Genomic DNA, 72,089 nt, shown 5'->3' with positions numbered 1-72,089 from the left:
GTATAATTGTATTCTTTGCAACATCCCCAGGAGTAAGTTGGGTAGGTATTATTAGAACCATCTTGTATCTGAAGAAACTATGGCTTAGAGAAGTTAATGCATTTTTACAGGATCACACAGCTAATAAGTTGCAAAGTCAGGAATCAGACACAGATATACCAACCCCACATTCTGTGTGCTAATTTTAGAACTGAAACAAGTCATCCTCTTAAGCGGCAATCACTCTCTTAAATAACAGCTCCTTTTGACTTAACCCAGTGCTTGTGAATATAGGAAAAACTGTCTCCTTGCAATCCGTACAAGGAACTATGCCCCTACTTATCAGAAGCACATCTTTCTGGACTACTTAAAGGTTGAGAATTACCACCAGCATGTTGAATTTCCTACCTCATAATATCCCCTCCCAACTGGAACAGTGGGTAATTTGAAAAGACTAGTGCCAAAAAAAAAAAAAAAAAAAAAAAAAGGTCCTTTCCTGTCTATCTTATCAGCTCAACAGAGCAGGGGTGATGGCAGCCCAGGAAACATGCCAGCAGACAGATTTTCCTGGGTGAATATTACACTCTTGGCCCAGAGTTTATCTTTATAGGTATGTTGTAAGGAGGCACTGAGAGACAGGATCTTCACGGGACAGGAGTCGTAACAAAGAAGCAGCTGTGGAAGTATATCTCCAAAGACTCCAGCTGGGAAATCACCCAGTGGAGAGAAAGTATGGAGCACAATCTGCAAGTGGTACATTTAGGAGGGATCTCACACGTACTTCACATCCGTTTACCTAAACACCAGTGGAATATTCTGTTGTCATTTAATCCAGTGTGGTGAAGTTTGTTCATTGACATATGGAGATGCTTAGATCTCCATGGGAAAAAAATCAGTAGTCCAATGAGGAATTCACGTCCTCTGTCTCCTCAATTCTCAATAACTTCATGAGTAGGTATTATTATTCCCATTTTGAAGATGAGAAAACCAAGTTAACAAGTGTCGCATAAGCAGCCCAATGTTTTAATCACAGCATAGGTGAGATCCCACACTGACCCCCACTGTGCTGTCCTGGCCCCAGATAGTCACAGAGGACCATGAAAGCCACACCCTAAGATGTTAAGACCCACTGTCTCTGAAAACATGGCATTGTGGGTGTTTGTTTTCTCTGTTTTATCTCTCCTTTACTAATAGGATTTTTCAATTTTTGCGATGGTGATAATGATAATAATAAGCGTATATCACTTTGGCAACTCAAATCACTATTGCAAGTCAAAGAAAATTTGGTTAGTTTGCATTAAATATTAAAATAAACTTTTCTTTTACCATATACCTACATATGTCACTGAATAATTTGTGATTATTATAAATCAAATAAAATGTACTGCCTATCCATTAAGAAATATTAGCCACATTTTTAACTAGGCACTTGGCAATATTCTATGTCCTCTGGGTTAAATAATGCATAAATTAGACTCTTTCCAAGAGCACAATATCTTGGGCCAACAAGATATGACTCATGAATAAACAGTAAGCAAATACTAACATTTTGTGCTATAGGAAAATGTCAGGGAAATAGGAAAAAGATATTGGAAAATAACTGAGGGAGTGATGGGTGAGGGGATTCACTTGTGTTTGTCACATGGATAATTGCTAATATTTACAGAAAACCTAAAGACCTAAAGCCCACAATGTCTACTATATCACTTAATTTAGAAAGCAAGTACATGAAGTATTTAGGCAAAATATTAAGAGCAGCTAATTAGTGATGGAGACAGCAAGAAAAGCTAAGTGACTTCCTAGAAAGTAGATTATCAATGCAAGACAAAAGAAGGTTTGGAACCCAGGCAGGCTAACTCCAAGTCCAAGACTCTTTCCACCATAGAATGTAGATTCCTGTGTAGCATGTCATGCTTTTGAAAATGTTTCATATTTATTTTATTTACTCTTACTCAGGTAGTTATTTTTTTCCTACTACTTGAGTTGTACCTATTTATTTCAATTTAATAGGGATAATACAGGTTTGCTCACACACTCTTAAACTCCATGAGCTATGTCAACATTACTACTTCTGTGTACTGATAGGATAGCAGATTATCTCACCTTTCCTAGTTAGTCAGGATAATCATAACAACAAATATATATTGAGAAGTCTAGTGTCTTGCCAGATACTAAATTTATATCTTTTGAAAAGTATATATATTTTTTATTATGAAAGCAATAAATGGTCATATTCATTGTTTTTAAAATCATTTCATAAGCTATAAATGCTACTCATATAAGCATTCAAGATTGTTGTTATTAAGTTATGAGACTGAGCCATATTAACTCTGTGTATCAGTCAAACAGCACAGTGCCTGGAATGTAGAAGGGACTTAATAAAAGTTTATTGATTAAAAACAAAGAACAAAAACAAAATAGAAAATACTCAGCAAAGAAAATAAGCTTATCAGAACTTCATCCTCCCAAAATACCCATTATCCATAATCACATTCCAAAAAACACACTGCATATCTATTGTGTTATAATTATTTGTGAATGATTTCTTTGCAATGCTGTTGTTCTGATGCTAAGGAAATTATTAGCTAGTTTACACAGATTATTTACTACATATCAAGAAATATATTGGGTTCTAGGATTACAAAAGAAAATAAGCCTATAAGAAAACTATATTTGAGATGTAAATTTTGAAACTATTTTAAAAAAAACTTAACTACATAAAGAAAAGCATTAGCTAGAACAAATAATTTCACAATTTGTATAGAAACACAAAAAACCTCGAATAGCCAAAGCAATCTTGAGAAAGAAGAATGGAACTGGAGGAATCAACCTGCCTGACTTCAGGCTCTACTACAAAGCCACAGTCATCAAGACAGTATGGTACTGGCACAAAGACAGAAATATAGATCAATGGAACAAAATAGAAAGCCTAGAGAAAAATCCACGCACCTATGGACACCTTATCTTCGACAAAGGAAGCAAGAATATACAATGGATTAAAGACAATCTCTTTATCAAGTCAGAGAAATACTCTTGCCTGGAAAATCCCATGGACAGAGGAGCCTGGAAGGCTGCAGTCCATAGGGTCGCTGAGAGTCGGACACGACTGAGTGACTTCACTTTCACTTTTCACTTTCATGCATTGGAGAGGGAAATGGCAACTCACTCCAATGTTCTTGCCTAGAGAATCCCAGGGATGAGGGAGCCTGGTGGGATGCCGTCTATGGGGTGACACAGAGTTGAACATGACTGAAATGACTTAGCAGCAGCTTTAACAAGTGGTGCTGGGAAAACTGGTCAACCACTTATAAAAGAATGAAACTAGAACACTTTCTAACACCATACACAAAAATAAACTCAAAATGGATTAAAGATCTAAACATAAGACCAGAAACTATAAAGCTCCTAGAGGAGAACATAGGCAAAACACTCTCAGACATAAATCACAGCAGGATCCTCTATGACCCACCTCCCAGAATACTGGAAATAAAAGCAAAAATAAACAAATGGGACCTATTAAACTTAAAGGCTTCTGCACAACAAAGGAAACTATAAGCAAGGTAAAAAGACAGTCTTCAGAATGGGAGAAAATAATAGCAAATGAAGCAACTGACAAACAACTAATCTCAAAAATATACAAGCAACTTGAAAAGCTCAATTCCAGAAAAATAAACGACCCAATCAAAAAATGGGCCAAAGAACTAAATAGACATTTCTGCAAAGAAGACGTACAGATGGCTAACAAACACATGAAAAGATGCTCAACATCAATCATTATCAGAGAAATGCAAATCAAAACCACAATGAGGTACCATTGCACACCAGTCAGAATGGCTGCAATCCAAAAGTCTACAAGCAATAAATGCTGGAGAGGGTGTGGAGAAAAGGGAACCCTCTCACACTGTTGGTGGGAATGCAAACTAGTACAGCCACTATGGAGAACAGTGTGGAGATTCCTTAAAAAACTGGAAATAGAACTGCCACACAACCCAACAAACCAGAATTGAAAGAGACACATGTACCCCAATGTTCATCGCAGCAGTGTTTATAATAGCCAGGACATGGAAGCAACCTAGATGTCCATCAGCAGATGAATGGATAAGAAAGCTGTGGTACATACACACAATGGAGTATTACTCAGCCATTAAAAAGAATGCATTTGAATCAGTTCTAATGAGGTGGATGAAACTGGAGCCGATTATACAGCGTGAAGTAAGCCAGAAAGAAAAACACCAATACAGTATACTAACACATATATATGGAATTTAGAAAGATGGTAACAATAACCCTGTATGTGAGACAGCAAAAGAGACACAGATGTAGAGAACAGTCTTTTGGCCTCTGTGGGAGAGGGAGAGGGTGGGATGATTTGGGAGAATGGCATGGAAACATGTATAATATCATATATGAAATGAATCGCCAGTCCAGGTTCGATGCAGGATAGAGGATGCTTGGGGCTGGTGCACTGGGATGACCCAGAGGCATGGTACAGGGAGGGAGGAGGGAGGGGGGTTCAGGATGGGGAACACGTGTACACCTGTGGAGGATTCATGTTGATGTATGGCAAAACCAATACAATATTGTAAAGTAATTAACCTCCAATTAAAATAAATAAATTTAATTTTAAAAAAGAAAAGCATTAGATAGTTTTTCCATCTCTCATATAGTTTACAACTCTATATTTCCATAAATATTAAATTAAGTACATTCTATTCTCTTATGAATACCATAAAATTCTCCCAATCCCCCATCTTCCTTCTATCTAAATATAGTAATAATCTACTCATTTCTTTTTAACATATGTAGAAATACAATCATAGAATATTTAATATAGAAAAGACATGATAATGAACAGAGTAGTTACTCAAATATTTTTCTTCAATTACTAAGCAACTGAGTGAAGGAAGGAAGTGGGTGCCTGTTATTTAAAGAATCCAGTGAGAGGACTTAATGTTTTCTACTAAATTATAGACACAAATTCTCTGTGTGATCACAATTGGCTACTTTCCTCCAATTCCCCCTCATTCTCGAAGATTTTTATTATCAAGATAAGAAAACATGGCTAAAACTGGTGAAAACTGAATTCTTCACTAATATTATGTTCTTAAAAATTGAAAAAGTAATATACGTTGTTTGCAGAAAAAAAAATAAAACAATCAGCAACACTTAAAATTTTTATGTGATTCTCACATCTCACCCCATCCTGTTCTCATATCCATTACTGTCATCTGACAAAAACCCATTTTCCTATGTATCAATTATTATTTTTATAATTTATATTATATTTATATTATATATCTATGGTCATTGATATCATTTTTAAGCAGACATGGCATAGTATTCTATGTATTGTACTATAAAGAGCTTGTTTCCTTAATCTAAAAGCAATTTCTTGAGTTTTTTGTCAGGGTTAAATGATGTCATGATTGAGAATATGGGTTCTGCCTTAAGGCAGATACAGGCTTGATTCCATACACCTATGCCATCTTGCACAATTGATTTATTCTGTGAGCTTCAGTTTCCTTCACAGTTGAAGCAATAAAAAATACTCTTTTCTAACAAAGTTGTAGTGAAAAATACTTGACATGATCTGAAATAATTACTACTATTATTTATACAAGGAAATAATCTGGAGCATGGATATATAGGTTAAATAGCATTCCCTCCAAATTAATGTTCACCCAAAACCCCAGAATGTGACCTTATTCAGAAATTAAGTTAATGCCATAGATGTAATTAGTTAAAATAAGGTCATGCTTGATTAGAGTGGGCTCTAATCCAATGAAGGGTGTCCTTATAAGAAGAGAGGGATTTGGACAGAGACCCATAGCAAGGAGAAGCTCACAGGGGGAACACAGTGTGCTGTGACAGGCAGAGACTGGAGGAACACATCTGCAAGCCAACCATCGCCAGGAACTGCCTAAAGCTGGAAGAGGCAAGGACTCTCCCCTAGCGCCTTCAGAGTGAGCGTGGCCACTTGCCAAAACCGCGACTTTGGACTTGGACCTGCCTGAACTGTAAGGCAATACATTTCTGTTGTTTTAAGCCAGTCAGTTTCTGGTAAATTGTTAACACTGCCGTATGAAACTAACACAATGGCTGTATTTTTAGCCATTCTAAGATTGATACATTTAGAGTCTCATTATTGTTTTGTGTGTTGTTCTGTACAGTGTTGTGGATATTTCTGTGACTGATTGCAGAAATATATTTGTTGTGCTAAGGATAAATATTATATTTAAATTTTTTTATAGCTACTGCCAAATTGCCCTATAAAAGGGTTGTATAAAACTATACTCTGGCACCAATATAAGAGAGTGCCCTTCTCTATATTCTCACTAAAAATGGATAGTATCAATTTTTGCACATGAGAGCTGTGAAGGAATATTTCACCACTTATTGTAACTCATCTGTACCTTAATTTCTCCCACCTATAAAACTGAGATAGTAAAAGCATTTAATTTTTAAGCTGTGTGAGAATAAAAGTGTCAAATACTTAGAATAGTACCTAACATATAAAGAACAGCTGAATAAATGCTGCTTTTTTCTTTACTAGTGTTATGATGATTGAAATGTTCAGGAAGAATAACCAGCTCGGAAACCAACATATCCTCCCTTTAAGAATTCTTTCAAATTCTTGGTGATTGTGAACACATCTTGTTCCAGCTGATTCCAAGTCTATTCTTAGGAAGTAGAGTTTTTCTTGATCTTGATCAAGCAGCTACAAAAGAGATGCCTTAGCTCTCTAGTTGTCTCTGACTAACTGAGCATCATGTAGAAGGAAATGGCAACTGGTCCAGTATTCTTGCCTGGGAAATCCCATGGACAGAGGAGCCCGATGGGCTACAGTCCAAGAGTCACAAAAGATTCGGACACAATTTAGTGACCAAACAACAAGAGCAACAATTGGTAGCCTACTTTTTCTTTCTTTATCTTCCTCTCCTCTTCCATTTTCTTCCTAACCCCTTCCTTTTTCTTTTTTCACTCTTTTTCCTTCCTTCCCTCCCTCCCTTTCTTTCTTTCATTCTTTCAAAAAACAAATTCAGAGAGGCAGCACTATATTTTGAGTAAATATGTCTCCTCAAAGATATACACTAGACAGAGAGAATTAGAACAACAACAAAAAAGATTAATGTCCAATCTCTGCCTTTAGTGAGGCCATTTAATTGGGACAAGCCATTTAATTACTTTGGATTGTAGTTTCATTATTTATTCATCCATCTATTTATTTCACAAATATTTCTTGAGAGCTTTCTATGGGCTGATATGTGAAGACACAACAGTGAATAAGAGAGATATAGCAATTGCCCCCATGGGACTTTAATTTTATTGTGAGAGATATTAAAATCTAAAATTCAATGATTTTTTTTTATTGTGGTGATAAATCTACACTAGGAAAGCAAAAAGCCATGAAGCAGGGATGTCTATCTCAGGCTGAAAAGTCAAAGAAAACTCCTTTAAGAATATGAGTCTGACATCTGAAATATGCCTAAGAATAATCCAGGCAAAATCGGAGCCAAGGAGAAGTTGTAAGCAGAGGGAACAAGGTATCTGAAGGGCTTGAGGCCAAGAGGTATACAGCTCATCACTGAGAATCTAAAAGATGTGTGTAATTAGAAGAAGGAGAGTATTAAGTGAAATGAGAATGGTGGGTAGGCAGGGGTTAGATAAGCAGTTAATAAAATAGGTCAACAATCTAACTCCTTAAAGTGTCTGACTCTTTGCAACCGCATGGACTATAGCCCACCAGGCTCCTCTGTTCATGGGATTCTCCAGGCAAGAATACTGGAGTGGGTTACCGTTCCCTTCTCCAGGGCGTCGTCCCAACCCAGGGATCAAACCTGAGTGTTCCTGCATTGCAGGCAGAATCTTTACTGTCTGAGAATAGGTTCATAGCAACGTTATCTAAAATCACACAAGTTGATAATGTTTTGGGAATTTCGTCATTGTAATTATGGGGTGGTGGGGGTGGCAAGACCAGAAGCAGGGAAACCATTAAGGAAACTCTTATAATGCTTGAGGAATAAAGTGATAACTTCTGAGTAACATGTGTGAGATGAGTCACGTGCGGGAGACATCAAGGAAGAATTTGTTGTCCTTGTTCAGTCGCTCAGTCATGTCCAACTCTTTGTGACTCCATGGACTGCAGCATGCCAGGCTTCCCTATCCATCAGCAACTCCCGGAGCTTGCTCAAACTCATGTCCATTGAGTCAGTGATGCCACCCATCTCCTCCTCTGTCGTCCTCAGTGGACTTTTATAATAAAAACAATGCCAAGACCACCTAGCTCCCACCTGACAAGTAAGTCTACTCACTCTCCAGTTAGAGGTGGTTGCCTGAAGCTCTTCGGTCAGAAAGATTCTGAAGTTACAACATGGGAAGGCAGGGATATCCTGACCAGTGAGCTATAGTGATCACAGGTGTAGGAAGGATGAGCGGCAGTAGGGATTCCTCATGCATGCTCTGTCTGTCAAACGCTTATTGTACAGGCTGAATTTTGAGATTTCAGTTGCCATAGCTTGTGCTGAAGCTGAGATTAGTGCTCTTATTACTTTGCTCTTTGCTATGCTCCTTTTACAGTTTTCTTTGCTGGACCACGTTGACTCTAAAGCAATCATTCCTCTCATTAATCGCTGTATAGTTCTCTTCTAAAAAGTATGACTCAGTGACGCACTGTCTTAGAACAGCTTTAAAATTTGCAAACTCATGTAACATGCTCTATCTGAAATAACTGTAAAATACTTATCAAGAACAGCTTCAAGTTATATTCTAAGCAACTGCTTGACTTAGGTATTATTTCCCACATAAGAATTGAATATTGTCACTAAGCAGTGCTTAATATTGAGTTTATTAAAGGGCCCAGTTTTTCCAAGCTTGTTTTAACGGGCGTTGGAGGGCTTCAGTGAGAAAAGTTCAGTTCGGTTCAGTTGCTCAGTCATGTCCAACTCTGTGCAACCCCATGAACCACAGCACACCAGGCCTCCCTGTCCATAACCAACTCCTGGAGTTCACCCAAACCCACGTCCATTGAGTCGGTGATGCCATCCAACCATCTCATCCTCTGTCATCTCCTTCTCCTCCTGCTCTCAATCTTCCGCAGCATCAGGGTCTTTTCAAAGGAGTCAGCTCTTTGCATCAGGCGGCCAAAGACACATGGGCAAATTGGGACTGCCCTTTCTCTGAGAAGTATAGGGCAAGTTGGGAGGGTGTACATATAGAGGTTGGGAGAGCAGAAATAATGTTGTACAGGAAAATGATGAGAGTGGTCATAGAAATGAAGAAATGTGTGTGTTGGGTTGGCCAAAAAGTTGCTCAGGTTTTTCTGTAGGATCTTATGGAAAACCCCAAACAACCTTCTGGCTAACCCAATATTACAGCAGAATAATTTAGTGGCAGAATAAAAATTCATTGCAGAATTAGACCAACATTAGCTTATTCCAAGGGTGCCATTTCAGGCAGTCATAATTTTTTTCCCCACCGTGGGTGATATTTTGATAATGATGCTAAACTGATAGTGTTGTCCTAAGAGTTAAATTGAAGAAAGTAGGGAAAACCACTACACCATTCAGGTATGACCTAAATCAAATCCCTTATGATTACACAGTGGAAGTGAGAAATAGATTTAAGGGTCTAGATCTGATAGATAGAGTGCCTGATGAACTACGGAATAAGGTTCGTGACACTGTACAGGAGACAGGGATCAAGACCATCCTCATGGAAAAGAAATGCAAAAAAAGCAAAATGGCTGTCTGGGGAGGCCTTACAAATAGCTGTGAAAAGAAGAGAGGCAAAAAGCAAAGGAGAAAAGGAAAGATATAAGCATGTGGATGCAGAGTTCCAAAGAATAGCAAGAAGAGATAAGAAAGCCTTCTTCAGTGATCAATGCAAAGAAATAGAGGGAAACAACAGAATGGGAAAGACTAGAGATCTCTTCAAGAAAATTAGAGATACCAAGGGAACATTTCATGCAAAGATGGGCTCGATAAAGGACAGAAATAATCTGGACCTAACAGAAGCAGAAGATATTAAGAAGAGGTGGCAAGAATACATGGAAGAACTGTACAAAAAAGTTTGTCATGACCCAGATATCATGATGATGTGATCACTAATCTAGAGCCAGACATCTTGGAATGTGAAGTCAAGTGGGCCTTAGAAAGCATCACTACGAGCAAAGCTAGCGGAGGTGATGGAATTCAAGTTGAGCTGTTTCAAATCCTGAAAGATGATCCTATGAAAGTGCTGCACTCAATATGCCAGCAAGTTTGGAAAACTCAGCAGTGGCCACAGGACTGGAAAAGGTCAGTTTTCATTCCAATCCCAAAGAAAGGCAATGCCAAAGAATGCTCAAACTACCACACAATTGCACTCATCTCACACGCTAGTAAAGTAATGCTCAAAATTCTCTAAACCAGGCTTCAGCAATATGTGAACCGTGAACTCCCTGATGTTCAAGCTGGTTTTAGAAAAGGTAGAGGAACCAGAGATCAAATTGCCAACATCCACTGGATCATCAAAATAGCAAGAGAGTTCCAGAAAAAAACATCTATTTCTGCTTTATTGACTATGCCAAAGCCTTTGACTATGTGGATCACAATAAATTATGGAAAATTCTGAAAGAGATGGTAATACCAGACCACCTCACCTGCCTCTTGAGAAATTTGTATGCAGGTAGGGAAGCAACAGTTAGAACTAGACATGGAACAACAGACTGGTTCCAAATAGGAAAAGGAGTACGTCAAGGCTGTATATTGTCACCCTGCTTATTTAACTTATATGCAGAGTACATCATGAGAAATGCTGGACTGGAAGAAACACAAGCTGGAATCAAGATTGCCAGGAGAAATATCAATAACCTCAGATATACAGATGACACCACCCTTATGGCAGAAAGTGAAGAAGAGCTAAAAAGCCTCTTGATGAAAGTGAAAGAGGAGAGTGAAAAAGTTGGCCTAAAGCTCAACATTCAGAAAACGATCATGGCATCTGGTCCCATCACTTCATGGGAAATAGATGGGGAAACAGTGGAAACAGTGTCAGACTTTATTTTTTTGTGCTCCAAAATCACTTCAGATGGTGACTGCAGCCATGAAACTAAAAGATGCTTACTCCTTGGAAGAAAAGTTATGACCAACCTAGATAGCATATTCAAAAGCAGAGACATTACTTTGCCGACTTAGGTCCGTCTAGTCAAGGCTATGGTTTTTCCAGTGGTCATGTATGGATGTGAGATTTGGACTGTGAAGAAGGCTGAGCACCGAAGAATTGATGCATTTGAACTGTGGTGTTGGAGAAGACTCTTGAGGGTCCCTTGAACTGCAAGGAGATCCAACCAGTCCATTCTGAAGCAGATCAACCCTGGGATTTCTTTGGAAGGAATGATGCTAAAGCTGAAACTCCAGTACTTTGGCTACCTCATGAGAAGAGTTGACTCATTGGAAAAGACTCTGATGCTGGGAGGGATTGGGGGCAGGAGGAGAAGGGGACGACCCAGGATGAGATGGCTGGATGGCATCACGGACTTGATGGACGTGAGTCTGAGTGAACTCCGGGAGATGGTGATGGACTGGGAGGCCTGGCGTGCTGCGATTCATGGGGTCACAAAGAGTCAGACACGACTGAGCGACTGAACTGAACTGAAGTGAAGACATTGTGAAAGAGCACATGGAAATTACTGGCTACAATAAAGACCACGGAATGGTTTTCTGTTAGATAACTTCCTTAGACATGGGCTTTAGTCCCTGGAAAACCACTCCTAGCCTCAGCTCACCTTTTCGCTTTTTCTCCAGTATGGGTCTACAGCGTACCCTACCTGGCAGATCCACACAGAGCTTCAACTCAGAGCAAGTGACGCCTGGGAAGCAGAGATTAAGTTGATCAAAATTTTGAAAGACACTTTGCTAGGATATGAGCACAAGTCCTAATTTTCACGGGATAGCCTGTTTTCACTGATTGCCCCAGTACCATTATTCGTCTCCTCCTCTTTTACTCTCAAAGCCTGGGTGATAAATTATATGACTCTCCTCCCTTTGAGCCTTTTCATCTCTCCCTTTATGTTCTTTTCTTATTTGGTATCTTTTTCTCTTACTCACGTTTACTGTTGTTGTTGTTTTTTTTTTCTTTTTTTAAATTTTGTATTGGGGCATAGTTGATTAACAAATAATGCTGTGATAGTTTTAGGTGAACAGCAAAGGTACTCAGCCATACATATATATGTATCCATTCTTCCCCAAACTCCCTTCCCATCCAGGCTGCCACATAACCTTGAGCAGACTTCCCTGTGCTATCCAGTAGGTCCTTCTTGGTTATCCATTTAAAATACAGCAGTGTGTTCATGCATATCCCAAACTTCCTAGCTATGCATCCCCCCCATTCTTCCACCCCGCAATCATATGTTCATTCTCTAAGTCTGTGTGTCTTTCTGTTTTGTAAGTAAGTCCACTTGTATCATTTCCTTTTAGATTTCGCAAAGAAGGGATATCATCTGCTATTTCTCCTTCTCTGTCTGACTTACTTCAGTATGACATGCTGTGGGTCCATCCATGTTGCTATGGATTAATGCATGTTGCTATGAAACAATGCAATGGCATTATTTCATTCTTTTTAATGGCTGACATTTACTCTTTTTTCTATCATGCACTTCAATATCACTGTATTTAGGTCCCTTTACTTATGATTTTTTTTCCTTTCTCTTCATCATTTCTTCCACACATTTCCCCTATAAAATAACTGTCCCCACTTTTAATTGTTCATTCCCTCTCATTCTATTTTCTTCCTTCCTTAATTCTCATCTTTTTCTGTCTCTATATCTTCATCTCTATCTTCCTCCTACATTCTCCTTCTTTTTGTCTCTTATTTCCATTTCTGCACTAGTTTTAGTATTTCCATCTACATCACATACAGTGGAGTCTGGGAAAAGCATCCTTATGAGTGGATGTGTTTTCTCAGTCTACTTTTGGTTTGCAGATATGGTCCAGAAGACAGGTGGCCTCATAGGAGGATGAGTAATGACATGGAAATGATATATTTGTTGCAGCTTGTTAGCAACAGAGGAAAGTTTAAAAAAGGATTTGAAAAGCAGGGGTGGCCCAAACCCAGAATAAATGGCCTCAAATCACTGATGGTTTTAAAATTTTATTTTGTTTGCCAAAGGGTTGGAGTGAGGTTACTCACACTTCACCACAGGCTCACCCTCCTTCCGAAATGTAATCACAGAGCAGCACCATCATAAAAACAGAAATAGCTCATGCATCCATTTGTCACCCCTTAGGATACAGCTAATCAGAGCATCCCGGAGCCATAGCTAGGGAGCGGGGACATTAAAGCAAATTTGTTGTTGCCACACAACGATTGAGTTCAGGGTTAGAAGAGAGGGCAGGATGGGTTCTATGACTTGAGATGAGGCATATGACTCAGAAGGGTTTGCATCTTCCTAAAATGTTAACATGTATGACTCTAAACTTACATTCTGACCTAGGAGTCAGGCAGGCGGGCTGTATCTTCCTATCAGTAGATCACAGGACTGGGCTGCTGACTCCAGCCACTTTCAGGTTTCCTGGAGAAAATAAGGGACCACCCAAGGGGACTTAGGTGATATTGGTAGCTCATATATGAACCTGGGTTTGTTATTCTCTGTCATAACACACTGCCTTATTTGTAATGAAGAACTACAGGCAAATATAGCCTGAGGCTCAAAGAATATTAGGTTTAGGTCCTTGAAAAAGACTCAAGGACCTACACTAAGATTTCTCAAAATTTAATGTGCAAACAAATTACCTATGGATACTGTTAAAACTGCTAATTCTGATTCAGTGCTGAAGCTCTGCAACTCTAACAAATCCCCAGGAGCTTCTGATTCTACTTTTCTCTATAGAACACATTTTAAAGAGCAAGGACTTAAGAGGCTTCCACTTTTTATGCATGGGAGAAAGGATGACTTGCCCAGGATCCACATGTGCACTGCCAGCAGAGGTGGACTAGACTGTTTTAACATGTGTGTTGTTTTATTCTAACTAGCATGACCCCTAGAATCAGACAAGTTTAAGTATAGTTCCAGTCACCCCCATGATGCTGGTTTTATCTTCTCAGTTTCTTCATCATGGATAATTTCACTACTTCTTGAAATTTTTGTAAGAATAAATGAGAAAATACATAGTACATTGATTAGAATAGTGTCTGGTACATAGTATATGTTTTCATAATACAATCTTCCTGTATCTTACTACATTCTGGTAAAACTATGATGAACAGAATTATCAAAAAAATCGCACCTAAAATTACTAGATACTAAAGGGGAGAGGACGACATTACTCACAGACAACTCCCTCTTCTTTCTAAGCATTTAGCAACCAAATAAGTACCCAAATTTCCAAAGGAAAAGTTCTTGGTTCTAAGGACTACAAGACAAGATCGTGTACACTGAACTACATACGCATCCAGTAGCCATCATTCACATCCTGGTTGTAACAAACTTGCATATTCATCATAACTTGATGACAGGGAGCAGTGTGCAAAGTAAGAGGTAATTGTTTTTCTGATTTGTACAAAGGTCCCTTTGGATTAGCCTTGGTGCTGCCTTTACTAACCCTATAGGTACACTCCCCAAAGGGAGTTATTCTTTTGTAAGCATCCTGCCTAGTCTCCCTCTCTCTTGGCTCCTTTATTTATCCTCAGAGACACAGGGAAGATCATTTTTAAGATTTTTTATGAGACAAATGCCCATTGCTTTTCTTCACAAACCAAGGCAAAATTTAACTATTTGATCTGTTACCACTTTCCCCACTTTCTGCCACTCAGCTTTCAAAAGAACTTTCCTGAACCCTACTTAACTATGAGACCAGTCTCACTCATCAAGTTAAAACCCACTCACAAGTTAAATATTAAGCATGCCCTCCAGCTTACCTGTAGTATGAAGACAAAAGATCCATATCCACATTAATTATAGCATATATTGTACACAAATTATACATAAATAATATTAAACTCTCAGTGAGGTTAATTTTCTCACTGAGATTATAGATAAATATTGGATAATGTCAGAAGATTTGGGGACCAAATAATATCAAAATTCTGCCCCGGGGCACAGAAAGGTCTCCCTGTCAGTACTATTAAAAACAAAACAACAGGCCCCCAAATGAGTCACTGATGATAAGCCCCACGTCACCAAACTGAAACATAATTACAGCTTCAGCTCTCACAGAAATGGTATTTTAAACCAGTCAATTGGGAATCACCTGATCATCACTAGAGGGGTCATCTGCCTTAAAGACTCCTGCCAACCCCTAAAGGAAAGTAACTTTGCACTAACGTTTTTACCCACAATAACGTCCTTCCTTTCTCCTGTTAAAAGTTATTCATTTTGTACAGCTTCTCTGAGCTCCTTTCACTCTACTAGATTGGAGGCTGCCCAATTTGAATTTATCTCTGCTCTAAAAAACTTTCAGAACTTTTAAAATGCCTCAGTTCATCTTTTAACACTACAATGCAACATAATGTTTCTATTAAATGAATATACATTTGCTACAAACTCCAGTGAAGAACTCTAGTAAACTGGACATTATAAGTGACTTTTTGCATCAGTCAACCAACATTTCATGGTCTCCACTATAGCGAGTTCTTTCCACATAGTCTTTCATTACGTTGCATGACAACATTGTGAATTAGGTGTTATTAACACTTCACCAGGCTTCCCAGGTGACTCCGTGGTAAAAAAATCCACCTGTCAATGTAGGAGATGCAGGTCTGATCCCTGGGTTGGGAAGATCCCCTGGGAAAAGAAATGGCAACCCACTGTAGTGTACTTGCTTGGAAAATCCCATGGATAGGGGAGCCTGGTGGGCTACAGTCTATGGGGTCACAAAAGAGTCAGAGGACCCTTAATGACTAAACAATGACAACATTTTACCACTAATGCAACAGTATCTCAGAGAGGTAAATCAGCCTGCTTAAGATCACCAGCATGTAAGTTATAGAGTTGGGATCCCAAACTCGATCCCTAGGATCCTTCTCTATGGTATTTTTTGCTAGATTAGGGCACCCTAGAGATTTGAAGAGACTCATCAGAGCCTGAATGGTTGGGTCACAGCTGTTCCAACTTCTTCCCCACAGTCTTGCCACCTGGTGCCACCTGGCCCTATGGTTCATTGCCAGGTGGAAAGGCCACCTCATTCCATAACAATCAGAGCTTGGAATGAAAGCAATGAAGTAGACAGCTGTCCTTTCCTGTGATCTGTTTTCATTGCATTTGCAGCTGAGATATTCAGATGTTCCTTCCAAGTGATAATTTTCTGTTTGTTTACCCTGGAAATTTGATGCCTAAGCTAGGTTGTGCCTGGCAAGAAGAGAATTCAGCAGGGTAGTTGGTGACATCTGAGACTGGGAGGAAAAATTGGCACCAAGAGGTGCATTCACAGCCAGCAATGAGCAGCAGGTAAGGTGCAGATTTTTCTGATATTCAAGAGTAGAAAAGTCCCAGATCTCAGACATTTACTCTGAAAATTTCAAGTTCTATTACCAAGAGCAGAGGAACCACCAGGCATAGGCTCAGAAGATCTGAGAGTACCTCCCTAATCTTCTCTTGGTCTTCTCTCCTTCACCTGTAAAAGAGAAGGCTAACATAAATAATGATTCTGTAATTATTAAATTGAAAATGTATTTGTTTAAAACATAGATATTTATTAAGTGTTTCTGTGTATCAGGCACTGGGCTAGTTGCATCAGAGACAGTGGAGAATAATGGTAGCTCTTCACCTAGAGGTTATAGTCTTCTGAACATCACAGTAATGGATAATTAATATTTGTATTATAATGTGATAGTAGAGATACTATTAGAATTCTTCTTGAAACTCATTGCATTCTGCTTTTAGGAGGCTAGAATCTCCTCATTTTCTCATAATTCACTGATCTCATATTTCCAAACACAAAATATCTTTAAAATGGCCTAAAAGTTTGTAAAAGTTCTGGCCCTATTTTCTGTTATTATTCTCTTCTCCACTGAGTCCACTATGATCACATGATCAAATAATGCTAAGCATGCTCTCCTGCCTAAGGTTGAGTGGGCTTTCTTGTCTTCTACTAGAAACACTCTTACTCTCAGAATCTGCATGGGATATCTTTGCACCTCAGCCTTGTGCTCTAATTTCACTTTACCAGCGTGTCCTTCCCCAACAACACTACTTTAAAAATGCAGCTCTCTTCCCACGATTATCACCCACCCCTTGCATTACTTTTCCCTAATTCAATCAGCACCACCTAAGATACTTCCCTGGTGGCACAGCTGGTAAAGAATCTGCCCGCAGTGCAGGAGACTGGGGTTCGATCCCTGGGTCAAGAAGATCCTCTAGAGAAGGAAATGGCAATCCACTCCAGTATTCTTGCCAGGAAAATCCCATGGACTGAGGAGCCTGGTAGGTTACAGCCCAAAGGGTTGAAAATAGTAGAACAATTTGGAAACTTAATCACAACGAGACACTTTACGTAACATAATAACAATCCTATAGTCAACTAATAACTACAAATTCTTGCTAAATAAGGAGAGGGGTCTTCACCTGATTCCATTTAGGAATGTATCTCCAAATACTGGTATGCTGCTGCTGCTGCTGAGTCGCTTCAGTCATGTCCGACTCTGTGCAACCCCATAGACGGCAGCCCACCAGGCTCCCCCATCCCTGGGATTCTCCAGGCAAGAACACTGGAGTGGGTTGCCATTTCCTTCTCCAATGCATGAAAGTGAAACGTGAAAGTGAAGTCGCTCAGTTGTGTCCGACTCTTAGCGACCCCATGGACGGCAGCCCACCAGGCTCCTCCGTCTGTGGGATTTGCCAGGCAAGAGTATTGGAGTGGGGTGCCATTGCCTTCTCCACCAAATACTGGTATAGGTACTGGCATATAGTAGGTGCTTGATAAATATCAAATGCAGATAGGGATGGACGGATGAATGAAAGAATGAGTATAGTGTTTTAACAGGAGGGCCACATTTTGTCCTAGGTTGTTAGGAACTGTAAGGTTTTTGTTTAGTTGTCAGAAAAATTATATAGCTTTTATAGTGTTTTAATAATCTCAATTATAATTGCAATTATTATTACCATTATTAGAGTTAGTAGGTTGATGTGAAATCTGCTTTAAGTAAGTAGATTGAATTGATTTCATACTGACTGTATTTCCCACCTCCCCCAACAATCATAGTATAAATCATTCAGTGTGATAAAGTGAATTTCCTTCAGTGGAGAAAAATACCTTTTCCTCTCCTATGTATATTATGCACCACCAAATGGCGCTCTTAAATACATTTGATAGAACAACAGAAATATGCAGCATCCTAATACAAGCTAGCAAAAGTTTATTAACATTTGCATATATTATAGATTCTCTCTTGCACATTTTGAAAAAGATGTGTTATGCGTTTGATCAGACTCAGAAAAGCCACACAATAGAGGTTAATCTTGTTTTGCATCCTTCTCATTCATTCTAAGGACAGCTACAAAACATATTACATGTATTTAATAAGCTGGACAATGTTCTTATGATCTGGGCACAAACCTTAACATTATTGCACAAGGAAAGACAGTGGTTTTCTGTGGAAATGAGATGGACATGTTGGGAATGAAACTGAGGCCCATAGTCGTCATGGAACCATTGCTGTATACCTCCTGGAAATTCTGCTTTCATTTTCAAAAATGCACAGATAGGTTGGAGGGGTGATGGGTTCCTCTTTGTGAGGAAGATGGTTGTGTACACAGTTGTGTCTCACTGTTATGCCTTTTAAATTAGCCTGAGACACTGACTTGGTATGACTGCCAAATAAAGAAATAGTGGGACTTGTTATTTGGGCATCAGTAATGGAGAAAAGATTCATAGATTTTACTTTGTTTCTGTATTACACCCAAAATCTTCAGAATAATCCATTATAACCTCCTCACTTTACATCTATAGGCATTCAAAAGGGAAATCAAACAAACAAACAACAACAAAAAGCTCAGTTAAATATTACTATTGAAGAGAAACATCACTTAGAATACACAGTCCTTCAGTCTTCAAAATTTTCTGTTGAAATCTATTAGTCTGACTCACCAGGTGATCATGGACAATTCTGGTTTTCTTTTGTTTTCTCTTTTTATTGAAGTATTGACCTATAACATCATGTTAGTTCCAGGTACACTATACAGTGATTCCATATTACTATATCTTGCCAAATGATCACCATGCTAAGTCTAGGTACCATCTGTCACCATACAAAGTTATTAAATATTGCTGACTTTATTCTCCATGGTTTGCATTCCATCCACTGCCAGGGTCCAGCCCCAGTGGATCCAGGGAATTTGAAGCGGGGACAGAGTCGGAGTCTGGAAAAGAACTAGTTAATTAGAAATATAAAGAGATTAGGAAAGAATAGTGTAGTAGGAAAATTAGTGGAGAAAAGAGGCTGAATAACTTGGTTTACGTGGAAAACTAATAAAACCTCGAGACAAGAGGTTTGCACCATCTATGTCAGGCCACCGGCGCCCACTTGAATAGCGGAGGGTGCCCCGCCTTGGGCTCGCTCTTGCATGGATCTTAGAAGCCAGGGCAAGTAAGTAGACTTGGCGAGCCTCCACACTCCAGATGGGAATTCAGCCAGAAAAGGGGAGAAAAGAACAACATGGGGGAGCCCAGCATCGGTGTAAGACTCAAGACTTTATTTTCAAAATCAGCTTATATACCCCAAGTTGTACATAAAGAAATAATGGAATATGCAGAGTTATGCAGGGGCAGCAGTCCTGACCCTCATTGAGACCAGGCTTTCTTTTTGCATACCTTCCCGTATACAAAAGGTCTCAGGTGGTTTACATTATCTTCTGGCCAACAGGCCTGTTAACATTTTTATGGCTCTCTTCCTAGATAAATGTCTACCAACCAGAAAACCCTTTTTCCCTAGAAGTGTTTTTTCTTTACTCTGCATCACCCTCAAAGTACTAAATAAAGTTACATTCCTGTAGAACAAAGGTGCAGTGGGTTATAACAAAGAAAGTACTTAACTCAAAGATCTAATGTTGCTAATACCAGGTCTACCACCTGTTTTTTCTATATACCAACTACATCTACAAATAAAAGATATGAAAATTTGGCAGCAAATATTGGCTCAACAAATGAAACCTTTAATCAGTCCTATTCTAATGATTTTGACTCCTCAGAAGCCCCTACATTCCTAGGATGTTTTAAGCTTCCTGTACCTCTTGTGGTCTGGAGGCCCCAAACCATCACATGCGCAGCTGTAACAGTCTGGCAGCCAGGCTAGAAAGCCATCAGAGGGGTTTTTGGATTGAAACACTCTTATTATGCTCAGGAGATTTACTATCTAAAGGTTCTAAATTAACTTTTTCCAGAAAAAGGTGGTGGGGGGACAGCCCCCTGTTAATGTCAGAAGAGTAGGTGGAAAGCATAACACAGTAAAGCAGGCAGATTCTGGTTTTGGAGGGTAGATGTTCAGGAAAATCCAGGGGGAATCCCTGAGGCCTGACTTGCCTTGCCCATCAGGCCTCTCCGCATGACCTTGTCATGGGTGGGATCTCCCGCGCTGGCTCCCGACAATCCACATGACTCATTTATAACTGGAATTTTGTACCTCTTAATCATCCTTACCTATTTTATGTTTTAGTTCTAACAGTTTTGGGGGGACGTCTTTAGAATTTTCTATATATAGTATCATGACCCAAGCAAACAGTGGCAGATTTACCCCTTCCTTTGCAATTTAGATTATTTTTGTTTCTTTCCCTTGCTCAATTGATTTGTCCAGAATATCGAATGCTGCTGCTGCTAACTCACTTCAGTCGTGTCCGACTCTGTGTGACCCCATAGATAGCAGCCCACCAGGCTCCCCCGTCCCTGGGATTCTCCAGGCAAGAACATTGGAGTGGGTTGCCATTTCCTTCTCCAATGCATGAAAGTGAAAAGCGAAAGTGAAGTCGCTCAGTGGTGTCCAACTGTTCACCACCCTATGGACTGCAGCCTACCAGGCTCCTCCGTCCATGGGATTTTCCAGGCAAGAGTACCGGAGTGGGGTGCCATCGCCTTCTCCGGGAATATCTAACACTGTGGTGAAATAAAGTGGCAAGAGCAGGCATCTTTGTCTCATTTCTGATCTTAAAGGAAATGCTGTTAGCTTTTCACCACTCTCAGGTGGCCCAGTGGTAAAGAATCTGCCTGCCAATGCAGGAGATGGAAGGGACGGAGTTCAGTCCCTGGTCCAGGAAGAAGATCCCCTGGAGGAGGGTGTGGAAACCCACTCCGGTATTCTTGCTTGGGAAATCTCATGGACAGAGGAGCTTAGGGCTACAGTCCATGGGGTCACAAAGAGTCAGACATGACTGAGTGACTTTCACTTTTACACTACTGTATCTATGGCACTTTATAGCTCACCAAAATACATCACATATACCATCTTGCCTAACATAAGAACTAAGTGTTTTTTGTTGTTTTTGTTGTTGTTGTTGTTGTTGTTGTTCTTATTAGCAACAGAAAATTCCCATGAATACATGTAGGAAAGAGAAAAGAAGGTTGCCACAAAAGTGTAAGCATATATACAATAAAATTTGCCCACGTTTTGGTCTCTAATATAGTCCACCAACTAACAAAAGACAAAGCAAACAAGGCTCTTGGAAAAGAGGATGCTTCTTTGGCTAAGGCAGGATATATACAAGATGAGCCTGGAGGATCTAGTGATGGTAGAAAGTGAAAAAGTGCTAAATAGTGGAAAACTTAGTGAAAAAAACACCCCAAAAACAAAAAACTCGGATGAGGGTACAGCCATACCTCAGTGTCCACAGATTTGTTCCAGGAACCCCTGCGAGGACCAAAATACACAGATGCTTGAATTCTTTATATAAAACAGCATAACATTTACATCTACCTATATACATCCTTTGGTATACTTTAAATCAAGTTTTAGTTTGGGGAAATTTCTGGAGTTTTTTTTTTTTTTTCCATATAGTTTTCATCAGCAGTTGTTTAGATACAAGATACAGAGGGGTGACTATTTCAAAGGGACACAAGGGCCAACTGCAAGGACTCTCACTGTTTAAAGCTGGAAGATATTTAGCACCAAAGTAAACAAAGTCATATTGGATCATAACTCAAAGTGAAAAATAAACATTTGTTGGTCAATAGTGATACAAACAAAGATTGAATAAATGGATTAATGGGAGAAAAAATAAATAAAGCAAGCCTTCCATGCAGAAGAATGTTAAATAATTTATGTAGATGCTCCATCATCACAGCTTCTCCAGCTTCAAGTGTGGGCTGCACATAACAACTTCCTTGGAAAGGGGACAACTGGGACATGCCAGGGGAGAGAAATGGCAAACTTAACCTCAGATGGTTGACCAAAATCAACATCAACAATAATAATTAATGTTGATAGCATGTCCCTTTGATAAGTTATAATTTAAATGGCACTTGACCTCTGTGGTCTTGTTCTCCAAACATACAACCCCACCTAATCATGAGAAGAACTTCAAAGAAATCCAAACTTAGAAGCACCCTACAAAATCCCTGATGGGACCTTCTCAAAACTGCTGAGGTCACTGTCCTAGCTTTGATTGCCATAACAAAAACACAAGTGGCTTAACCAACAGATACTTGTTTTTTCACTGTTCTGTCGGCTATAATTCTGAGATCAAGGTACCAACATGGCAGAGTTCTGGGGAGATTCTGTTTTGGCTTGCAGGCAGCTGCCTTCTCACTGTACCCTCATGAGGGCAGGGTAGGGGGTGGTGAGAAAGACAGAGTGCAAACTCTCTGGCATTGCTTCTTTTGAGAATACTGATTCTACCATGAGAGCCCACGTTCTTGACCCCATCTAAATCTAATACCTCCCAAAGGCCTCATCTCCAAATACCTATACACTGGGTACTAGGGCTTCAACATACAAATTTTGAGAGGGACAGAATCAATTCAATTTATAGCAGTTATGGTAAAGAAGAAAAACTGTCATAGCCAAGAGGAACCTAAAGAGGTAACATACTTAAATGTATTGTAGTACCCTGGATAGGATTCTGGAACAGAAAAATGGAAGTTAAGTAAAAACTAAGAAAATCTGAATAAAGTGTGGATGGTAATTGACAATACAGAGTGAAAGTAACAGGCTGGAAAAAAGATATTCCTTGCAAATGGAAATCAAAAGAAAGCTGAAGTAGCAATACTCACAACAGACAAAATATACTTTAAAATAAAGACTGTTGCAAGAGACAACGATGGACACCACATAATGATCAAGGGGTCAATTCAAGAAGAATTGACCTTAATAATAAATATAAATATTTATGTACCCAACATATCAGCAACTCAATACATAAGGCAAACACTAATAGACACAAAAGAACTTGACAGTAATACAGTAATAGTGAAGGACTTTTAACATCCCACTTACAACAGTGGACAGGTCATCCAGTCAGAAAATTAATAAGAAAGCACACACTTTAAATGACACATTAGACCAGATAGACTAAATTGATATTTATAGGTTATTTCATCTGAAAGGAGGAGAATACACTTCTCTAGTGCACATGGAACATTCTCCAGGATGAATCTCATCTCGGGTTACAAATCAAGCCTCAGTAAATTTCAGAAAATTGAAATTGCATGAAGCGTCTTTTCTGACCACAACACTATAAGATTAGAAATCAATTACAGGAGGAAAAAGCTATAATAAAACATAAATACACAGAGGTTAAACATATGCTACTAAATACCCAAAGATCACTTAAGAAATCAAAGAGCAAATTTAAAAATACATAGAAGCAAATGACAATGATAATAATATATAAATATATTTATCAATTATTACAAACATACCATACTAATGGAAAAGGTTAATAGGAGAAACTGGCTATGGGGCATGTGAAAATTCTGGGGACTCTCTTTGTAACTTTTCTGTAATTCTAAAACTCTTCTAAAAAATAAAGCTTATCTTTTAAAGTACAAAATTAGAAGGTCATTTAAAAAGCCCAAACCAGGATATGCTAGTTAACTGCAGCTCCTTTTTTCATTACAAGCCATAATCCCTTTTAAATATCCTGTCTAATCTATCTCCTTTGAGACCATTGGGTGGCAGAGGTCTCTACAGTTTAATTAAGTTGTTGTCATGTGTGCTTTTTAGCATGTTCATTTGCATACAGGGCCCTCTTTCTAGTTTTTAGAAATTCTTTTTGGCCATTTCAACCTTTGCCCCCCATTTTACCATTACAAAGTGTTGGTTAAGTGGGAAAACCCCAACTGGCCCTTTCTACAGCCTTTATTATTACATAGACCGGGTGATGTACAATCTTTATCACTATGCAGCCATCAGCTAATTAATCAGTATAGTGCTCTTCTGATGGGACTATTCTATTCCCTTTTTTCACTGCATAGAAAACTAACAGCTAAGTGACTTTTCCAACCCTGGTCTATAAGTTCATTAGAATGTTAACTAAAATCTTAATCCAAAATTTCTAGCATAGGCGAAAATGTATCCTGGGCTTAATGCGTAGTATCTCACTTGTGTCTGACTCTTTGCAACCACATAAATTGTAGCCCGCCAGCCTCCTCTGTCTATGAAATTTCCCAGGCAAGAATACTGGAGCGAGTTGTCATTTCCTTCTCCAGGGGAATCTGCCCAACCTAGGGATTGAACTGGCATCTCCTGCATTAGCAGGTGGCTTCTTTATCTTCTGAGATACCAGGAAAGCCCCTCTTAAGGATATTCTAGGTCATGCCATTCAAACATTTACAATTTTTCCCTCAGAGTATCTGATGGGTCATTCCAGGCATCTTGGAATATTTCCAATGCTGAAGAACTCACTATCTTATAATGAAGCTCAAGACAGAGATCACAAAAAAATGGTAAATAGTTATGGAAATAGAGTTTGCTGCCACTGTCATTATTGCTGTTTTAGGAAGTACTTGGCAATGACATGAAGTATGCCTCCCTGTTTCTTCAGTTCTGTGGCTCTAGGTGTGCCACTTAGAGCAATACAAACTAAGTCATTTCATGTTTTAATTAAACTTTTTATTTGTATTGGAGTATAGCAGATGAATGGGTTTCCCTGGTAGTTCAGACGATAAAGAATCCACCTGTAATGCAGCATACCTGGGTTCAATCCCTTGGTTGGGAAGATTCCCTGGAGAAGGAAACGGCAAGCATCTCCAGTATTTTTGCCTGGAGAATTCCATGGACAGAGGAGCCTGGCAGGATAGAGTCCATGGTGCTGCAAAGAGTCGGACATGAATGAGCAGATTCCACTTATAGCTGATTAACAATGCTGTGATAGTTTCAGGTGAACAGTGAAAGGACTCAGCCATACATTTACCTGCATCCATTCTCCCCCAAACTCCTCTATCTTCCAGGCTGGCACATGAGCAGAACACCCTGTGCTATACAGTAAGTCCTTGTTGGCTATCTACTTTAAATATAGCAGCCTGTACATTCAGTTCAGTTCAGTTCAGTCACTCAGTCGTATCCGACTCTTTGCGATCCCATGAATCACAGCACGCCAGGCCTCCCTGTCCAACATCAATTCCTGGAGTTCACTCAAACTCACGTCCATCGAGTCCATGATGCCATCCAGCCATCTCATCCTGGGTCGTCCCCTTCTCCTCCTGCCCCCAATCCCTCCCAGCATCAGAGACTTTTCCAATGAGTCAACTCTTCGCCTGAGGTGGCCAAAGTACTGGAGTTTCAGCTTTAGTATCATTCCTTCTAAAGGAATCCCAGGACTGATCTACTTTAGAATGGATTGGTTGGATCTCCTTGCAGTCCAAGGGACTCTCAAGAGTCTTCTCCAACACCACAGTTCAAATGCATCAATTCTTTGGCACTCAGCCTTCTTCACAGTCCAACTCTCACATCCATATATGAGCACTGCAAAAACCATAGCCTTGACTAGACGGACCTAAGTCGGCAAAGTAATGTCTCTGCTTTTGAATATACTATTTAGGTTGGTCATAACTTTTCTTCCAAGGAGCAAGTGTCTTTTAGTTTCATGGCTGCAGTCACCATCTGCAGTGATTTTGAAGCCCCAAAAAATAAAGTCTGACACTGTTTCTACTGTTTCCCCATCTATTCCCCATGAAGTGATGGGACCGGATGCCATGATCTTCATTTTCTGAATGTTGAGCTTTAAGCCAACTTTTTCACTCTCCTCTTTCACTTTCATCAACAGGCTTTTTAGCTCCTCTTCACTTTCTGCCATAAGGGTGGTGTCATCTGCATATCTGAGGTGATGGATATTTCTCCCGGCAATCTTGATTCCTGTTTGTGCTTCTTCCAGTCCAGCGTTTCTCATGATGTGCTCTGCATATAACTTAAAGAAGCAGGGTGACAATATACAGCCTTGACGTACTCCTTTTCCTACTTGGAACCAGTCTATTGTTCCACGTCCAGTTCTAACTGTTGTCCCAAACTCCCTAACTACCCCTTCCTCAACGAAAAGTTTGGGCTCTAAATCTATGAGTCTGTTTCTGTCTTGTAAATAAGTTCATTTGTATCGTGTCTTTTTAGATTCTGAATATAAGGGATGTCATAATGATGTTTCTGCTTCTCTGACTCAAAGTCAGTGAAAGGTTGTTGCTGAACCATGAAAGATGCCAGGATTCTTGGCCTCCAGAGGAGAAATCAATCCAGGGCCAGAGATGAGGCTTGATCGCTCAGAGCTTTTGTGTAATAGAGTTTTATTAAAGTATAAAAGAGATAGAGAAAGTTTCTGACATAGACATCAGAAGGGGGCAGAAAGAGTGCCCCCTAGCTAGTGTTAGTAATGGAGTTATATACTTTTTAATTACTTATTACAGTGAATCAAAAGAATATCTGAAGGTTGTAAAGACCTTACTAGACCCACTCCCATAATTTACATTGTAAGATAACAGGATTAGCCAGAAGGTTTTTTCCAGAGACTGTCCTCAAGCAGGATACACGATTGTTGTATAATCCTAAGGAATGTAGAGAGGGAAAGAGTTGGTCCTTTCTTCCTCCTTGAGAATTCCAGACCCCTCTCTCCTTGGGGACCCCTGGACTTCTTATCAACCTGCCTAGGAATTGACTCTCTCATGAGTCACTTTTGAGGTGGCTGGAGGTTGCTGAAGGACCTCTGTTCGTGGGGTTTGCCAAGCAAGGATACTGGAGCGGGTTGCCATTTCCTTCTCCAGGGGATCTTCTTGACCCAGAGATCAAACCTGGGTCACTTGCATTGGCAGGCAGATTCCTTTACCACTGAGCCACCAGGGAAGCTTGCAAAAGGATATAAAGAAGACAGACAGTGTGAGAGTCTAACTTCACTTGTAAAACAATCAGAAGACAGGGCTTACCTGGTAGCTCAGTGGCTAAAAAAAAAAACAAAACCCTGCCTGCCAATGCAGGAGACATAGGTTCAGTCCCTCATCCGGGAAGATCCCGTATCCCATGGAGCAACTGAGCCCATGCACAAGTACTGAGTCTGTGCCCTAGAGACCATGCTCCACAACAAGAAGGGCAATGAGAAGCCTGGGCATCACAACCAGAGAAAATCCTGAGCAGCAGTGAAGGCTCAGCACGACCAAAATCAAAATTAATAGATACGGTTTTTAAAAAGAAGATAAAGATGATTTACATAAAAAAAAGAGAGAGAGACAGAGAGACAGAGAGACAGAGAGAATTTAAACCACTGATTAAAGAACAAAACCAGGAACTAATAATACAGAATTATCATTAGACATATGCTTTTAAAATACTGAATTTGAAGATATTCATTGAAGTTGTGTTTGTAACACCAGTGGACAACAGGTAATCTGGGTTTCTTTCAATAGAAGAGTAGTTGAATAAATTATGCATTTCCCTAGAATGTATCAGGACGGACACACTCAAGACAGGTAACCATGACTTGATTGCCTCCTAGAGAATGGAAGGAAATCATCAAGAACACATGAAAAGAGATTGAGTTTTGTGGTAGACCCTTTGTTCTCATTACATTTTACACTTTTAATGCCTTAAATATTTAAAAATTGCTTAACCAAATCAAATTTTAACTGAGAATTTATACAATGTAAAGACCATAGGCAAATATCTAAAAACATACACAATTATGAAGAGAAAAATACCCTTTACTATTGCATGGCTTAAAATCTTGGCTGCTGGTCCTACGTTGATAATTCCATCTGAGTCTTCTGGAAGTGTTTTAAGTAACTTATGTCTTGAGAAATATATATATTTATAAATTTACCTAATTTATTGGCTTTGCATACATTTTACGTACACATTTTCCATTTCATTGTAAAACCATTATAAATATTTTAATAGGTACCTATGACCTAAGTCAAATCCCTTATGATTATATAGTGGAAGTGAGAAATAGATTTAAGGGACTAGATCTGATAGACAGAGTGCCTGATGAACTATGGATGGAGGTTTCTGACATTGTACAGAAGACGGGGATTAAGAGCATTCCCAGGGGAAAGAAATGCAAAAAAGTAAAATGGCTGTCTGAGGAGGCCTTACAAATAGCTGTGAAAAGAAGAGAAGTGAAAAGCAAAGGAGAAAAGGAAAGATATAAGCATCTGAATGCAGAGTTCCAGAGAATAGCAAGAAGAGATTAAAAAGAGCCTTCTTCTGTGATAAATGCAAAGAAATAGAGGAAAACAACAGAATGAGAAAGACTAGAGATCTCTTCAAGAAAATTAGAGATACCAAGGGAACATTTCATGCAAAGGTGGGCTCAATAAAGGACAGAAATGGTATGGACCTAACAGAAGCAGAAGATATTAAGAAGAGGTGGCAAGAATACACAGAAGAACTGTACAAAAATGATCTTCACGACCAAGATAATCATGATTGTGTGATCACTCACCTAGACCCAGACATCCTGGAATGTGAAGTCAAGTGGGTCTTAGAAAGCATAACCATGAACAAAGCTAGTGGAGGTGATGGAATTCCAGTTGAGCTATTTCAAATCCTGAAAGATGATGCTGTGAAAGTGTTGCACTCAATATGCCAGCATATTTGGAAAACTCAGCAGTGGCCACAGGACTGGAAAAAGTCAGTTTTCATTCCAATCCCAAAGAAAGGCAATGCCAAAGAATGCTCGAACTACCGCACAATTTTACTCATCTCACACGCTAGTAAAGAGATGTTCAAAATTCTCCAAGCCAGGGTTCAGCAATATGTGAGCCGTGAACTCCCTGATGTTCAAGCTGGTTTTAGAAAAGGCAGAGGAACCAGAAATCAAATTGCCAACATCCGCTGGATCATGGAAAAAGCAAGAGAGTTCCAGAAAAAAACATCTATTTCTGCTTTATTGACTATGCCAAAGCCTTTGACTGTGTGGATCACAATAAACTGTGGAAAATTCAGAAAGAGATGGGAATACCAGACCATCTAACCTGCCTCTTGAGAAACCTGTATGCAGGTCAGGAAGCAACAGTTAGAACTGGACATGGAACAACAGACTGGTTCCAAATAGGAAAAGGAGTACATCAAGGCTGTATATTGTCACCCTGCTTATTTAACTTATATGCAGAGTATATCATGAGAAATGCTGGACTGGAAGAAACACAAGCTGGAATCAAGATTGCCGGGAGAAATATCAATCACCTCAGATATGCAGATGACACCACCCTTATGGCAGAAAGTGAAGAAGAGCTAAAGAGCCTCTTGATGAAATTGGAAGTGGAGAGTGAAAAAGTTGGCTTTAAGCTCAACATTCAAAAAACAAAGATCATGGCATCTGGTTCCATCACTTCATGACAAATAGATGGGGAAACAGTGGAAACAGTGTCAGACTTTATTTTTTTGGGCTCCAAAATCACTGCAGATGGTGACTACAGCCATGAAATTAAAAGATGCTTACTTCTTAGAAGGAACGTTTTGACTAACCTAGCTAGCATATTTAAAAACAGAGACATCACTTTGCCAACAAAGTTCCATCTAGTCAAGGCCATGGTTTTTCCAGTGGTCATATATGGATGTGACAGTTGGGCAGTGAAGAAAGCTGAACACTGAAGAACTGATGCTTTTGAACTGTGGTGTTAGAGAAGAGTCTTGAGGGTCCCTTGGACTTCAAGAAGGTCCAACCAGTCCATTCTCAAGGAGATCAGTCCTGGGTGTTCATTGGAAGGATTAATTGTTGAAGCTGAAACTCCAATACTTTGGCCACCTCATGTGAAGAGTTGACTTATTGGAAAAGACCCTGATGCTGGGAGGGATTGGGGGCAGGAGGAGAAGGGGATGGCAGAGGATGAGATGGCTGGATTTCATCACCGACTTCATGGACATAGATCTGGGTAGACTCTGGGAGTTGGTGATGGACAGGGAGTCCTGGGGTCCTGTGGCTAATGGGGTCGCAAAGAGTCAGACATGACTGAACCACTGAACTGAACTGAATATTTCAAAAGGATGTGTCACAAATAAATTAATATTTTATTGTTTATAGACTGTTTCCTTAATGCTTTGTTTGTGTTTGTTATCATTTCTCTAGGATAGATTTTCAGGGATGGAGTTCTGGAGTCAAAATATTTGAGCTTGTGTAAGATAATTCATACATTTTCAAAACTGATAGCATTCATTATAATAAGGGTCATAGGTGTATTTCTTTAGGAGATGCTCAAGGCTGTATGCACTTTAATAAAGCAGTAATATTTGATTTGAATTTAATGACCATTTTCCAAGTGCCTATTTCCATACAAGAAGCTAAGGAGAGAGAACTGGGCAGGAGAGGCAAAGAGAGAGAGAGAATGCAAGCTTTAGTGTGCTTATGTTTCCAGTATTTTCTGAGAATGTACAAATATCCTTGATGTCATTCAAGATATGCATATTTGACAGAAGCCAAAAACTCTGCGGTAAAAAAGTTTATATGTACATATGATGATGTGTGAAAATTGTTAAGGCTATGAAATTTTAAGAAATAGTCAACTGTTTAATTCATTTAAAAGCAAGGTTGATATAGTTTTTAAGTAGAAATATCTTTAGGAAACTTTCAAACATTATATATTGTATTTATTGCAACTAGAAAAGATATCTTTCTCCAAATACAGCACACTGATTTTATCGTGACTTAATAGTTATAGTTTAGAAGCTATATTTTTTTAAAGAAAGATGAAAATTTATTTATGCTTGTAAAGGATCTTATAGACCTTTTAGCATATTTAAAAAAAAAAAAGCTGACCCATGGTTTCACACCCTATTTACTTACATCTCTGAATCTTTCATTTTCATCTGCAAACAAGGAAAAATAACATTTATCCTAACAGATATTCTGAGGATGGAAAGGGATAATTCAATTAAAGCCTATGGCATGTTGCTCAACATATAATACAAGCTTAAGCATCTTCCAGACAAATCTCTCTTTTTCTCAAATGAAGTCATGCAATATTTGAATGTGACCACAGGTCTTCCTCAGAGATACTGGGGATTTTGTTCCAGTTCAGATCAGTTCAGTTCAGTCCAGTTTAGTTCAGTCACTCAGTTATGTCTGACTCTTTGCGACCCCATGAATCCATGCCAGGCCTCCCTGTCCATCACCAGCTCCCGGAGTTCACTCAGACTCACGTCCATCGAGTCTGTAATGCCATCCAGCCATCTCATCCTGGGTCGTCCCCTTCTCCTCCTGCTCTCAATCCCTCCCAGCATCAGGGTCTTTTCCAATGAGTCAACTCTTCGCATGAGGTGGCCAAAGTACTGGAGTTTCAGCTTTAGCATCATTCTTTTCAAAGAAATCCCAGAGCTAATCTTCAGAATGGACTGGTTGGATTTCCTTGCAGTCCAAGGGACTCTCAAGAGTCTTCTCCAACACCACAGTTCAAAAGCATCAATTCTTCGGCGCTCAGCCTTCTTCACAGTCCAACTCTCACATCCATACATGACCACAGGAAAAACCATGGCCTTGACTAGATGGACCTTTGTTGGCAAAGTAATGTCTGCTTTTGAATATGCTATCTAGGTTGGTCATAACTTTTCTTCCAAGGAGTAAGCATCTTTTAATTTCATGGCTGCAATCACTATCTGTAGTGATTTTGGAGCCCAGAAAAATAAAGTCTGACACTGTTTCTACTGTTTCCCCATCTATTTCCCATGAAGTGATGGGACCAGATGCCATGATCTTTGTTTTCTGAATGTTGAGCTTTAAGACAACTTTTTCACTCTCCACTTTCACTTTCATCAAGAGGCTTTTTAGTTCCTCCTCACTTTCTGCCATAAGGGTGGTGTCATCTGCATATCTGAGGTTATTGATATTTCTCCCGGCAATCTTGATTCCAGCTTGTGTTTCTTCCAGTCCAGTGTTTTTCATGATGTACTCTGCATAGAAGTTAAAGAAGCAGCGTGACAATATACAGCCTTGACGTACTCCTTTTCCTATTTGGAACAAGTCTGTTGTTCCATGTCCAGTTCTAATTGTTGCTTCCTGACGTACATACAGATTTCTCAAGAGGCAGGTCAGGTTCCAGACCACCTATTAAAGCAAATCTTTCAATAAAATGAGCCACATAAATTTTTTGGTTTCCCAGTGCATATAAAAGGGATTTTTACACTATACTGTAGTCTACTAAGGGTGCAATAGTATTAATATATATTTTTTTAAGTACAAAATTTAAAAATACTTTATTACTAAAAAATGCTAGCCATCATCTCAGCCTTCAGCAAAGCATAATTGTTTCATTGGTGAAAGTTCTTGTTGATGGCTGCTGAATTATTAGGGTGCTGGTTGTTGAAGTTTGAGGTGGTTGTGGTAATTTCTTAAAAGAAGACCACAAATAAGTTTTCTGCATTGATTAACTTTTCCTTTCACAAACAATTTCTCTTGGGCATGCTTTGCTGTTGGAGAGCTTTTTACACACAGTAGACCTTCTTTCAAAGTTGAAGTCAATTGTCTGGAACCCTATCACTGCTTTATCAACCAGGTTTACGTAATATTCCAAATACTTTGTCATCATTTCAACAATCTTCACAGCATCTTGACTGGGAGCAGACTCCATCTCAAAGAACCTGTTTCTTTGCTCATCCTTAAGAAGCACCTCCTCATTTCCAAAAGTTTTATTATGAGGTTATGACCAACCTAGATAGTATATTCAAAAGCAGAGACACTACTTTGCCAACAAAGGTCCATCTAGTCGAGGCTATGGTTTTTCCTGTGGTCATGTATGGATGCGAGAGTTGGACTGTGAAGAAGGCTGAGCCCCGAAGAATTGATACTTTTGAACTGTGGTGTTGGAGAAGACTCTTGAGAGTCCCTTGGACTGCAAGGAGATCCAACCAGTCCATCCTAAAGGAGATCAGTCCTGGGTGTTCATTGGAAGAACTGATGCTAAACCTGAAACTCTAGTACTTTGGCCACCTCATGCAAAGAGTTGACTCATTGGAAAAGACCGCGATGCTGGGAGGGATTGGGGGCAGTAGGAGAAGGGGACAACAGAGGATGAGATGGCTGGATGGCATCACTGACTCGATGGACATGAGTTTGAGTGAACTCCAGGGGTTGCAAAGAGTCGGACACGACTGAGTGACTGAACTGAACTTCAGCAATTCAGTCACATTTTCAGACTGCTTCTTTTTTTATTTTTTAAGAAAAACAAAACAAAACAAAACTTCTTATTTTGTATTGGGGAATAGCTAATTAACAATGTTGTGATAGTTTCAGGTGAACAGTGAAGGGACTCAGCCATACACCTACATGTATCCATTCTCCTGCAATTCCCCTCCCATCCAGGCTACCATGTAACACACAGTATGCTTTTAATTCTTATTCTCTTGGTATTTCTTGACTTCCATCCTGGAGTCTTGAACCCCTCAAAGTCATCCATGAAGGTTGGAATCAACTTCTTCCAAACTTCTGTTAATGCTGGTATTTTGACCTCCTCCTATGAATCATGAATGTTCTTAATAGCATCTAGAATGTTGAATCCTTTCCAGAAGTTTTTCAGTTAACTTTACCCAGATTCACTGGAAGAATCACTATCTATGGCAACTATAGCCTTACAGAATGTATGTCTTAAATAATAAACTTGAATGTCAAGATTACTCCTTGATCACTCTGTTACAGAATGGATGTTGCTCTAGCAGGTATGAAAATAACAGTAATCTCACTGTACATCTTCATTAGACCTCTTGGGTAACCAGGTACATTTCCAATGAACACCAATATTTTGAAAAGAATGCTTTTCTTTTAAGCATAACTCTTGACAGTAAGCTTAAAATACTCAATAAACCATGTTGTAAACAGATATGCTCTCACCCAGACTTTGATGCTCCATTTATAAAGCACAAGCAGAGTAGGCTTAGCAGAGTTCATAAGGATCTTAGAATTTTCAAAATGGTAAATGAGCACTGCTTTCAATTCAAGTTACCAACTCTGTTAACCCCTAACAAGAGAGTCAGCCTGTCCTTTGAAGCTTTGAAGCCAGGCATTGACATCTCCTCTCTAGCTATGAAGAGTCCTAACTGGCACCTTCTTCCAGTATAAGGCTCTTTTATCTACGCTTAAAATCTGTTCTTTAGTGCAGCTGTCTTTCCTCATTATCTTAGCTAGGTCTTCTGGATAACTTGCAGCTTCTGCATCAGCACTTGCTGCTCCTCTTTGCGTTTTTATGTTATGGAGATGGCTTCATTACTGAAGCTTCATAAGCCAACCTCTGTGAGCGTGAGACTTTTCTTCTGCAGCTTCCTCACTTCTCTTAGACTGAAGAGATACAGGGCCTTCTCTAGGCTTCCCTGGTAGGTTAGCTGGTAAAGAATCCACCTGCAATGCAGGACACCCTGGTTTGATTCCTGGATCGGGAAGGTCCCCTAGAGAAGGGATAGGCTACCCACTCCAGTATTCTTGGGCTTCATAGTGGCTCAGATGTTAAGGAATTCACCTGCAATGCAGAAGACCTGGGTTCGAACCTTGAGACGAGAAGATCCCCTGGAAGAAGGCATGGCAACCCACTTCAGTATTCTTGCCTAGACTGGAAAGTCCCCATGGACAGAGGAGCCTGGATGGCTACCGCTCATGGGGTCACAAAGAGTCAGACACGACTGAGCAGCTAAGCACAGCACAGGGCCTTCTCTACACTAGGCTTTGTCTTAAGGGAATGTAGCAGCCTCTGCGATCCTCTATCGAGACCACTAAAACTTTTTCCATGTCAGCAAGAACGCTGTCTTATTTTCTCATCATTTGTGTTCACTGCATTAGCACTTTCAATTTCCCTGGAGAGCTTTTCCTTTGCGTTCTCCCATTGGCTAGCTCATTCAAGCGGCATTGCTTTCCACCTGGCTCAGGTTTCGACACGCCTTCCTCGCTGAGCTCAATCCTTCACAAGCTTTTGGCTTAAAGTGAGAGATGTGTGGCTCTCCCCTTCACTTGAACACTTTGAAGCCACTGTAGGGTTATAACTTGGCCTAATTTCAACCTTGATGTATCTCAGGGTATCGAGAGGCCTGGAGGGAAGGAGAGAGATGGCTGAATGGCCAATCAATTGAGCAGTCAGAGCACAGGCAACATTTATTAAGCTTTCAGTCTTATGTAGGCCTGTGTCATGCATATCGAAACAATTACAAGGGTGACATCAAAACTCACTGACGCAGGTCACCATTATTGCTTTTCAGTTGCCCAGTCTTGTTCTACTCTTTGTGATCCTATCGACTGCAGCACGCCAGGCTTCCCTGTCCTTCACTGTCTCCCAAAGTTTGCTCAACGTCAGGTCCATCGAGTTGATGCTGTCATCTAACCATCTCATCCTCTGTCATCCCCTTCTCCTCCTGCCCTCAATCTTTCCCAGCATCAGGGTCTTCTCAAATGAGTTTGGGGTTAGCTGCTGCTGCTGCAGCTGCTGCTACTAAGTCGCTTCAGTCATGTCTGATTCTGTGCTACCCCTAGATGGCAGCCCACCAGGCTCTCCCATCTCTGACATTCTCCAGGCAAGAACACTGGAGTGGGTTGCCATTTCCTTCTCCAATGCATGAAAGTGAAAAGTGAAAGTGAAGTTGCTCAGTCGTGTCTGACTCTTAGTGACCCCATGGACTGCAGTCCACCAGGCAACCCCATCCATGGGATTTTCCAGGCAAGAGTACTGGAGTGGGGTGCCATTGCCTTTTCCGTTGGGATTAGCAGATGCAAACTATTTTATATAAGATGGATAAACAACAAAGCTCTACTGTACAGCACAGGGTACTAAGTTCAATATCCTGTGATAAGACATAATGGAAAAGATAATGAAAAATATAGTGTATATATGTGTGTGTGTGTGTACAACTGAACACTCTGTTGTACAGCAGAAATTAACATGAAATTTAAAACAACGACACTATAAATCAACTATGCTTGTAGCACAGGGAACTATATTCAATCTCCTGGGATAAACCATAATGGAAGAGAACATTATAAAAGAAAGTATATATATATGTGTGCGTGTGTGTGGGGGGGGTGTATCTGTGGGTGTGTAACTGAGTCACTCTGTTGCATAATAGAAACTGGCATAACATCGTAAATGAACAATTATATATATATATATATATACACACATATATATACACACAAAAAATAAATATTTAAATGAAATTAATCCTAGGCTTCCTATTGGAGCTAAGAAAGCCATGGTTTGGTTATCTTTTGTTTTGCTGGGAGGGAGTAACACACGGTATCAAAACACGTCTTACCCTTTTGAAAAGTCTGTAGGGGAAGGCAGCTCCCCTCTGTTTGCGGTTCGGTCACTCAGTTGTGTCTGACTGTTTGCGACCCATGTACTGTAGTGTGCCAGGCTTCCCTGTCCTTCATCAACTCCCAGGGCTTGCTCAAACTCATATCCATTGAGTCAGTGATACAATCCAACCATCTTATCCTCTGTCATCTCCTTCCTCTCCTGCCTTTAGTCTTTCCAGCTTCAGAGTCTTTTCTAACGAGTCAGTTCTTTGCATCAGGTGGCCAAAGTACTGGAACTTCAGCTTCAGCATCAGTTCTTCTAATGAATATTCAGGTCTGATTTCCTTTAGGATTGACTGGTTTGATCTCCTTGCAGTCCAGGGACTCTCTAGAGTCTTCAACACCACCGCAGATCAAAAGAATCAATTCTTTGGCTTTCAACCTTCTTTATGGTCCAACTCTCATATCCATACATGAGTACTGGAAAAACCTTAGCTTTGACTAGATGGACCTTTGTTGGCAAAATAATGTCTCTGCTTTTTAATACATTGTCTAGGTTTGTCAGAGCTTTTCTTCCAAGGATCAAGCATCCTTTTAATTCATGGCTGCAGTAATCATCTGCAGTGATTTTGGAGTCCAAGAAAATAAAGTTTCCCACCATTTCCATTGTTTCTCCATCTATCTGCCACAAAGTGATGGGACTGGATGCCATGATGTTAGTTTTTTGAATGTTCGGTTTTAAGACAGCATTTTCACTCTCCTCTTTCACTTTCATCAAGAGGCTCTTTAAGTCCTCTTCACTTTCTGCCATAAAGGTGGTGCCATCTGCATATCTGGACTTGTTGATATTTCTCCCAGCAATCTTGATTCCGGCTTGCACTTCATCCAGCCCAGGCTTTCACATGATGTGCTCTGCATATAATTAAAATAAGCAGGGTGACAATGTACAGCCTTGACGTACTCCTTTCCCAGTTTTGAACCAGTCTGTTGTTCCATGCTCCCTCTGTTGTCCATTCCCAAATATCAAAGAAAAGGGGGTCTACTGAAAGATCACATAAATTCACAGAAAAAAAGACTCCTGTTTGCTTTTTTTGTTGTTGTTGTTAAAGCATAGTTAATGTGTTAGCTTCAGGTATACAGCAAAGTGATTCAGTTATATTCAGTGTATGCACATGTATACATACATACACATACATGTACTCTTTTCCAGATTCTTTTCCATTATAGGTTATTATAAGATATTGAGTATAATTTCCTGTGCTATATAGCTGGTCCTTGCTAGTTACCTATTTTAAATATAATAGTGCCTGATTTTAAGTAGGTCCTGATTCTTCCCATAGCTACAGCCCCTTAGCCTCACACAAAGAAGTTTTTAAGGAGCTCTATCCCTATTTTTAACCCTCCTGCTAACTTTTCTGGGTCTTTGCTTCTTTATTTGTCTGTTAACGAGGTGGAATCTTTATATTATTTAAGGAAATACCCACCACTGTCACACACAAACCCAAAATACATGGTGGGTTGAGCATTATAGAGATTTACTTCTGACTCAAATAACCTCAGAAGTTCACTTTCCAAATTGATTGGGCAGCTCAGAAATGAAGTATCTTTTCATGTCTTGCCTTCATGATCGCCAATCATGCTTCTCAAAGATGTTCTACTTATTTGAATGAAAGAGAATGGGAAACAGCATGAATGCTCATCCTTAAGAAAGTCTTATGGGCTCAGGTTGAAGTAACACTAATCAATCCTTTTCCTGTTCCACTGGCTAGTATTCAAAGACATGGACACAAATAATTGTAGGAATGCTGGAAAACACGTGCTCAGGAAGAAGAAATGTTTTAGTGAAGTGCCAGCATTCTGTTACAGAGTCTACAAAATTTCACCTCACGTCCCATATCCTGAGATATCTGTAGGATAAGTTCAGTTCACTCACTCAGTTGTGTCCGATTATTTGCGACCCCATGAACTGCAGCAGGCCAGGCCTCCCTGTCTATCACCAGCTCCCAGAGTCCACCCAAACCCATGTCCATTGAGTCGGTGATGCCATCATCTCATCCTCTGTCGTTCCCTTCTCTTCCTGCCTTCATAAAATATTGGATACAGTATGGGACTTGCCTCGCTTCCCAGGTGGTGCTAGTAGTAAAGAACCTGCCCGCCAATGCAGGAGACATGAGACATGGGTTCCATCCCTGGGTCAGGAATATCCCCTGGAGAAGAAAACAGCAGCCCACTCCAGCGTTCTTGCCTGGAAAATCCCATGGACAGAGGAAACTTCCAGGCTATAGTCCCTGGGGTCACAGAGTCAGATATGGCAGCACACACACATGCACCTATCAGGGCTTAATTTTTGATATCTACAAGAATTTGATATATTTGATATCTACACAAATATATTTATTATTTTATTAATTATTTTATTATTTTTTTGGTAATGCTAGGTCTCCTTTGCAGCACACAGGCTTCTCTAGCAGTGGTGGGAGGGCTTAACTGGCCCATGGCATGTGGGATCTTATACCCTGACCAGGGATGGAACCCACATCCCCTGCATTGGAAGGCAGATTCTTTACCACTGAACCACCTTTGAAGTCACTACAAGACAATATATATATATTTTAATTATATTTAAGATTTCTCTTTTCTTATTTTTCTCTCTGCTTAGATCTCTCATAGTCGAAATTATATAGACTAGTCTTACACTGTTCAAAACAGAATTCTTTGGACTGAAACAATTTCTCTGTCTGCATCCAGCTAGTCTGACTCAATTATCACCCTCTTAGCTCCTATTTTTTAGTTGTGCTGTGGCAGACAAAACTTTAGGGACTCTCATAATTTATTCTTAAACTGATTTCCTTTGGATTCTATGGATTTTAATTTTATAACTTTCCCTTCAGGCAGTTTCTAGCGCACTCTAATTTTTTTTCCCTTAAAGTTCATCAAGCCAGCAATACCTGATATGATCTCCAGTGAAGATGTCAAACTTAATTATAGAACTTTCATCCTGTCTTAGCACTGCAACCTCCTTTAATGCCACTGATGGCACCAATGTTTTACTCAAGACAGAGTCAAAAATAGCTCCTTGTCTTGTAAGCTTTAGTGTGAACTCTTTCCAAAGTCAATTGTTTATGGCACTGTGGAATTAGTTCCACAAACTGCGCCCCAGTGTGACATTCGTCATATTCATTTTATTGCAGCCCGCTGTTTCCTCAACATTTTGAGTGTGCCATCACTTCTCGTTTGTTCCTTTCCTTTGCCTTGTGCACTTCAAGTTAGCGGAATAATATGCAACTGGGTCAGAACTCTAGCTCTGTCACTTACAGGATGTGTGACCTTCAAGATGTCACTTAACATTTATGAGACTCTATTTTCTCATTTGCAGAACAAAAAAGGACAATTATACTTGCTCAATGGTGCTATTTTGTCTATTACATGGGATTATACATGTTAAAAGCCCAGAACATTTCCTGGAAATAAGAGGCATTGAATGATTTCTCTCTCTTTTTTTTTTTTTCTTTTTTAACTTGGTTGAAGGGGCCCATAAAACCAAATTCATAGGTTCAATTCTATATGCCCTATGGCAGTACACCAAAACTACATGTATCAGTGAAGCCAGATTGAGTGTTTCCAATCTAATATTAGGTTTGGAAGGATTCTAAAAAATAATTTAGTGTGACCTCCTACCTACAACTGTATACAGGGACTTTCTCGGTGAACTGTAAGGAACATAGAGGTAGGTCTGAAGGTCTGTACTCAAAATGAGTTCATAATTTAGAAAGGAGAATTGGATGCCAGCCAATATATCTTAAAGGGAGGGCTTATTTCTGATTAGCGAGAAGCAAGTAGAGTTTCTTGGAGGAGATTGCATTTAATCTGAGCCTTGATGAATTAGCAGAATTTTGGCAGGTGGGCATGGGAAAATACTATAAGCACAGGGTATTTAATTAAGGTTTAACTTAAGTGAGATTGTTTGAACCTCAAGATGTAAACTCTCAATTGATAAGAAAAGCCGGCAACGTGGCCTCTGTTCTTCATCAGAAACTCCATTTTAACAGATACAAAGGACAGGGATTTACATTCTTATTAAAATCTAACAATCAAAGTTTCAAAATTAATACTTCTGTAACTCACTCAGATAAGCCCTTTTCTGAAGGACATATTTTACCCACGAATGGAGGAGATCTGCTTCTTCTTTGTCACAGCAGGGCTTGGTCATAATTATATTTGCTCTATTTACATAACTGTCTCCCCACTGTTATCAATTCACTTATTATGTATTGAGTATCGACTTTGTGCCAGATATTTCTATAGTAACATCTCCATTAAAAAAAAAAAAAAAGCAAAAAAGCAAAATGGCTGTCTGGGGAGGCCTTACAAATAGCTGTGAAAAGAAGAGAAGTGAAAAGCAAAGGAGAAAAGGAAAGATATTCCCATTTGAATGCAGAGTTCCAAAGAATAGCAAGGAGAGATTTTAAAATGGCCTTCCTCAGCTATCAATGCAAAGAAATAGAGGAAAACAACAGAATGGGAAAGACTAGAGAGCTCTTCAAGAAAATTAGAGATACCAAGGGAACATTTCATGCAAAGATGGGCTCGATAAAGGACAGAAATGGTCTGGACCTAACAGAAGCAGAAGATATTAAGAAGAGGTGGCAAGAATACACAGAAGAACTGTACAAAAACGATCTTCATGACCAAGATAATCATGATGGTGTGATCACTCACCTAGACCCAGACATCCTGGAATGTGAAGTCAAGTGGGCCTTAGAAAGCATCACTACAAACAAAGCTAGTAGAGGTGATAGAATCCAAGTTGAGCTATTTCAAATCCTGAAAGATGATGCTGTGAAAGTACTGCACTCAATATGCCAGCATATTTGGAAAACTCAGCAGTGGCCACAGGACTGGAAAAGGTCAGTTTTCATTCCAATCCCAAAGAAAGGCAATGCCAAAGAATGCTCAAACTACCGCACAATTGTACTCATCTCACATGCTAGTAAAGTAATGCTCAAAATTCTCCAAGCCAGGCTTTAGCAATACGTGAACCATGAAGTTCCTGATGTTCAAGCTGGTTTTAGAAAAGGCAGAGGAACCAGAGATCAAATTGCCAACATCCGCTGGATCATGGAAAAAGCAAGAGAGTTCCAGAAAAACATCTATTTCTGCTTTATTGAATATGCCAAAGCCTTTGACTGTGTGGATCACAATAAACTGTGGAAAATTCAGAAAGTGATGGGAATACCAGACCACCTGGCTTGCCTCTTGAGAAACCTATATGCAGGTCAGGAAGCAACAGTTAGAACTGGACATGGAACAACAGACTGGTTCCAAGTAGGAAAAGGAGTACATCAAGGCTATATATTGTCACCCTGCTTATTTAACTTTTATGCAGAGTACATCATGAGAAACGCTGGGCTAGAAGAAGCACAAGCTGGAATCAAGATTGCCGGGAGAAATATCAATCACCTCAGATATGCAGATGACACCACCTTTATGGCAGAAAGTGAAGAGGAACTAAAAAGCTTCTTGATGAAAGTGAAAGAGGAGAGTGAAAAAGTTGGCTTAAAGCTCAACATTCAGAAAACAAAGATCACGGTATCTGGTCCCATCACTTCATGGGAAATAGACGGGGAAACAGTGGAAACAGTGTCAGACTTTATTTTTGGGGGCTCCAAAATCACTGCAGATGGTGACTGCAGCCATGAAATTAAAAGATGCTTACTCCTTGGAAGAAAAGTTATGACCAACCTAGAGAGCATATTAAAAAAGCAGAGACATTACTTGGCCAACAAAGTTCTGTCTAGTCAAGGCTATGGTTTTTCCAGTGGTCATGTATGGATGTGAGAGTTGGATTGTGAAGAAAGCTGAGTGCTGAGGAACTGATGGTTTTGAACTGTTGTGTTGGAGAAGACTCTTGAGAGTCCCTTGGACTGCAAGGAGATCCAACCAGTCCATTCTAAAGGAGATCAGTCCTGGGTGTTCTTTAGAAGGAATGCTGCTAAAGCTGAAACTCCAGTACTTTGGCCACCTCATGTGAAGAGTTGACTCATTGAAAAAGACTCTGATGCTGGTTGGGTTTGGGGGCAGGAGGAGAAGGGGACGACAGAGGATGAGATGGCTGGATGGCATCACCGACTCGATGGATGTGAGTTTGAGTGAACTCTGGGAGTTGTTGATGGACAGGGACGCCTGGCATGCTGCAATTCATGGGGTCGCAGAGTCAGACACGACTGAGTGACTGAACTAAACTGAACATATCTGTCTCCCACCCTGTTATCAATTCACTTATTATGTACTGAGTATCTCCTTTAAGCCAGATATTTCTATAGGAACAACAGAAGACAGAGGTCATTGCCCTCATGAAGGATGCATTCTACTGTGAAGAGACATTAGAATGTATTTATTCATGTGACTAAAATACATATCTATTATGTCACGTGGTCATATAACCTATGAAATAAAAACAAAAGGATAGAGAGATAAAGATAACCAGAGAGAGCTTCAGTGGAGGAAATAGCTTGAAGTTGCAAACAAGGGCCACAGGGCAGGTATCCTTGAGTAGCACATTTCATTAGACTTGAGAAAGGAAGAGAATCACCCTTGTTGATGCTGGTGACAAGAAAATTCAAATCAAAGAAAACAAGTACAAAACTCCTAAGATATGACTGTTCTTGGTGGGTTGCCAAACGGCTAAACAGCCAGACAATCTAGAGGAAAAATGAGCAAGGACAAAAGTAGTAGGAAGGGATAAAACATTATCTTAGGGAGTAATATGATTTTGACAGTGAGAAGACTAGAAGGACCTTGTAGATGATTAAATGGACTTTAATTTTTCAGTGAGTGAATTGTGGAACCAATACAGTATTTTAAACAATGAAGCTATCTATTATGACTTATATTTTCAAATAATTGTTCCTATCATATTGAATTTAGATTGCTTGGGTGTGGCAAGAGAGGGCAAATACAGCAGGCAAGGCAGTGATACAAGTGAGAAAAGGTGGTGATGTGGGGATGCAAACCAGCATGGTAGAAAGGATTTTGGACTTATTGTGATAGCAGGGCCAATTAAATCTGATATATTTATTGAATGCGGTGGTGTAAAGAGGAGGAAGCCAAGGATTAATACAAGGAAGAAAACACCTCCAACTTGGATGGGAAAGCCTATGTCAAAAATAGATTTGGAGAAAAGATTAGTTCAGTTTTGGACTTCTGATTTGAAATATCAATTCTAGATGTATGGGTATAATGAGTAAGCAGATGGAGAGATATGAGTTAGAGGACAAGAGAAAAGTCTAAAATAAAAATACAAAATTGGACATCTTTAACACCAAGACAGTATTTTAATCCAGGTGACTACATGGGGTCGCCAAGAGAGTGGTGCTGATACAGAAGAGAAGGGGAGAGAATGAGCCCTCAGACACTTGAACCTTTAAAAAATAGGAAGAAGAGGAACCACTAAAATAAATCTTGTAACCGAAACCAGTAGAAAATTATGTAGTAATAGCAGAAGGAAAATCAGCAGAGGAGTCAAGGAAGTCAGATGACAAGTGACAAGAAGGAGCAAAAGAGGAACTGGGCAAAGACCTGTGAAGGAAGAGCTGGACAGAACTGCCCATTGGCTTTGCCCCCGTGGAGGGGGTCCTTGGTGAACGTGGCACAAACAACTTCAGTAAAACCCTGGGGACAAAGACCACACTGCAGTGAATTCAAGAGCAAACAGGAGGACAGGAATCAAAGGCAACAAGCCTCAACACCTTTTCTGAACACATTTTTCCCTAAGGGAAACAAAGAAATAGGGCGTAAGTTGAGTCTTCGTCTTCACTTCAGAGAATTTTCATAGCAACCAGAACAATGCAGTCACTCACAAATGGTCTTGAGTGAATAAAGAAAGAAAACAGAGACCATGTTAACTAAATCCAACCCATTTGGCTCTAGCAGAAAGAATGTTTGGTTAATGCTTCCTCCTCAGCACCCACACCCAATCAGATGCCCAAAGCTACAAATCTAATCTTAAAAATATAAGGCTGTCTACTAAAAATATTAAAAAGTGAGCTATTTTTATTCTTTGACACTTATTTTTTTAGATTCACATTGAAACTTAAGTACCTTGTACAACTGCCTCCTAACTGATCTCTTAACATCCATTTTCTTGCTCCTCTCGTTCAATTTGTAAAAACTGCCTGACGACTGTTTCTCAGGCCATTCTCCCCTTGCGGTGTTTCTGCTATTGCCTAAAGAATAAACTTCGCAGTTATCGCCTCCCTCCATGTGTCGGCCAAATGAAACTGCTTTTCCCTTTGTCCCAGAGGTACTCTGATTCCTCACCATCACATTTATACTTGTTCTGTTCCCTCTTTCCTATTGTTTTTTTCTTTTTAAAATCTAATTATCTCTAAATAATTCATGGAAATGACCTCTCTCCCTTAAGTCTCTCTCCATTCTACACAATTTCCAAAAAGCCCAAACTCTCACAGAATGTTTTGAGAATGTTTCCGGTGACCCTTCTTGTTACTCTATAGCCTGTATTACAGTTATTTGCATATGCTGTTCCTCCTCGCTATTCATCAGTCAGTTCAGTCGCTCAGTCGTATCTGACTCTGTGACCCCCTGGACCGCAGCATGCCAGGCCCCACTGTCCATCACCAACTCCTGGAGTTCACTCAAACTCATGTCCATCGAGTCGGTGATGCCATCCAACCATCTCATCCTCTGTCGTCCCCTTCTCCTCCTGCCTTCAATCTTTCCCAGCATCAGGGTCTTTTCTAATGAGTCAGTCTTTCACATCAGGTGGCCAAAGTATTGGAGTTTCAGCTTCAGCATCAGTCCTTCCAATGAATATTCAGGACTGATTGCCTTTAGGGTTGACTGGTTTTTATCTCCTTGCAGTCCAAGGGACTCTCAAGAGTCTTCTCCAATACCACAGTTCAAAAGCATCAATTCTTCAGCCCTTAGTTTTCTTTATGGTCCAACTCTCACATCCATACATGACTACTGGAAAAACCATAGCCTTGGCTAGACAGACCTTTGTTGGCAAAGTAATGTCTCTGCTTTTTAATATGCTGTCTGTATTCATATTTGAATATGAATAAGATACTGATATTTAATTTTTTTTTCTAATTTTTTAAGGGTAGATTTAAAACTTACATTGGTTATAAAGACCACAGTCAAGGAATCCAGATTCCCACTCTATTACCAATTGTTTTTATCTCCTTTCTTTAACCTACAAAAATTAAACTACAGTAACAAACAAAAAATAAACTATGAACCTTAAAAATTATGATGCAATACTATATTAATCTAGTGATGCATGCTAAGTCACTTTAGTCGTGTCTGATTCTTTGCGACCCTTTGAACTGTAGCCCACCAGCTCCTCTGTTCATGGGATTCTCCAGGTAAGGATACTGGAGTGGTTTGCCATGCCCTCCTCCAGGGGATCTTCCAAACCCAGGGATCAAACCCACATCTCTTAAGTCTCCTGCATTGGCAGCCTGGTTCTTTACCACTAGAGCCACCTGGGAAACCCAATATAGAGATATTAATTAGTATTAATAGTAATAGCCTAAAACAAAACTTAGTAAAAGTATGATACACTAGGTATTCTTCTAAATCCTTCATCCTCCAATGATCCTGACCTCCTGATATCCATGCTTTTGTGAGGTTAGTTCCCTTCTAGATCAAATAGGGCTGACTTTGTAAGCAATTGGATGTTACAGAAATCACACTGGGTGACATCTAACACGTAATCTTTAAAGATGTTAGGATTTGGGCTTTGATCTCGTTTGGATTGCTCACTCTGGGAGAAACCAGCTGCCATAACAAGGGGACGTTCAAACAGCCTATGGAGGGGACCATGTAGGATGAAGTTGAGGCCTCCTCCAGCTATTACCAATCTGCTGGACATAGGAGGTAGCTACCTGGGAAGCAAATCCTTCAGACCCAGTTGAGACTTCAGATGACTGTAATTCCAGTGACTATCTTGACTGCAATCTTATAAGAGATTCTGTGATGGAAACTCACTGATAACGCTAAGATTTCTCATGGATGCAAACTCTAATAAATACTAAAGGTCGGCTATTGCTTTGAACCTTTATGTTTTGGGGTAATTTGTTACATGACAATAGATAACTAATTCATCTGCTATTCCTTTGGCTCATTCTGTGATGTTGGGTAGATGGCATAACCTTAAACTTCTAAATTAACAAAAGAGTTGAAACAAAGCATAACAACACATTCTTATATATTGAACATTCTGTAAGCATACTTGTCCTGTGTTAACATATATCAGGGAAAATGATTCAACACCCCCTGAGAACAGCCTCTGTGGATGACCATTCATTTACTCTGCAGTGGCCTTTTGCCATATCTAACTCATTGGTCCTTAATGCTATTTTTGATATATTGCCCGATCCATCCATAAACCCACCCCTCGAATGTTCTATGAGGCTGGCATAATACTAACTCTTTAAATCACAGTGAAAGAAAATGCTTCTAATTTATGCCACCTTTTATTTGCTAAATAATTTTGATTGTAATGCTCCATCTTGACCATATCAATATCCTTTTGCTACTAGCAATTGAAAACAAAAGTAAATGTTTCATTTCTCCTCCTGGCCAGCTAAAGAGGAATGCTCACCGCTCTAGGCCTCGATATGAATGGAGAGATTTATGGTTAACTTCATAGGAGAAGGGATTTATTGTATTTGAAAGAACTGGGTTTGAAAGTCTATAGGTCTCGATGCTGGTTTCTACTCTGTCACTACTAACCTGAAAATCTTTGGCTAGTTGTATGTGTTTATGTGTCAGACTACAACAAACTATTCCAACACCTTTTTCTTTTTTTTTTTAAATTACACTAAGAGTGTTGATGGCTCAGATGGTAAAAGAATCTGCCTGCAATGCAGGAGACCTGGGTTCAGTCCCTGGGTCTGGTTCAATCAGGAAGATCCCCTGGAGAAGGGAATGGCTACCCATTCCAGTATTTTTGCCTGGGAAATCGCATGGACAGAGGGACTTGGCAGGCTATAGTCCACGGAGTCACAAAGGGTCAGACAAAACCCAGTGATCAACGCCTTCACTTTCAAGAGTGTTGGAATAGTTTGTTCTAGTCTGTCACACATAAAGAATGATTGGGACTGTACTGAGCTCTAAGGTAATTTACAGTATGGTAGAGCACAACGGTGATGGTGTCTTTGTGAGCACAGAGCTTGCAGTCTGTAGCTCGCGTGTGCTCAGCCACTCAGTCTTGCCCGACTCTTCGCAACCCCATGGACTGTTGCCTACCAGGCTTTTCTGTCCATGGGATTGTCCAGGCATGAATCCTGGAGTGAGTTGCCATTTCATACTCCAGGAGATCTTCCTGACCCAGGGGTCAAACCCACGTCTCTTGTGTCTCCTGCATTGGCAGACAGGTTATTTACTGCTGTGCCACCTGGGAAGCCACCATAGTCCATAGTTACAGGAAAAACGTAAGGTCTATTTACAAATCTTTATGTATATGAACACAGAATAAAGGGTGATTGAGTTGAGTTAGAACATTGGATATGAGTGGGATGAAAACACACTAAATTGCACGGTAGCAAGGCAATTTCAGAATAGCACAAACATAATTATCTAAGAACAGATATTCCTAATTCAAGTATCTATTCAGCAGCTATCTGATTTGGCAGCTTCTTGGGTTATTGCAAGAAGATTTCTTTGATCATTTTAACTGAGAAAGAAGAACTGGCCCATTGCATTAGCTGCATCTACCACGGCCATAGGCTCAGGCAAGGATAGGATGTATAATATACGCTAGACCTAGACAGGAGCCAAAGAGATTTGGGGATAAACAGCCTCTTTGAGCTCCAATGTTTTCATTTTGCAGATGAAGTGACAGAGAGCCAGGAAAGTTATTTGAATTGCTTAAAATTCATACAACAATTAATCTCTGAGCTATTTCTAAAATTCATGTCAGTTGACCCTCCCACCCACCCCCCATCGGTATGCTTTCTGCTTTGCGCTTCTGTTTCCAATTAAAAAGGTAAAGAAGAAAATAACAGACACAGAAAGGTATAGCTCATATGCTGATTCACTTCTGCAAGGTCAAATTTTTATCCTCACCCCATACTCTAACTGCAAAATAAACATATATGGGTTAAAGCGTTAAACAACATTGTAAAAGAAAGAATAGGACAAATGAGTCTGATTCTAGGAAATGAAAGCACTTTCTAAGCAGAAAGTGGTGAAATAAATTACAAAGAAAAGTGATAAATTTGACTACATGTGAATTTTAATGCACCATTTATCAAAAGTAATATAAATAAATTTAAGGTAAAATCAGAGAAAAAAAAGCACACTAACCTTGATGGGTAAGGTCTTGATGTTCTTAATAGTAATAATAAAAAAATGAACACTTCATTTCAAAAGACAAACTATGATAGAAACAGGGCAAGGATCCTGAACGAAGCAAACTTATGGTACAAACCGTGAATATATTCTGAGTCTCATATGTATATAAATGTTTGAAGTTACATTAGGTGTTATCACCTTCCCCTATCAAACGTGCAAATATTTAAAATTTAGCAGCTGTCATTCTTGGTATTAGTGAGGCTGCAGGAAAGTGAGAATTATTGCAATGTTGGCAGACTGCATTGTTGGTTCTAAATGCTTGCTGCCATTCTCTACCTATTCCATCTATATAGGGCTCCTGGCTATACCCTTTTCTAGGGGAGAAGTATCTTTCTCATCTTATTATGGTGAGCTTGACCATGCGACTTACTGCAGCCAATGGTATGTGGAAAGCGGCCTGCTCTTTATGTGGGCACACTAAGAGGTACCATGTACTTGTACCTTGCTCTTTTCCCAGATGTCCCAGCATCCCCAGGTAGAGATGCTGCTTTATCCCGGATTCCAGAAAAAAAAAGGATACACAAAGACAAGAGCCAAGACCGATCCACAATACGAGAATACTGTGAGCAGGAAATCAGCCTTGGTTGTTGAATCCACTGGCATCTGAAATGTTAATGTTGTTTTTACTGCAACATAACCTAGCAAAAGCTAATAACTATAGTAGGAATATAAATAGCACAACACTTACTATAAAAACATTTTACCAGTATATATCAGGAGCCTTAAAATTAGCTGACACTATTGACTTAAAGATTCCCTTACGTGAGTCTTTGGGTCAAGAGGCTCACAGCAATATAACCCTTGATGTTGAAAACTGGAAGCAAGCCAAATGACCAAAATTAGCAGAATGATTGAATAAATCATAATAAATACATAGTCCGGAATGTTACAGAGCCATTTAAATGGTATCTACAAGAAATATTTAATGGCATAAGAAAATATTCTCTGTGTAACATGAGGTGGCAAAACTGTGTACAATTTGAAAATGTAGAAGGATGCCAGATTTGTAATATATACAAATATGTGTGAAAAAAGCTTGAAAGGAAATATATCAAAAATCTTTTCAGTGCTTATTACTTGATGGGTGAGAAAAAGTTATTTTATTCTCTTCTTCATATAGTCTTGTATTTAAAAAAAATCATGAATAGCAAGGGTGCTTATTTTTTCTTTAATTCAGAATATATATAAAACCACCAGATTGACCTTATTTTTGCATATGAGAGAATAAATCTCAAAGAGATTGAGTAGATCCTGGGGGAGTCAGATTAGAACCTGGTTCTATCTATGCTTTTAACTACTATGCGTGTACTGTTTTACAATAAAACTATCTTGACTATAATGTTTCTGCTCAAATATCTTTATCATGCAGAAGAAAATCTTATACCCAATAACCTACTTAACACTTTATAATAAGATTATACCAAAACCAGAATAGAAGCATAGGCCTTGTTATTTTATAATTCAGATTTCTAATAATCATTCATAAATTAACTCAAAAACTATTTATTTAGAATCTCTCAGGTTCCAAAGACTATGCCAGGTATAGGAGACTAAATAGCAAATAGGAGAAAAATGGACCACCCCCTCACTAAGCTTCAGCCAAGTACATACAGACAATAGAGTCTGTCTTTATCAGACCACCTTCCATTGCCATTATTTTCTTTATTTCATCTTTAAACCATCACACCAGTCACCAGAATGATTTTTACGTGATAAATGGCTAGTAAATGCTATTTGCCTATATTTATTTTTTTGTTTGATTTTTAATTCCTGAACTCACCTGGCAGAATGCTAGCACTTTTCTCTGTAGGCTATAGGACACCGTTGACTTAACAACAGATAGCAAATGCATCTTAAACTTTATAATGTAATTTTCTATAAATCTATTAATTCACCTTCATCTTATCCCATTGATAGACTTATGCTGGGAAAGACTGAAGGCAGGAGAAGGGGACGACAGAGGATGAGATGGTTGGATGGCATCATCGACTCGATGGACATGAGTTTGAGCAAGCTTTGGGAACTGGTGATGGACAGGGAGGCCTGGCATGCTGCAGTCCATGGGGTTGCAAAGAGTCAGCCATGACTGACTGAACTGAACTGATCCTTCCAACATTCACTTTATAAAAAATGCTTCAGTTGTGCACTGGTGTAGACTAAGAGCAGACAGACAAACCACTGGTTTTGCATGTTTCTGAGAATGCCCTTCCTTCATGTGCTCCTAATAAACTCACCTTCCCCTTTGAGAGTATCCCTGGCTCTTTCTCTGTGAAGAGATTTTACACCGGTTTTCCTTGCTGAGCACCCAGACCTCTATATATTAGTATTGTAGGGCTGTCCTAACAAAACACCACAAACTGGGTGACTTGAGCAGTGGAAATTTGTTTTCTCCAAATTCTGGAGATTGAAAGTTCATGATCAAGGTGTCAGCAAATTCGGTTTCTTCTAAGACCTCTGTCCTTGGATTCCAGACAGCCACTTCCTTTCTGCATCCTCAAATCGTTGCCCCTTGATCTCTGTTATCTGCATCTTAAATCTTCCCTTTTTTATCAGTGCACCAGTTGTATTGGATTAGTGACCACCCATATAACCTCACTGCAACGCTTAGAAGGCCTCATCTCAAATACATTAAGATTCTGAGGCACTGGAGATTAAGACTTCAACATACAAATTTAGAGGACCCACAGTTCAGCTCACAACAGTACCATTGGATTCCTTATCTGCCCGTCTGTCTGATATGTGAACTCACCCAATGGCAAGGCCAACCATTAATGGCCAGTATCTGGTCCATTGTAGGTATTTGGTAAATGTTGACTGGATCAATAAGACTATGAAGTTGCAGAGCATAGAACCCAAAAGAATACAGAACAGAAGGAGGAGGAGGTGAAATGAGAACTTCAGGGAAGGTTGCATGTCACGTGGACTAAATTTTTAGGAAAGGGTAGATCTGTGCCCACAGAAGATAGAACCCCATCCCAAGATAGAATAATATATCCAAAATTATGGATGTTGACATAACTTGACAGATTAATGGACTAGTAAGGAAAATCAAATTTCAGGACTGGTGGTCACCTCTCAGTTCAGTTCAGTAGCTCAGTCATGTCAGACTCTTTTCAACCCCATGGACCACAGCACACCAGGCCTCCCTGTCCATCACCAACTCCCAGAGTTTACCCAAACTCATGTCCATCAAGTCCGTGATGCCATCCAACCATCTCATCCTCTGTTGTCCCCTTCTCCTCTTGCCCCCAATGCCTCTCAGCATCAGTCTTTTCCAATGAGTCAGCTCTTCACATGAGGTGGCCAAAGTATTGGAGTTTCAGCTTCAATATCAGTCCTTCCAATGAACACCCAGGACTGATCTCCTTTAGAATGGACTGGTTGGATCTCCTTGCAGTCCAAGGGACTCTCAAGAGTCTTCTCCAACACCACAGTTCAAAATCATCAATTTTTCCCCACTCAGCTTTCTTTATAATCCAACTCTCACATCCATACATGAGCACTGGAAAAACCATAGCCTTGACTAGATGGACCTTTGTTTGCAAAGTAATGTCTCTGCTTTTCAATACGCTATCTAGGTTGGTCATATCTTTCTTTCCAAGGAGTAAGTGTCTTTTAATTTCATGGCTGCAGTCATCACTTGCATTGATTTTGAAGCCCCCCAAAATAAAGTCAGCCACTGTTTCCAATGTTTCTCCATCTATTTTCCATAAAGTGATGGGACCAAATGCCATGATCTTAGTTTTCTGAATGTTGAGCTTTAAGCCAACTTTTTTACTCTCCTCTTTCACTTTCATCAAGAGGCTCTTTAGTTCTTCTTCATTCTCTTCTATAAGGTGTCATCTGTATACCTGAGGTTAATGATATTTCTCCTTGCAATCTTGATTCCAGCTTGTGCTTCATCCAGTCCAGCATTTTGCATGATGTACTCTGCATATAATTTAAATAAGCAGGGTGACAATATACAGCCTTGACATACTCCTTTTCCTGTTTGGAACCAGTCTGTTGTTCCATGTTCAGTTCTAACTGTTGCTTCCTGACCTGCATATAGGTTTCTCAAGAGGCAGGTAAGGTGGTCTGGTATTCCCATCTCTTTCAGAATTTTCCACTGTTCGTGGTGATCTGCATAGTCAAAGACTTTGGAATAGCCAATAAAGCAGAAATAGGCGTTTTTCTGGAACTCTCTTGCTTTTTCAATGACCCAGTGGATGTTGGCAATTTGATCTCTGGTTCTTCTGCCTTTTCTAAAACCACCTTGAATATCTGGAAGTTCACAGTTCACATATTGTTTAAGCCTGTCTTGGAGAATTTTAAGCATCACTTTACTAGCGTGTGAGATGAGTGCAGTTGTGCGGTACTTTGAGCATTCTTTGTCATTGCCTTTCTTAGGGATTGGAATGAAAACTGACCTTTTCCAGTCCTGTGGCCACTGCTGAGTTTTCCAAATTTCCTGACATATTGAGTGCAGCACTTTCACAGCACCATCTTTCAGGATTTGAAATAGCTCAACTGGAATTCCATCACCTCCACTAGCTTTGTTTGTTGTGATTCTTCCTAAGGCCCACTTGACTTCACATTCCAGGATATCTGGCTCTACGTGAGTGATCACACCATCATGGTTATCTGGGTCATGAAGATATTTTTTGTACAGTTCTTCTGTGTATTCTCACCATCTCTTCTCAATATCTTCTGCTTCTGTTAGGTCCATAGAATTTCTGTCCTTTATCAAGCCCATCTTTGCATGAAATGTTCCCTTGGTATCTCTAATTTTCTTGAAGAGATCTCTAATCTTTCCCACTCTGTTGTTTTCCTCTATTTGCACTGATCACTGAGGAAGGCTTTCTTGTCTCTCCTTGCTATTCTTTGGAGCTCTGCATTCAAATGGGTATATCCTTCCTCTTCCCCTTTGCTTTTTGCAGTGAGAAGCATCGAGTGGTCACCTCTAAGTCCTCTAAAATAGAGATTCCTCCATCATTTCCACCCAAGTTACTCAACCTCTCCTTCAACACCCCTAAACATGAAGAGTATGAGTTTCAGCTGTGGGCCGGAGACTGTCATGGTGTGTCTCAAACTTTACTCATTCAAATATGATCTGAATGAGTTTGGCCGCATTTGCATACTCTCTCCTTTCCTCAATTGATACTGCTCAGTTTAAATTAACTCTCATTTTTCAGACAGTGCATTTAAAATGGAACTTAATATTATTACCACTACTTGAAAATCAGTGTCTCTTGGCCTCAATAGAAGATAGAGGGATATAGAAATCTACAAGTATGTTATTTGTTGTTCAGTTGCTCAGTCATGTCTGACATTTTGAGACCCCATGGACTGCAGCATACCAGGCTTCCCTGTCCTTCACTATTTCCTGGAGTTTGCTCAAACTCATGTCCATTGAGTAAACTCTGGGAGATAGTGAAGGATATATGGAAATCCATAACTATACATGTTATTATTAAGATAACTGCACACACACACTTAAAAACATGCCATTTTCTACAAAAAGTTAGGCAAACCACACTTTGGGGAAATTTATTAGAATAAACCTCTTTAAGTGAAGATTGAATTAGTCCGTTCACATTTGGCTGTCTTAATAAAGGCAACGTGTTAAAATTATTACAGGGAAGAAATTCTGATTTGGTGAAGGTAGAGTATGTGCAGACAAATAGTTGGAAGAGTCAGTCAATGGAGGAACTCTCCCTGGAATTATGCCTAAGAGCAGTGGCCGATAGAATATCACCATCGCGGCAACACTAACAGGTCAGTCCCTTTACTTGGAAACAGGTTCCATCTAGTTCATGCTTTAATTCAAACTCAAAAATAATAGAACTCTATTTTAAGTGATTAAATACAGATTAAACATTTCCCCCACAATCTGATTTCCTCTGTAAATTTGCTCAACAAATCCTTTCTCCATAAAGAGTACGGAGGGAAATTTCTAACCAGCTCCTATTTGAATGAGGACTTAAACTCTTTTTGCTTAAGAGACTCCTGAATTTCTCTATGTGTGTGTGCTCAGTCACGTCTTAATTCTTTGTGACCCCATGAACTGTGGCCCACCAGGCTTTTCTGTCCATGGAATTTTCCAGGAAAGAACACTGGCATGGATTGCAATTTCCTCCTCCAGAGGATCTTCCCAACCCAGAAATCAAACCTGTGTCTCTTGCTTCTCCTGCACGGCAGCCAGATTCTTTACCGCTGCACCACCTGGGAAGCCTTCCTGAATTCCTAGCTAATTTCAATTTGCTCTGTGGCTTTGAGCAATCATTTTGTTCCATTGAGCCTCAGTTTCCAAGCCTGTGAAATAATAGGATTGCAAGTAGACCAATGGTTCTTGGAGTGTGGTCCCCAGAACAACAGCATGGGCACCAGTGTGGAACCTGCGAGAAAGGCACATTTGGGGGCTCCACTCCAAAAACATCGCATCAGAAACTCTGGGGCAGGTGGAGACACCTGTGTTTTAGGTAGCCTTCCTGGTGGTTCTGATGCTGAAGTTTGAGAGTCTTTGCACGGGAGGGTATGCAAAGCTCTCTCTGCCCTGCCATCTGTGAGGTGCTGCGATCCTCTGGTCTTTGAATGAGAGGGAGCGAAAGAGGCCCCGTGTTAGCAGCAGGAGGGAAAGCTGGCTGGGTTGAGCTGCTTGAAGAATGAGTGTGTTCTTCGGAGGAGAATCACCTGGCCTAACTAATGACTACAAATCCCAAAGGGAGAAAATCCGGGGACGGGTTCCTCTGGCCACCTGGAAAGGAAGCAGTGACAATATGGGAGAATTCTCTCCTGGCGCTTCGGGAGGGGAAGAGAAGGCAGATAATGTCTTTATTAGGAACAGCTTGGCAGGCATCATGCACCGGGTATATAAACAGAAGTGGTGTGTTATTTGGCCCCAGGAATAGGGTTCCCAGAGATATGAGAACTCCCAAAAGCCACTGCCCACATTTTTTTCCTTCTCCTAAATTTCGGTTAAGGATCGAGTTTGGAGTGTATTGGGAGGCTATGTGGAGGTAAAGACCAAGGGAAGAGAAAGTTCCACAACAGCTGAGGCCACGAGGCACTTTCTGTCCCACAGATTCCTGAGGGAGAAACGATTTTCCCAGCAAACAAATTCATCTCAACCCCAGTGGAGCCGGGGTAGATGCAAATTGTAGCATGGGTGGGAGCTGGAGAGGCGGTGATAGGAGGAGGAAAAGGCAGAGAGGAATTCTGGCGCCATCTAGTGGCCGATGAAGAAGGCTCTTGTCCTAACAGACATCCAAGGATGGCTGGCAGGAAAGCATCTTGTTTAAAAGAAAGCCTTTAATACAGCATAATTGCCAATCCCCAGGGAATTAAACTCCCCGCCATACATGAGCACAGAGGGACAGCCCTGATGGTAATGGCAGAAATTAGTGGGCAGAAGGCCGCAAGTGGATCCTGAATAGATTAACAATTCCTTTCTGTTGAAAGGCATTCCACCCTTTACACATAAAATAGCTCAACCCATCCTGAAGTTAATGTTGAGACGCAGGCACTAAGGGAAGAGCCATCCCCCTTTTGGAGATGAGAAAACGGATGCCCAGAAAGATGTGACTCGAGGTTCCACAGAGCAAATGGCAAGGGTAAAATGACAAGCCCGACGAGTTTTGCCCTTTAACACCAAGCCCATCATTCTCTCAGCCACAGTAAGAAGTACCCTGGCAAGCTCAGGGTATATGAAACCCAGATGTTCGTCCCCTCTCAGAGGCATCACTAGAATGTCCCATAAAGTTCATGGTTTTCAAATGCCAGAATCGAGATCATTATCTCTACCATTTCCTCCCCCAGCTTAGGATCTCTTCTGCTTTCTATCCTGAAGAACATAGAGATGAAAGGTGTCCTTTCCTTTACAGGGTCTGTAAGTGAGTTGGGGAGGCAGGATTCAAGCACAGTGAACAAATAGATAAGATGACAGGATCATATGGATGACCTACCAGATTGGTTGGAAGGGACTGCTAATGCTCAGATTCCTTACAGCCAAGAAAAAGGCGGGGCTCTTCACCAGATGGAAAACAAAGCTCTCAACTGAGAAACTGAGAAAGAGATACTTGGTCCCCCTCAGACCCCGCTCTGTCCCTACCGTCTTCCACTGCAGAATCCCTACCCCTCCTTTGGCTTTGCTTCACCTCCTCAAACAAAATGCTTGTTGTTGTTGCTGTTTTCTACACAACCATGTAAATTATAGAATGTGTTGTTTTGTCCACTAAAGCTCACCAATGGCTCTCCGTGGCACCCTGATAAGAAAACAGAAACCTTTACTATAAGGCACAGCCACTAGCTGACCCCAGGCTTGCCTGTTTCTCCTCGGCAGGCGCTTCCTGCATCATTCACACCTCTCCACCAAACTCACCTGCAGAGAGATCCCAGCAGGAGCCACATCAGGTGCTCCTTCTGCTACCATACAGCTGATGTTTCTCACATCAGAAAAAAAAAGTCTGTCCTTAGAGTGCTGGCATGCTCCTGCAGGTCTCTGTTTAACTCTTACCTTCTCAGAGACCCCTTCTTCCACCCCACCCACTATGCAGCTCTTCCTGCATTCTCTGAGACCACAGCCACCTTTGCTTTTCCCTTTCTTCTCGTTTCCTACGCATCCCATGAAACACGATTCACTCGGTGGCTCCCTATTTACTATGCATCACCCCAACTCGAACGCAGGCTAGGGTCGAAAAGACGGTTTCTGTGGTATTTGCAGTAGAGGACTGAGATCAGAGTACATGCTCAATGAACATCTTCTGTCTGGTACCAGGACTTAGTACAGAACCGTATCAGTGGATATGCATTGAGTAAATGTTTTCACTTCACTTAAGGAAGAGGTGAAATAGAAATTCAGGAGGGAAAAGAAGGTCATTTCGGTAAATAATACTGTACGGGTTAATGGAGATCGACCTTTAATAAAAGGGAATGTAGAGCAGCTACAACTCTCAATTACTGCTAGGCTGCGGATTAAAACAGGTGCCTGGTAAGCTGCCTGGCAATATCCCCTGTAAGTGAACATACTCACCATATGACCTCAGGGTTCTTTTCATGGCCATATACCCAAAAGCTACCTACAGGAATGTTTGCCCAGGAAAGGCCTAAGACTGCCCATAGCATAGCCATTCGTAATAGCTATTAGCACTGTCACATAGGGTTCTTAATCCCCAAGTTGGAAATAGGCTGAATGCCCATAACTAGTAGAATTAATACATTTTGATACATGCCCAGAATGAAGCATTTACAAATGAAAAAGAACAACTTACTGTTATGTGAAACCATTTTGACAAATCCCACAAGCTTAATACTGGGCAACATCAGCCATATGCTAAGCAGTACGCAGAGTATTGTTCCCAAAGTTCAAAAACAGAAAAACACTAATATCTGGTGATATGAATCAAGACAGTGCTGAGCTTCACGGGGGAGGACAGTGATGGACCTGGGGGTTGGGTCAGAGTTCAGCATCCTGATAAGGTTCCCTTCCTTAATCTGGGGGCTGGCTCCTTGGTTGTGCTGCCTTTGTGAAAATTCATCAGGATGTACACTTGGGATCTGTGCACTTTTCTGTGTAGGTATTAGACCTCAATAATAAACTGCGTTAACAAAGATTTATTTGATAAAGGAAGAAAGATGGAAAGGAGGAGGGGTCAGAAGCAAGAAAGGAAGTGTGGAAGGAAAGAGGGACAGGGAAGGAGAGAAGGGAAGGGGAGAAAGAAAGGAAACAAAGGAATGTTGATTCCCTTTTCTTTCTCATCAGAGTGTTGGTCCCCCCACCACCTCCTGCTACATGGGACCTCATCGTCAGCCACACCCAGTTCTGCCGACACCCATCCTCACCTCCTCCTGGAAGTCTGGGTCAGCACCGCCACATCGGTCTCCACTCCTGGCCCCTTCCTCTACGTGCCGTCTCCCTATCTAGCAAAAGAAATGGACGCTTCAGGCCAAACCCAGATGTTTCAGACTAGTTCCCTTCTAATCTTCTGTGGAAAAGCCATGCCTGCAAAGAACATAGGCTTAGTGGTGAACTGTCAGGGCATGTGGGCCAAGCCTCTCAGGCGTGTCCGACTCTGAGTGACCCCATGGACTGTGGCCCACCAGGCTCCCCTGTCCATGGGATTCTCCAGGCAAGAACACGAGTGGGTTGCCATGCCCTCCTCCAGGGGATCTTCTGGACCCAGGGATCAAACCTGCCTCTCTTCCAAATTGTCACTCACCAGGCAAAAGCAGAGAGGTGAGTGATCCAGAGGAAGGGATGCAGGAATCAGGTCACTTTAGGAATGGTTTCGTGCACTGGGAGAAATTCAGTCTGGGAAAAAAGATGGGCGAATGTGTGCTGGGGACTTGCTCTCCTCAGCCCCTCATTCCTGCCTCTCCTTCCCTCCTAAGAGGAAACTCCCACAGCCCAGGTCTTAGGAACTGACAGTTTAAAAGTACTCCAGATTGTTTTGGCTAGGTTAGGTTATAATGATAGTGCAAATCAGGGAGACACAGATTTTTTTTTTCCCCCATTGGAGGCTAATTACTTTACAATATTGTAGTGGTTTTTGCCATACATTGACATGAATCAGGCATGGCTGCACATGTGTTCCCCATCCTGAAACCCCTCCCACCTCCCTTCCCATCCCATCCCTCTGGGTCATCCCAGTGCACCAGCCCTGAGCGCCCTGTCTCATGCATTGAACCTGGACTAGCGATCTGTTTCCCATATAATATACATGTTTCAGTGCTATTCTCTCAAATTATCCCACGCTCACCTTCTCCCACAGAGTCCAAAAGACCGTTCTTTACATCTGTGTCTCTTTTGCTGTCTCTCAACAGAGTCATCGTTACCATCTTTCTAAATTCCATATATATGCGTTAGTATACTGTATTGGTGTTTTTCTTTCTGACTTACTTCACTCTGTATAATAGGCTCCAGTTTCATCTACCTTATTAGAACTGATTCAAATGCATTCTTTTTAATGGCTAAGTAATATTCCATTGTGTATATGTACCACAGCTTTCTTATCCATTCATCTGCCGATGGACATCTAGGTTGCTTCCAGGTCCTGGCTATTATAAACAGTGCTGCAGTGATCACTGGGGGTACACGTGTCTCTTTCAATTCTGGTTTTCTTGGTGTGTATGCCAACAGTGAGACTGCTGGGTCGTATGGGAGTTCTAGTTCCAGTTTTTTAAGGAACCTCCACACCGTTCTCCATAGTGGCTGTACTAGTTTGCATTCCCACCGACAGTGTAAGAGGGTTCCCTTTTCTCTGCACCCTCTCCAGCATTTATTGTTTGTAGACTTTTTGATAGCAGCCATTCTGACCAGTGTGAGATGGTACCTCATTGTGGTTTTGATTCGCATTTCTGTGAGAATGAGGAGACACAGATCTTGCTGCTATCAGACTCACCGAGGGAGCTTGTTCAAAATATATTCTTCAATCTTACTCCAAACTTATGGATTCAGAAACTCAGGGATCTATACGATTTAGCAGGTTTCCTAAGTTGTTCTTCAATAGCAGAGCACAGAGGTTAAGAGCATCTGTTCTGAACAGTCAGATTGCTGTTGAAATTTCAGTCTTAGCACATCCTGTTTATACACATTTGGGCAATTTATTTAACTTTGTCATCCCCACCTTCCTTATTAGTGACATGGAGATGATAACTGGGTTTACCTCTTAGTGCTGCTTTGAGTTTTAAATGAAACGCTGGGCACAATGTTTGACAAGCAAAGTGCTGAAAAATGTCATGCACTGTGTCTGGTACTGATGCAAAATCAGTACAGGTGTTTGGAAACCACTGCTTTAAAAGACTTCCTACCCACCACTTACACACTACATGCGGCTGCTGCTAAGCTGCTTCAGTCGTGTCTGACTCTGTGCGACCCCATAGACGGCAGCCCATCGGGCTCCCCCGTCCCTGGGATTCTCCAGGCAACTGGAGTGGGTTGCCATTTCCTTCTCCAAGGACGCTAGCACAATGATTATTGACTTACACTGTGTATTGACACATTTCCATATTGGTGATATAGGTATCTCTCCCCATGTGGAGTATTTTCCTAATAGATAACAATAATTTAATTATTAGATTGTAAGTTAAATGAGGGCAAGGTTCAGATCTATTTAGTTTACCATTACACCAGATACATTTACCTTTTTATGTAGCATTGTGCCAAGAAAAAATAATGTTGCATGAATGAAAACACAAATTAATGCTTGAAGCATGGGCAATCATATACTATTATCTCTCAGGGTTACTTGACCATGCAGTTCAGAGCTCAAAGAAAGGGAAAAAAAAAAACTCTCTGCCAAAATTTTCTCTGGAGAACCTAAGACTCAGGATTGCCAATTTCTGTAAATATAAATACAGGATACCTAGCTACATTTGAATTTTTGGTAAGCAAAAAAAGTGATTTCTGTTATAAATGTGCTCTACACAACACTGAGGTCATACTTACACTGGAAAAAATCTGTGGTGGTGTGCATACATGCGTGCGTGCGTGTGTGTGTGTGTGTGTGTGTGTAAGAGAGAGAAAGACAAACAGACTAGGGCTACTAAAGCCTCTTATGGCAACAAGTCAAAGGTTAGAATTTTAGCCATTACATTTAGTTTCTTGCCAGTTTTCCTACAACAGAAGGGTTTCAGGATCTCAGCTAATCCTTTCTTATGCTGGCTTCACTAACTAAAATGGAGTCTGTGTTTTAGCTAACAAATAATTAGCCTTCATGAGAGATGTGTAAACAAATCATTGACTCATGAACTTTCTAATTGTTCTCACCTATTATTTGATCTAAGCTCATAATACTGCCATAAAAGAGATTCAAATGCTGCTGGAGGATTAAATAGATTATCTTTAAGGTCCTTTCTCTAGTTATGAGTTACACATTCATATATATTTGCATGCTTTCTTGTATAATCTTTATTTTCAAACATGTTTTTGAGAAACAAGCTGTCCAGAAATGGGTGTTAAATAACATGTTTAAAGGGGAGTTTTGTGAGACTAGGAACTACACCTAGAGCTCCTGTGCATCCTCCCAACACCCATGATGACCATGTGATTTAATGCTGTCTTACATCTCCACCCCTTGCCCTTTTAATCCCTTACCGCTCTACTTTTCCTGTCTTATAATAGCATTTATGAACTTCTAACCTACTGTGCACTTGACTAATTTATGGCATGCATGGGGCTTTGCTGTTGGCTCATATGGTAGAGAATCTGTCTTTGTCTGCTTAGAAGAAAAATTTGTTCTCAATAGATGGCCGACTGAGGCACAGACTCTGTATTAAGTGGAAAAAAAAAAACAGTTCATGACAAGAATATCTAAGACCCAGTTGCCCATCTAATATTATCTTTACCTCCCGCATGTCAGAAATACCTAAAAATGACCTGGTCCTGCAGTGTTCTTACACAAAGCACTATCTCCCCATTTCTACTCTCTGCTCCCATGAATAATTTTGTAGGAGGCAACATAAGGTATGGAGTAAATATGATTGCAATGACCTGTGTTTCAACTCTAGCTCTACTAAACAGCTCTGCAATTTCAAACCAATCACATCAAGGTTCATTTTCTCTTCCATACAATGACAGGATTGTGCCAATTGAACCCAAAGACACCTTCTATATCTAAAGGTATTCTGACTTAAAACTCCTGAAATCTCACCTCAAGGTTACAACTACCAGAAATGAGAGGCTGAAATAAAAAATAGTGCATGTCTCCAGAAAGAGGCAAGTTAAATGAAATAATGAATTCACAAGAAACCAGAGAAAGCAGGACCCATTAAGAAGTTCTGTTGATTTTACACTTTGTAGTGGGCCAGCTCTTTGTATAGCTGAATCCACAAGTAGGAGAAATAGTACACCACTGCCACCCATTAGAAGCAGAAAATATCGATTTAAAGTAATTTGTTACAATTACTTTAATGCATAATTTTGTATAGTCAATTACTCCATATTTATGATATAATAGCACCTTGTTTATAATAATGACAATAATAAATTCTAGGACTCATTGAGAACAGGGAGCGTGCCAAACACAGAACTAATCATTTTGCACACAGTATCTAATTTGAAGCTCAAAAAAGTCCCTGTAGAGGTAGTGTGTAAAATCCCCATTTCATAGACGATGACGCTGAGGCTTGGGTGATGAACCAATGTGCCCAGTAACACACGATTTGTAAACTAGAGTTTGGAGGTTGAGCTCGGGTGTCACCAGGGCATGTACCCTGAACCTCAAGTGCTTGCTCCCTGCTCTGGTGGTAATCATCCTGTGTCCTGGGTAAACACATTGTCTTTCTCCATCACTAGTATTGAACACACGTCCTTGAAAACAGGTAGTGATATTCCTCACTCCTGCCTTTGCTTAGTCCAAGGGAAAGTTTGGTCCATTTATAGTGAGGACAGGATATCTGTGGTGATAACTTGAAAACACATGATATTTAGTATTATCTCTTTACCTACATCCTGAGAATTGTGCCTGTGCCTTACCTGATTCCTCTAGTTGTGCTGAACAGTGATCAGATGACACCTAAGAATTTAGTTACATGCATTAAATTACTTAACTGTGAGTTTTAAGGACTTAATCCTTAAAAAAGAGGAGAGGAAGTTTGGGGATGATAAAAGTTTAAATATTGGCTTAGGAGATATATATATATATATATATATATATATATATATATATATATGAAAAAAAAAAGGATTGAAATAATCCTGGAAATATTGACTTAATACAAAATTGAAGTTAAAGACAATTAAGAGAAAGCCCCTCCAGTAAAAAAAGAATCATTCATGGATGTATTCATTCTCTTCATAGATAAGTGTTAGATGCTGGAATTCAAAAGTGAACAAGAAAAATGAAAAATGTAGTGTCTGTCCTGAGGTCTCAATCTCATCTTATGCTGGTTCCTCTAGCCAGGAGCTTATAATGTGTTTGTGAGTGACAGTGTGTGTGTGTGTGAGCGCGCGTGCACAGATGGGGGAGGCATACAAGGAATGCTGACTTATAGAGTGGAATGAAAATGTTACTGTAAGAAAACTTCAGAGACATGTGAAACCTAAGAAGTATATAGCATTTATCTCAGACTTGTGATAGGAGAATGTTGATCAAAAATGACTTTCAGCATGAAATGATATCTGAGTTCAGACCTGAGAAGGAAAAGGAGTCAGAGAGGGGGAAATGGTAAGGCTGACACTATCTGTCAACCAAAAAGTTATTTTCCTCCCTTCCACCCCGTTTTGTTTTATTTTTGATTCGGAGAGGTTGGGTGTAGGATCCAAGTCTACCGTGGGGACAATGGCATTCTCTTGCTGTCTGTTTAGGCAGAGACATGAGTTCTCAGTCATATCTGACTCGTGACTCTAGAGACTGTAACTCACCAGGCTCCTCTGTCTATGGGATTTTCCAGACAAGAATATGGAAGTGGGTTGCCATTTCTTCCTCCAGAGGATCTTCCCAACCCAAAGATTGAGCCTGCTTCTCCTGTGATTTCTGCATTGCAGGTGGATTCTTTACCCACTGAGCCGCCAGAGAAGCTATCTGTTTAGAGGGAGGCACAGAGATCCTGTCTGCTTCATGTGGACGACTGCTTTACGTCTCTGAACGTTGCTGTGTAAGCGGCAGCTGCTGCAGCTATCTTGTGACCATGCGGTACAGGCCAACAGAATCAGAAGCCAGTCTTCTCAGAGACCTTATATCATTGGCTTCCTGAATCAGTACTTAGCAAGCATTCATTTTTAAACTTATCCTCAGTGAGTCCTGTTACTTGTGGAAGAAAACATTTCCAATCAGATGAGGGACTGAGGGGTATAAAGTGGTTTGCATAAAGGGCTTGAGGGTTAAAAATACATGAACATATTTCAGGATGTAAAAGAACTTTCAGAGGAGTGAGAATGATTACAGACAGTTGAGGTGGTGTGATAAGAAAAGAGAGGGACCATAGCTTGTCCAGCTTTTATTCTCCTTAATTGAAAAAAAAATAAAAATGCTTAAGGAGGAACAATTTTCTGTTGGGTTCTATTCTGAGCACTGGGGATAAAGCCCAAATAAAACAGATAGTAATCCTTCCACCCATGGAGTTAGCATTCTAGGGGGGTGAAGAAGTGCTGGGCATGGTGCAGTTTTAAGTAAAGTGGTCAAGGAAGCTCTCGTTGAAAGGGGACCACTGCACAAAAGACCTAAAGGAGATGGAAGAGCAGGTGAGGTGAATATCCAGCAGAAAAACAATCCAGGGAGAGGGATCAGGAACGGCAAAGCAGAAGAGAGGCTGTCCCTGGAACTTTCAAGGAAGGAGGAAAAGCATGAGCTGGAGAGGAAGAAGTCCTAGGAAATAAATGCAGAGAAGTGCTGGGGAGGGGCGTGGTGTGTAGGACCCTGTAAATCATTGAAAGGTTTCAGATTTTCTTTCAAATGAGCCACAAATGCATGGGGTGGTGAGGGGGGTTTGATCAAGAAGCATCATAGGTGTTACATCTCACAGAATGACACCTGTTAAGTTCAAAGCAGATAGAGGGGAACGAGGACAGTAGAACAGAAACCAGTTGGGGAGGTTTCTTTAATAATGCACATAGATGGTGTAAGTGGTTTGGACAAGGCTGAGCTTGGTATTATAAATGTGGTGTGAGAGTTTGGGATTTCCATCTTTTCTGATGACTGAATGCCACAGTTTGATGATGGACTGAATATGAGCTATAAGAGAAAAAGAAGAGTCAAGACTAATCCCAAGGGATGTATACCCAACAACTGCAAAGATCGATTTGTGATTTATAAAGTTGGGAATTATTGTGGAGAAATCAGAATTTGGTTTGGGATTTGTCCATCAACATGTCGTTTAGGTGTGTAAGTGGAGATGCCAAACGTGAATGGACGTATGAATCTGAAATTTAGGAAAGAGTCTTGTGTTGGATATAGAAGTGAGAGCAATCTTCCAAGTAAAGATATATTTAAAGCCACAGGACTGGAATCACCAGGAGGGTGAGAGGGGAATATCAGGACTTCAAAGACTGACAGTTGACATATTTCAGTGATAAGAGACACCAGAGATGAACAGAAACAAGCAAAAGAGACTGAGAAAGGGCACTCTGAAAGAAAAGGCAGGAGTTATGGTAACCTGGAAGCCAAGTGAAGAAAGTGCTGAGCATGAGCAGTGAGTCGACATCATACCTTGAGTTAGTTAGGGCTGAGTCTAGATCTCCAATCACCAATTCTAACTCTAAGCACAGGGGAGATGTTGGAGTGGAGTCACCAACCTCAACTTGCTTCAGTCACAGATTTAACAAATCACTACAGTATTTTCTGTCAGGGACAGAATGTAGAAAGGGTTAGAACTGAAGTCCACATTCTGAATGTAAGAGAAAAAAGAACACTGTCAGGATTAGTGGATGTTTACATCATAGTACTTTTTCCTTTATTTTAAGATTAAATATTTATTCTACCAAAAAGACAGAGATAGCTTTTCCACCCAGTTGATGAGCCAAGACTGCTCAGGAAGCATACCAGCAGGATAAGAAGGCCCTGGAGAGTCTTTATCATATAGACATGCGTGTCAAGTAATGTGAGAAATTCCTAAGATAGAAAAGGAAAGAAAAAAAAAAAAAAACTAGTCTCAGCTTTGTTCATCATTAATGAACAAGAAGGAAAAGAGAAAGCCATCTCTCTCTCCAGCAGAGAGAAATGATGGAACAAGGAGCTCTTATCATACCACTCTCCATGCTTCATAAAATAGGAGTAACTTTGGCAGCCAGTCAAAGCGAGAGAGGAAATATGCAAAGCACACACGTACGCTTCTGCACATGCTGGGTGAGAAAGGAGAAACTAGAGCTTCAAGTTTGATTTGCTGAGAATGGAAACTAAATTATTGTATGCACACACACACGTGTGTGTGTGTGTGTGTGTGTGTGTGTGTGTGTGTGTGTGTGTAAATAAATTCTGGACCTTGTAGCAAGAGTCAAACATTCTCTATACTGACTGCCTTAGTTTGTGATTTCATGTACTCCTCTTGGCTTCTAAAAAATTAAATTATCTTTTATCAACCTCCTTTGTATCCAATAGCTGGGAATTTTGGCACTAAGAGCATTCAAAACACGACTATACTGAACTTTCCCTTAATTTAAAAAAGTCCTTTCATTTTCCTAGAGAGGTCAATTATGTTAATATTAAACAGATCAAGATCTCTTACTATTTTCAAATATTCCAAAGCACATTAAAAATATCTAGTTATACATAATGGGTGACAGAATAGTTATGTATGTTTACAATAAATTTAAAAAATGGGTAAGTTCCCTAAGAACTTCTATCCTATCACACTTGACTAGGGCTATATAAACTGCAACCACAAAGGGTTATACCTGGAAGTGGCTATGGCGATAAAATTGAACTTTGTTACACCTAACAAAAATACAATAATTTTCTTTATTAAAAGTGCTCTATGTATACTGTCTCCTGTTGTTGTAATAGCTGCTGCTGCTGCTAAGTCGCTTCAGTCATGTCGGACTATTTACAACCCCATAGATGGCAGCCCACAAGGAATAATACTGTCAAAGACTGATGGGATTTTTACAAATTCTTTGTAAGTTAAAGAGATTTGGCTCAAGTTGTGAATTTGTATTATGTGTGGAAAGAATATGTTTCTGATATGATCTGCATTTCTACCGAGGTTAAGGTCAAATCTCAAAAAAACACCAAGTGTACAGAAAAACCTTAGAGAACATATAACCCAAACCTTTCATTTGACTTAGGTGACAAACTACAGTTCTGAGAGGATAAGTGGCTTGCCTAAAGTCTTACAGGAAATTAGAAAAAATCTATAATTATATTTCACTTATTAATAAGGGCATAACTCAAAGATATTCCAATAATTTTTTTTTAAAAAAAGGGCAAACAGTCACATGAAATTATCCTCAGTATAACTAATCATTCAGTTCAGTTCAGTCACTCAGTCGTGTCCAACTCTTTGCGACCCCATGGACTGCAGCACACCAGGCCTCCTTGTCCATCACCAACTCCCGGAGTTCACTCAAACTCATGTCCATTGAGTCGGTGATGCCATCCAAACATCTCATCCTCTGTCGTCCTCTTCTCCTCCTGCCCTCAATCTTTCACAGCATCTGGGTCTTTTCAAATGAGTCAGCTCTTCGCATCAGGTGCCCAAAGTATTGGAGTTTCAGCTTCAACATTAGAGAAATGCAAATCAAAACCACAATGAGGTACCACCTCACAACAATCTGAATGGCCATCATCAAAAAGTCTACAAATAATAAATGCTGGAGAGAGTGTACAGAAAAGGGAACCATCCTACAGTTTGTGGAAATGTGAATTGGTGCAGCCAGCTTGGAAAACAGTGGAGATTCCTTTTAAAACTAAAAGTAGAGGTACCATATGATCCAGCAATTTCACTCTTGGGCATATATTTGGAAAGAACCAAAACTCTGACTGGAAAAGACACAAGTACCTCAGTGTTTACATCAACACTATTTACAATAGCCAAGGCATGGAAGCAACCCAGGTCCAACTACAGAAAACTGGCTTAAGAAGGTGTGATGTATGTGAATGTATAGATAGAGAGAGAGAGAGAGAGATTTTTTTCTGTGAGATTGTACAGAAAAGGCCAAACAAACTTTCTGGCCAACCCAATATATATATATACATACACACAGTGAAATCTTAGCCATTGAAAGAATGAAATATTGTCATTTGCAGCAACATGATGAGGCCTAGAGAATATTTTACTAAGGCGAGTAAGTCAGACAAAGACACATATTACATATCACTTCTTCACAGAATCCAGAAAAATAATACAAGCTAATCTGTATATGAAACAGATTTACAAACATAGAAAACAACTTGTGTGTACCAAAAGGGAAAGAGAAGTAGGGAAGGGGTATATTAGAAATAGGGGATTAACAGATACAAATTTTACGCAGAAAATAGATAAGCAAAAAGGATTTACTATATTGATCAGAGAACTATATTTAATATCTTACAATAACTTATGGAAAGTATTGTGGTATATATCAGCATATGTATGTATGTATATGTCTCTCTCTCTGTCTCTCTCTCTCTATATATATATAAGTGAGTGGAGTGAAGTGGCAACTCACGCCAGTATTCTTGCCTGAGAAATCTCATGGACAGAGGAGACTGGTGGGCTAAAGTCCATGGGGTTGCAAAGCGTCGGACACAACTAAGCATGTACACAAACATGCTGCCACTGCCAAGTCATTTCAGTCGTGTCTGACTCTGTGCGACCCCATGGACTGCAGCCTACCAGCTCCCCTGTCCCTGGGATTCGCCAGGCAAGAGTACTGGAGTGGGTGCCATTGCCTTCTCCAGCACACAAACATATATATGTGTGTGTGTGTGTATATATATATATATATATATATATATATATATATATAAAATTCCTTTGCTGTATATACCTGAAACTAACAGAGCATTATAAGTCAATTATATTTTAATTTAAAGAAAAATGAACAAGGGCAATTTTCTTAGGTAAGTCCCTCTTCTCTGACTTTAAATTCAGTCTAGCTGGACGTGTTCCAACACTGTTGTTCTGTTTCCTTAGAGTTTGCCAGGAAGTAAGGTGGTAACATTCCGTGGTCTATCCATGATGATAACCACTTAGGTTTGTAGACAACCTCATAGTTTCCATTTACAAAGCATTCACATCCATTTTCTAACCTGACCCACTACACAAGTATAAACAGATGGAATTAACTTGATCTCAAAGAGGAGAGCTGATGCTCAAGTTTAGAGATTTATCTTTTTCGACCTAGCAAGATCATGATGAACTAAACTGAATTCAAGTAGATGGTTCTAAAAGAATCAAGTTTTCAAAGATGAGGTGTCCATATGTGTGTGGATTTATCTCTGGGCTCTCTATTTTGTTCCATTGATCTACATGCCCGTCTTTGTGCCAGTACCATACTGTCTTGATGACTGTGGCTTTGCAGTAGAGCCTGAAGTCAGGCAAGTTGATTCCTCCAGTTCCATTCTTCTTTCTCAAGATTGCTTTGGCTATTCGAGGTTTTTTGTATTTCCATACAAATCTTGAAATTATTTGTTCTAGTTCTGTGAAAAATGTTGCTGGTAGCTTGATAGGGATTGCATTGAATTTGTAAATTGCTTTGGGTAGTATACTGATTTTCACTATATTGATTCTTCCGATCCATGAACATGGTATATTTCTCCATCTATTAGTGTCCTCTTTGATTTCTTTCATCAGTGTTTTATAGTTTTCTATATATAGGTCTTTAGTTTCTTTAGGTAGATATATTCCTAAGTATTTTATTCTTTTCGTTGCAATGGTGAATGGAATTGTTTCCTTATTTCTTTTTCTACTTTCTCATTATTCGTGTATAGGAATGCAAGGGATTTCTGTGTGTTGATTTTATATCCTGCAACTTTACTATATTCATTGATGAGCTCTAGTAATTTTCTGGTGGAGTCTTTAGGGTTTTCCATGTAGAGGATCATGTCATCTGCAAACAGTGAGAGTTTTACTTCTTCTTTTCCAATTTGGATTCCTTTTATTTCTTTTTCTGCTCTAATTGCTGTGGCCAAAACTTCCAGAACTATGTTGAATAGTAGCGGTGAAAGTGGACACCCTTGTCTTGTTCCTGACTTTAGCGGAAATGCTTTCAATTTTTCACCATTGAGGATAATGTTTGCTGTGGGTTTGTCATAGATAGCTTTTATTATGTTGAGGTATGTTCCTTCTATTCCTGCTTTCTGGAGAGTTTTTATCATAAATGGATGTTGAATTTTGTCAAAGGCCTTCTCTGCATCTATTGAGATAATCATATGGTTTTTATTTTTCAATTGTTAATGTGGTGAATTACATTGATTGATTTGCGGATATTGAAGAATCCTTGCATCCCTGGGATAAAGCCCACTTGGTCATGGTGTATGATCTTTTTAATGTGTTGTTGGATTCTGATTGCTAGAATTTTGTTGAGGATTTTTGCATCTATGTTCATCAGTGATATTGGCCTGTAGTTTTCTTTTTTTGTGACATCTTTGTCAGGTTTTGGTATTAGGGTGATGGTGGCCTCATAGAATGAGTTTGGAAGTTTACCTTCCTCTGCAATTTTCTGGAAGAGTTTGAGTAGGATAGGTGTTAGCTCTTCTCGAAATTTTTGGTAGAATTCAGCTGTGAGCCGTCTGGACCTGGGCTTTTGTTTGCTGGAAGATTTCTGATTACAGTTTCAATTTCCGTGCTTGTGATGGGTCTGTTAAGATTTTCTATTTCTTCCTGGTTCAGTTTTGGAAAATTGTACTTTTCTAAGAATTTGTCCATTTCTTCCACGTTGTCCATTTTATTGGCATACAACTGCTGATAGTAGTCTCTTATGATCCTTTGTATTTCTGTGTTGTCTGTTGTGATCTCTCCATTTTCATTTCTAATTTTATTGATTTGATTTTTCTCTCTTTGCTTCTTGATGAGTCTGGCTAATGGTTTGTCAATTTTATTTATCCTTTCAAAGAACCAGCTTTTGGCTTTGTTGATTTTTGCTATGGTCTCTTTTGTTTCTTTTGCATTTATTTCTGCCCTAATTTTTAAGATTTCTTTCCTTCTACTAACTCTGGGGTTCTCCAACTCTTCCTTTTCTAGTTGCTTTAGTTGTAGAGTTAAGTTATTTATTTGACTTTTTTCTTGTTTCTTGAGGTATGCCTGTATTGCTATGAACTTTCCTCTTAGCACTGCTTTTATAGTGTCCCACAGGTTTTGGGTTGTTGTGTTTTCATTTTCATTAGTTTCTATGCATATTTTGATTTCTTTTTTGATTTCTTCTGTGATTTGTTGGTTATTCAGAAGTGTGTTGTTCAACCTCCATATGTTGGAATTTTTAATAGTTTTTCTCCTGTAATTGAGATCTAATCTTAATGCATTATGGTCAGAAAAGATGCTTGGAATGATTTCGAATTTTTTGAATTTATCAAGTTTAGATTTATGGCCCAGGATGTGATCTATCCTGGAGAAGGTTCCATGAGCACTTGAAAAAAAGGTGAAATTCATTGTTTTGGGGTGAAATGTCCTATAGATATCAATTAGGTCTAACTGATCTAATGTATCATTTAAAGTTTGCGTTTCTTTGTTAATTTTCTGTTTGGTTGATCTGTCCATAGGTGTGAGTGGGGTATTAAAGTCTCCCACCGTAGATCAATGGAACAAAATAGAGAGCCCA

At 40.0% G+C, this 72,089-nt stretch overlaps 1 long non-coding RNA gene across 1 annotated transcript; it reads left to right on the top strand.

Annotated features, from left to right (window-relative positions):
- On the top strand, window positions 43,027-44,457 carry LOC108636649. Its single transcript, XR_001918509.1, has 2 exons — window positions 43,027-43,101; window positions 43,903-44,457. It is a non-coding gene; the product is annotated as an uncharacterized LOC108636649 (long non-coding RNA).

This window comes from Capra hircus, chromosome 8, assembly GCF_001704415.2.
Source record: "Capra hircus breed San Clemente chromosome 8, ASM170441v1, whole genome shotgun sequence".
NCBI lineage: Eukaryota > Metazoa > Chordata > Mammalia > Artiodactyla > Bovidae > Capra > Capra hircus.
Note: the sequence above shows the minus strand (reverse complement) of the source record. Positions and strands in the feature narration are given on the sequence as shown.